This window comes from Myzus persicae, unplaced genomic scaffold (assembly GCF_001856785.1).
Source record: "Myzus persicae strain clone G006 unplaced genomic scaffold, MPER_G0061.0, whole genome shotgun sequence".
NCBI lineage: Eukaryota > Metazoa > Arthropoda > Insecta > Hemiptera > Aphididae > Myzus > Myzus persicae.
Genome location: NW_019104008.1, coordinates 9672 through 62842, shown reverse-complemented (window position 1 = coordinate 62842; position 53171 = coordinate 9672). Strand labels below are relative to the sequence as shown.

Genomic DNA, 53171 nt, shown 5'->3' with positions numbered 1-53171 from the left:
GTACAGCGCAGTTTGAAATTTGAATAGTATTATAATCAAGTTGCAACAACTGTCCGCGATTATGACGAAATTATTATAACTATAGTATCGTTCGGTTGCCGAAATTCAACTCTAAATTACTAACTAAATTTTTGTGATTGTAAAATAAATATGCTTTATAATATTGTATTTCTGATCACACACGTGATATAGGTAGATTGGTATCGATGTTTGTGTTTCTTTTTTCATTTTATTCGTACGAGGTACGAACGAAATATACGGGAAAAATTCTTTTAGTATTAATTTAGTTTTTGATTCCATAAAGCTACAAACATATGCTTGTATATACGACCTATGCCTTTTGATGAATATTAGAACATTATCAAACAATAATACTAACTACTATTTTCTTTTATTAATTATTACACAAACTGGAAAGGTTACTGCTTTCAAATATTTAGTATTAGTGTATTACCATGTAATAATACCGATTTCGTAATGTAAAATTTTTAAATTTAATTTTACTGGACAGATAGCGTAACAGGTGTATTTTTATTTTCGTATTGTACCTGTCTTAAAATGACGCATGCGCTGTCTTCGTCTTACACACGTATGACATGACAAATTTTCGTTCACCAGTTTCAATAGTGTGTTCTCAGTTTTGATTTTAGAGTGAATTGACCCATCATTAGACCTTAAGAAGACAATCAGCTTTGTTTTCTAGTTGGATTTCACGATATTTGAATTTTTAAGCGAGCTATGAGTACTTATGTAAAATATTATTATTTGAAAATTACCATACATTTAAATATAATAGTATTGAATTTCATGTTGTGTCTGCAATATCACAAATTATGGACTGATACAATAATTATTGCTGTTTTGCACTCAACATATCACGATGATTAGTTATTGTTCAGTGCAAGAACGCCACAAATCGAAATAAGGCAGTGTTGAATTTTGACTTCGATAATTGATTGGACCGACAACTAAGACATATTAGTGGCAAGATGTCCGAAGGTGAACATAATGTTATGTGTGTTTTTTACGCATTTCACTATTTCATAAATAAAATAAAACATAATATTTTGATAATTAATAGAACGGCGATATGCATAGGCAATTTAGGTACATCAGTGTCATGGTTCCATTTTTCGACCTCATGTCTAATGAGGTGAAAAAAAAATCGGCCAACTAGTGACCGCTAATAATTTGAGGAGGAAACTTTGGCTGATGAACAATATGAACCATGTGTTATGTGACATGCTTTGTACTTAACAGCTAACCTCTTATTTTTTAGAATGTTTCATGTGATTTGCTGACCAAGAAAGTGTAGACCGCAGACGACGACTGGATAGTTGTATGTTCTTCTTTACAGCAAGCGTAGCGCAGAATTGACCCTGCACATTTCCATTCCAGTACAATGAGTACATTTATCGAATTATGTAGGTAAGTATATAAGTTTCTAAAGAAACATTGACCCAGACATTTATATATTATATTTAATCCAATACGTTATTTAAATACACATTATATTTGTTGGCAATATGAGTTGTGTATTTTAATTGAGTTAAGTTAGGTGCACACTTATTTTTTTGTTTTAAATTTAAAAATAAATTTAAACAAATTTTTAACACTCTACTCAAGGCCTTGCTCCCGTGGAACCCTTAATACCAATAAAAACCCTTCAAAATCATACACCCAAATTAACCAAAAACACGAATAATTTTGTTTTTATGATTTTAGTGTAATACATAATTTTGAATGTATTTATTGTAGTTAGTTCAATTTGTAGTTAAAGTTGTTGAACAAAAACAATACTATTAATAAGGAAAATTTTACAAGCAATAAATATTTTCTTGAAAATAAAATAAAATGAAATCGTTAAGTGATTCTGATTAAATAAGTCTTAAAATCAAATCGTTTCATACTACCATGTCTTATAATATACCTATATATTATATTGTATATAATTTATTAGGTTCTTTATTAGTATATAATATATATGTATATACAATAATTATAAAATAAGTTCAAATACAGCCAATAGCGTTATAAAATATAGACGTTGTCTTAACAAAACTGAACAACGTACTGACAGTCGAGACCAAATTCTAATAAGTAATAATACCTAGTTAAAACCTAAGCCAACTGCCCAAAGGGTATTATATAGTTATGAGTTATAATTATAATTTAGGAACGAATTCGTGGCTATATTTACCAGTTTTCTGGAAATCGCGAAATTATAATTTTTATTTTATTTTATTTTTCTATTTTATTATGTTTCGTAATAATGATAATAAAAGTATATTAATATGTATAATAAAAAAACAAACAGCACCCGGAACCCCAAAAAATGATTCGGGTGCAATGTGCAAAGCCTCGATTCTACTACATATTACTATCCTTGTAGATTGCGTAAAATAAAAGAATATAATCCAATTGAGTAATACATTTGAAAAGTCTGGCCAATTTAGTATTGTTACACTATAGACATAGTGTAATGTTTAGTGTTTACGTTGTCAACAAAATCAGTTCGTATTAGCCGTGAGATACTATTATATTATCCAGTCACTTATAATTATAATAAAACAAATTTGATTGATTTTGTACACCGATTATCCAATATTTGAACAAACTAAAAACGATTAAAAACCTGAAATAATTGTTTAAGTTGAAACGGTTTATTTAGCATTTTAAAAGTTATTATGGTATAGATTAAATGATCTGGAATGTTTGATGAACATGTATATTTGTGAAAATTTATCTGTACACAGCGATTTTCGGCCACAAGCTAGTCATAGCTTATAATATTACCAATACTTATGCAGATACTGTTTTAAAAATAAAAACTAATATTTGGTATTGAAAACCAAAAATGTTACCTCTGACGTTAAAAACAAACCGAGCTTAAAATATAATATTATGCAAAATTTTGTCTGTAGTGTTTACTAAAAAACTGATTTCGTCCAAGGTTCAAAGCGAAAAAAACCATCATGTAAATTGTAAGTCAACAATGTTCATAATTGATTTTAAGGCAGTTGAAAGCGGGTCGTTATTTCGTTTTTTCATTTAGACCAATATAAGCAGAAGAATAAAAAATACTTCCAGAAGTCCAATTATAGTTTTGAAAAAATATTTGAATTCCTTATTATTTCTCCTAGGTTATTTAGGATATAGACTTTCGATTTATTTTTTTTTTAGTTTCACTAAAATAAAAAGGAGAATTAAAAAAAAAAAATGAAAATACATTTGGTATTATACTAATTAAACAATACAAAAAAATCTAAAATCCATTTCCCATATAACCTAGGAAGGAAAGAGAATAAGGAATTAAAATATATCTTCAAAATTAAAATTGTTCTTTTTTTACCGGGTGAATTTTTCTTTCGTATTTTGGGACTTTCGTGTTGACACTTTTTTAATCGCAAAATGGACTGCGCATATTACGAACGTTACAGATTTCCAAGAATCTTAGCTGTAGTTCATCTTTATTTATATAAAGCGTCCGGGAAACTCACGCACACTAATGGTCAGTCACTACACACACAGTCGCACATCACTAGAACACTTTAAATACTTATCAAATTCTTTATTTGTTGAATTGTGTAGTTTGATCTCTTACCAGTATCAAACAACTGTTAGTACATATTTTTGGTCGTATACATGTGTATAATAATAGTGATTACATAAAAATGTAGTAAAAATTAAGTATATTGATAAACAATAAAAAAGTGCTGTGTCACTAGATATTCTTCCTCTGCAAGAAAAGTTGAGAAATCGTCGATATGTTTTCGGCGAGTGTGGTAGAAAAAAGTCTCGTTGCGTGTCACGTTTTGTTTGGAATTTCATTTTTGTTAATTTTTGTCCTGCGTTTCTATCTAATAAACAGAGTGTCACAAAATCGGCGTCTCAAAAATTGGCTAGAAATAAAGGCGGGAAGTACCCGGCCAAAAAACATAATATATGAATGTGTCAAAAAAAAATTTAAAAATCGTATTAAATAACTATATATTATTATAATATTACATCGTACGTACATAGTTTACAGCGTCAGAAATACAGTTTAATGCCACTTTCGGTGTATATACAAAATAGTCGCGGAATAAAAACATGCTTAACGCCTTATAATATTTTTCCGGTTTCACAGGACATGCGTACATAAGCATAATAGTAATAATAACAGTAGTATTATTATTATATAGAAATTGCCCAGTGAAAATATTTTCGACGCCAATAGACTAATGCCGTCATATAGTACTTTTACGGTTAAATTAAGGTTACACAATATATATAATAAAGTATAATACTATAATGTATATCTATTTATAATAATATGTTAATATTAGCTATTAGACATTTAATTCACTGTCATTTATCTATGGTATTCGCCTAACTATAAATAAGTACAAACAAACACATACAATTCTATAAAAAAAAAACATATTAATTGTAATAATATTACGAATTGTACACTATGTTTAAAAATCATAATATATTGATTTCGTTTTCTTTTCGACTAAATGAGCAAACAGTTTTCATCCTAACTACCTATATAATATTTTAAGACTCTATAATACATACTTAAATCATAATTTATTATAATATTGATTCGAATGACGATGTATGTTTTGCACTATATGTTCTCGTTGAAATTCATCGTGTTGTTGTTCACACATTACACGCGCCTATTGTTATAACATTACAATATTAACTATTTTACGCAAATAAACTATAAAATCGAAAAAATAATAACGACAATCTAAAATAATAATAAAAAATAAAATACAGTCAATGTGTAGTGGCTCGACACGTAAATAACAACGTGCGTCAGTGTTCGTATACTATTTATATGTGTCGTCTATAAATATTTATTATGTACACACACACATACACACACATATTTACTGTCATATATACCGTGTGTTCCTAAATTCATAAGATCGGTCAGCCGCTGGAGGGGAGGTAATCAAGCCGATTGACTTATCAGCAATCTGCTATTTTACGGATGGACTAAAATGAAACTCGATGGATTTGATAACAATATGCAAAAGTTTAGGAACACGCGGATTATAAGTAGTTACATTAAAAATGTATATAAGTCATTAACAATAATTGTGGGCTGCAGGTATATAATATGGATTTTGATCTGCGTTTATAGCTGTCTCATAAATGAAAATCTTATTATCCCGTCGACAGCAATAACTGTCTGATAGCGATACGTGATACGCGTAATATTAAACCAGTCGATTGAAATGGCACACGATTTGTAAAAAAATAAAAAATATCATTAAATGTTACGATGCCCGACCGACTTCGAAAACCCCAAAAACGAACCGAAGAGGATCGAGATGAATTTCATGCAGCGATCATATTATCATCATATAATATACACATAGTGACAATGAATCGTACGCGATAAACAATACGCATCATTATTATGAAATCATTGAAGTGATGGCTGGTGCTTATTATTTTAAACGCACATCGGATACTAAACGTATGAATATATGAACAATATGTGTGTGCCTAGTAAGTATAATGTATATAATATATATATATTATATATAAAAAGTTGTCGGATATATATTTACAAAAATGATTATTACTAAGTATTATATTATTATAAGACACGGAGACGCTGCTGGCGATCATTTCCTGGGGTTCGTGTTGTAGTCCACGTAAACCCTGACCACTTCGCCCGAGTACTTTCTCTGCGACGGCATAAAGTAAAAGTCCGGTTGGAGCTGATCGCCGGGCCCGCCGGCCGACTGCTGCTGGTGCGGCGGCCCGTGGTGCGCAGCGGACGTCCGGTTGGGCGGCCTTTGCGTGTAGTAACCGCCGTTGTGGTGTGGCGGCTGTTGCGCGGGCCTGGGCAGCGAGTAAGTGCCCGCCGCCCTGTCCTGGTGGAGCAGCTGCTGTTGGTGGCCGGGCGGTGGCGGAGGGCGGCTGTGCATGTGACGGCCGCCGTTGGCCGCTGCGGACGGCCTGTGCAACGACCGAGATTCCGCGTAATGGTTACCGCCGCCGCCGCCGCCGCCGCCGCCGCCGCCTCCGTTGTGCGACACCAACTTTGTGGTCAGCGGTATGGTGGACGTGTGGCTCAACGAGCTCGGCGACTGTTTCTCGTCGCCGCCGTCGTACTGATCGAACGCGTAGTTGGTGTTCGGTCCGCCGCCGCCGCCGCCGCCGCCTCCAGACGAATAGTCCTTCCAGGCGGAATTCACGCCGCCGTGATCCTGCGCACGCGCAAAAATAAAAATAATTATTGTAATAAGATTTCAAAAATGTATCGTTATTATTAACGAGTGTATTTCCAAGGGCTTTCCGACGTATAGATTAGCTGTTGATTATTATGCAATGCGATCTGCTGGCTTAACTGCAGTTCAGCGTACATTTTTCGTGGGTACCAAAACTCGTTTCCTTCCAAATGTGAAATTTGATATGGTTTTTTTGTCCCGTCGATATTATTCTCTATTTTATTTTTTTGTTCGATGTGAGGGTCCCAAACTTCGCAAGGACGTCACTATATCGGAAAGCCTTTGGTTTTTTGACCGATCATGGTCATAATTATGGTGATAATAAGCTTGAGAAGTCTACCATTTGCGCCCAAAACAACCTTTTTTTTAAAATAGGTGGGAATATTATGGAATGCAAACTGCCAAGGTCAATAGGTGACGATACGAAAAGGGTGAAAAACGAGTATTATGTGTAAATATTAAAAAATATTTATTAATAATTATGTCTATTAAGTCCTCAGCTGTTATATAATACCATTAATACCATATAGTTTTATTAAAGGTTGGTTTCAGCGCAAACAAAACCGCTCTCCGTGGTTTACCACTAATTAATTTTGTATACTACATATATACAGCAATATTATTAAAACAGTCACATTTCGCAACGACATAATAAGAATAATAATAAAATATTTACAAATACAACAAGATAAAATAATAATAATAAGTGTATAATAGCTGTACATTTTAATAATAGTGATAGTGTGAGTGTGTGTAGTGTTATAGTAGTGGTAGCAGTAATTTAGTAAGTGGCAATAATAATAATAATAATAAGGGCAGTGTGCAAGTGTTTTTTTTTGCTTAAGAAAAGAAAATCGTTCTACGGCGGAAAATCGTGTCCGCCTATATTTCTGTACAGCGCTGGGCACTACTTTTATTCACGTTTCGACCCACATTCGTAATCATAATAATAATATTATGGCAATAAATTCCACGTGAAGTCAATTTGTTTTTTATCGGTGCTGTAGGTATGGACAAATATGCGTATAATTACCATATTGCTATGAAAGCATAGACACATTTTTATCACACCGATTTGTATCATAATATTGTTGGCTTTTTGTGTGAAACGTGTAAAATGGAAGTAAATAATAATAATGATGTTGTACGTTCGAAAAGTTGGTACTGCTCGTACATTTCACCAGCATAGTGAGTAAAATAGTTATAATATTGCTATTATTATTACCTATTATGCAATGATTCGTCATTGAACCAACGAAATAGTAGTTTTAAATGTAAAATACCTATTAGTGTGTATTAAACTCAGTTATAATGTTGTTTCGGAAAAAAAACGACTTAGAGGCAGGTACGAAAAAAAAGCGATCAAAAGACTATAATAGGCACGTATATACGAAATTATGGTCTGTAAAGAATTCAGAGATCTAAATAAGGGGGATTTATTGAAAGACCTCAATAGAATGAAAAAAAATATATTAGTATAAAACGTGAGAAAACACCAGCTGCATAATATTGTATTATATCATGTGCGGGAGTCAAAGACAGAGTTAAATTAATGGTGGGGACGAATGACGAAGCAAAAACAAGTTAAAAACTTATATAGGTACATAGGTATTATTATATCAGCCGATTTATCGAAATATTATAAATTTGAAAGCACAATTATTACTACCAAATACGAAGCAAATATTATTAAAGTTGATAAAATAAGCGTATTACAATAATTATTAATGATTCGATATATGCTAATATGCTTTGCCCTATACAAGTACATCAATATTACGATAGATATCACCCAAGTGAATAAAGTTAGTAAGAAGACTAAAAAATAGAATAATAGCCATTATATAATATGATCATGCGTGAAATATCAAATGGTGATTCCTCTTATATCTCATAATTATTATTTTATCAGTTCAAAAGTAGGTACTCAATTATTTTTATTTCCACAATAACTAGCTGTGTCTAGGCATACTTATGTTGGCACATGGCCAAATCTTTAAGTTACATAATATGTGAAAATACATTTTTTTTTTAAGTCTATATGTAACCTGTTATTATATTTATATAATCATGTAGTTAAAAATAAACCCAAATAATTAAAAGTTTCACATTTAATTACCTAACATAAGTAGTTGATACTGAATAATGAAAATTAATCAAAAAATGAATTGGTTGGCTATTGCAGTATACCTATATTATTATCACACTATCGATTGTTAACTGTTATAAATGTATATCATTGATTAGATCAATATTTCTATTTCTCAAAATACGTGACATTGAAATATTCTAAATAATTTTATTTTTAAATCGAATCAGTGCGCAATATGTAAAAAATGTAAAATAATTGAATCCTACTTTGTTTTCGAAAGTATGATATTGTGAAAAACTGATAAAAAATATACAGTCTTCGTGACTTTAAAGTTAGGTATATAAGTTATAATATATAATAAGGATATCACGCAAAAAGAAAAGAGAGAGAGATAGAGACAAAGAAGAAGTATTGATCAGACTCACCAGGTAATATACTTATACTATATGCGTTATGTGTGTTTTATTGATGAATTTTTTTTTTTTTGATTTTCGATATATTTTTTAAATTTTGATTTTGATTAGTAACGATGTGTGACGTGTTCCGCTCGGATAGGCGCCCAATGACCAGTGGTGTACATATTGTAAGGGTCGACAGGCGGCCGATACCCGGCCTGAGCTCCAGTTGGGACCGAATAAACCAGCTATACAATTATAGTTATATACGATTACTGCAAGCTCGCCAAATGTTGACGAATACAACAATAATAAGCCTAATTATATTATTATATGACGAAGCTAACGACAATAAAGTAAAAGCTCTACGAAAGCCGTTAATATGGATGGACTACATAATATTATAATATAATATAAACATGATGATGATCTATAATAACAATAAAAATGTGTGTCGCCTTAAACTCAAAAATGCGTGACAACGACAGTGACAATAATTACCTTGTGATTTGGTCTGGGTCGTCGAGCTGTTTTGTAGATGGTGCATCCAGCTTGAACGATGGCGATGAACACCAAAGCGGAAATGCATCCTATAACGATCCATAACTTTGTCGTGGACAATAATATACTGTCATTGACGTGTTCCTCTAACGGAATTGTACTGGACACTGTACATCAAAACATATGAAATTACACATTATTAGTTGCATAAGGTAGAAAAGTCGTGATTTCGATCATGTACTATAAGTACCTAGAATCGAATGTATGAAATAAAATATACAGTGAGCAGATAAAGTTGGGATAGGGTAGGGGGTATAACCGATCGGCGCAACCCATTTGCGCCCGAACCCATTTATCGTAGCCCATTTGAGCTCCAAATCATAGCCCTATGTGCCCGATTCAGATCAGGTGAAAATCGTCTGCATAATGGGCACCATCTGGGCTATAAATCAGGGTGTTAAGTTTTTTTATTTCGGGCGCAAATGTAAATAACCCTCGGCGCAAATGGGCAACATCCTAACCGATTACTCGGTATTTTAAATAGCGAACTTCATAAATTAATCCATCAAATGATATGTCGTGTCATACACTCATACTATTTTATTGTCGAAAGCAAAACTTTATTATCGATAATTTTAAAATTTAAAATCAATAAAACTAACGAAATCTACTATATCATCACTTACGTGGTGCTGCTTCGAAAACAAAGTATTTAGGGTCCAAAGACAGGGCGCCTACGTGACCGCTGTTTACGGTACTCCTTAAGACACGCTCCAACTGTTCGGCACCCTCGTCAGTGCCCAATGCACGGCCACGCGATCCACCGCCACTCTCGTCTAACTCGACACTCATCTTGGCGACCACGTTTTCGTTCTCTCTGCAATAAAAATAAACACAAAATCACTCGATGAAATATAATATAACGCTAAGCCGGATAGTTAATTGGCCGATTCGGATACATAAATATCATTCGGTAAAAATAATACTTTGAGGTGCACGCAATGCACTCAAAGCACACTTGCGGTGCAATGTTTTAATATGATCAAATTATTCGTGTAAGCTCATAATATAGTGGAACTCACTCAAGACGCTGTTCAACTTTCAAGGGACCAGCTTAAAAAAGTGTCTTATGCGGAAAAGCGTCTAAGGCGAGTGTTACTGTTTATTACAGTAGGTATATCATTATATTATCGTACGTTATACCTAATGTACGTTAGATACATACTGAGAAAACTCATCGACGCTGATCTTGTAAAATTCGGGCAATTTAGTCAAGGTCTTCTTGAAACCGCTGGTGACAGTGTTGGCTAGGGCGTCAAAATCGGGACTTCCAGCCGGGGGCACAACAAAGTTTTCACCCAATTTCACCAACTTGATGGCCACGTTGAACGCCGCTTTCGGCGCAGTCGTGGTGGTGGCCAATTCCCAATCTTCTTCTGTAAACAAACGCCAAATCACACCCAAATCATAACCGTCATAAACATAACTGTGTAAGCGTTATAATATTTAGAATCCTTACCTGCGCCGCAGGATCTTATGCACACTCTGTCGTTGGAAAACATTGGCAATACTTCGTGTTTTTTGATTTTTTTGTTCACAGGATTGTAAATGCCTCCTTTGATGATGAACGTTAAGTACAAACACTTATCATCCGCAAACATCATATCCTGTTATTTAAAAGCAACGGTTAACCACGACACGTTTAAATGTTATGTTCATTTTGCTAGACATGATGTGACCTGCTAGGGCTGTCAATTTAATGCATTTATTCTATATTATGAATTTTTCTACTTTGTTGAAGGAATAATAAATTAAAACTTGCTACATATTATACATATATGGTACCTACATGAAATCCTGTTTTTAAATTTGCATAGTTTACATATAGGTTATGTTGACGGTTTTTTATAATATTATCATTCCAAAAATTAAATTATATTTTTCTTATTTTAAACTGTGTGTATTTATATATTGGGGATTTTTTGAGCGTATTTTGGCAAATTTTAGTTTGCTTATTTTTTTAGTATTAAACAGTTTTTTAATGCATTAAATCCACAGACCTAATTTTTTGTTGTATTCGCGTTTTTAACGATAAAATCGATAATGATAATAATAATTACCTTGGTATCGCCGGTCGATCGTTTCCTCATAAAGCTCAACGTTGTCAATCCTTCGGCGGTGTTACCGGTTATATTACTCAAGTCTTGTGAAGCATCCAACAGTGGAGCTGTATATCCGTTTATCCACGTGTCCATAAGGAACGGCCTTCCGGCTTTATCCACCCATCCAATTATTGCGTCTGTTTGACTCTAATGAGTAACAAAAACAAAAGTTACAACCAAAATTCAAATCATGAGGTGTCTATTTTCCTTAGATCATAATACTATGGGGCCATAGCATATCTCGGCTATGTAAACGATTTGAAACACATATTAGCGACGAGTCTCTCATGTTCGAATGTACTAGTGGCATATTTATCACATAGACAACGATTATAACTATATAGAACTTATATATACATAACTTTATAGAATAAATATGCGACGAGTACCTATACACATGCATGTGCACCGTGCAAATATCACGTCTGAACGAACGGCTCGTCGCTTATATGTGCTTCATTTTCAAAACCAATTATAAACAATATTTCAATTTTAATTTTTTTATTATAGTGTTCGCCACCAAACCAATAAATTGTTCCTTCCCAGTTTTCGAATGTATTTGATGTTCCGTATTTAAAAAAAAAATATTTTTGGGTTTTGAAAACATAGAGTCGATAATGTCAAACCATATATTTAGTGATATTTATACTACGATTAGTTGTTTGAATTAACTTCTAAATTCAAAATGTTTGCCTTCCATATCTGCGATGTTATTGATCTCGTTATACTCGTACCTATACACTATATGCAGTGTACATTACATATTATATCTTACCATTTTATGGTCGTCTGAAAACCCAATACCGGTCCAAGTACTGGTGTGCGTGGTGGTGATCGTGAATCGCATATAATCGGTCTTTGACGAATAAGTCCACACCACGTGGTACTCGCACTGACCAGCGGTCACGTTACAGCCTTTTGGGGTCGACCACTGACCGTAACAGTTGCTGGGCGCCGGCGCGGAAACCTGCTGGATGGATGGCTTGTTATTACGACTGGTCAATGGGTTGTCAGCGGTTTTCGTTGACTCTTGATCGTCGACCGATGGTTGTCGTCCGGGTTCATCTACGATAATAAAGTGCGTACCATTATAGTGAAAGCCAGATTATTGTTATTAAACATCTCGAAGACAAACGGTGTGAACAGTGAAAGAGTTTGTGTCCCCTTACCCGAACATAAACGTTTTAAAATGAAATATAAACAATTTAGGTGTATTATAAACGATGTACATAGGTATTCTTGATTAATAAAATGTTTGAGCTTAAAACGTGTATTTGATACCTGCCATTATAGCCATAAAGGTACGTGGTGACGGTGCATAAAATATATTAATGTTTTGGTAAATTTGTACGACTGTGTCACTTGTGTAAGCTGAAAGTCGTTAAAAATGGGCGCAAATCTCATCAGTAAACAATTTTGATACAAATATGATATATTTTTGCTATGCGTTGATTTACCGTTTTGAGTGAACTACACTGAACTCCAAAACCACAATACAAGAGAAATATAATTATAATTTGTATATTGTACATTGATGAGCGTACGGGAGCATAATCTCGAACAGACTCAATAATAATACAGGAAATAGGTATATTATGAGGAAAATTGAAAAGACTGTAAACAGATTGCTGGAACACAACATTGTAAATTAATAGGGGTATAGTGACAATACGATATAGTTGAGTATAATAATGCGCAATAGTGGAAATATGAATATATTTTTATGTGGTGAGTACTTGTAATATTGTTGATATTTTATTTTATAATATAAGATATATTAAATTATATTTCTATATTTCTGTTGAAAATCATTAACAAGAATAATATGTTTTAAAACAAATTTCAATATTATTGTATACATATAATACCTATACAGTATACATATAGTAGTTTTATGATTTAATATTCAAACTGCTTTTTTTTGTGTTTAAGAATCTCTGGTATTGAGGTTTAAGATATTTTAGTGAGAATCAATAAATTTATAAAAATATTCAATCCACCTTGAAAAATCTTTCACAACACTTCATTTTAGCATGAAGTACTCTATGGATAATTTCTGAACGAACCGTAAGTCAATGAGCGATTTTCAAGGTCTCTATAATTTCAAACTAGAGGTTTCTCTAAAGTTTCAATTCTATATTTTTATAATAACTATTGCATGAATAAAATGTGTTTTTGATGATATTTTTTAAAGATATAACAATTCTTTAATAATTCAGTAAATAAAAATCATGTGATAATTACCAAAAAAGTTAATAGAAATCACTCCACGCTGGGACCCGTGTCCGTGATATTTAAGTTCATCTTGCTTGTAAAAATCTTTTACAAAAGCAACATCTTTTTCCAGCCCAGATTTTGGCGAATGCTGATAATTTTTCTGTTCTTGACCCTTAGCCCAAATCACGTGCATTACATCATCTACGATGGAGTGATCAGTAGGTTCGGTGGCTATAAAAGGATAATAATATTAGATTAGAACCGAATGCAGTCGAGAAATAATATATATTTCCAAAAGTATAAAAATTTTAATTCACCTTTGAGTTTCTTTCTAAAAGCAATGGTCGTAACTCCATCTTTTTCGAACCCAACTTCAGCAATTAAATCATTCTTTCCACCCCAAAAGCCGTCTACACGTGGTGTCGACCTAATAAAAATATTGTAATATTTTAGTTGCAAGAAAAACTTAAAAATAAAACAAATTACCTGTCTCTAGTGTAATAGTCCCACACTCTGCTGGCCGATCCACGAGCACTTCCTATTACTAAATCTGTGCAATCCATCCCGTTGAAATCAGCTTTGGGCGTGTACGTATTGAGTTTCATTTCTAAAATATGAGTAATCATAATACTTAATGACAGTTATTAAACATTTGTTAAAAAAAAAAAAATAAAAATGATTGTTATACTTAGCGTAACTACATAGTAGTATATTTAGGTAAGTACATACTTTATTTATTTAATTATTAATTACAATTTAATTTCTTAATGTGGATTCATACAACATTATAAATAAACAGTATGTTGACATATTTACAATAATATTATAACATCTTAACATGTGATCGTTAACTTTAATTGTGTCAAATAAATATTTACCTTTTTTGGCAGGAGTTTCGTGTTGATGCTCATGATTATGGTCGTGAGTATGATGATCATGGTGATGATCGTGGTTGTGGTCGTGTTCATGTGATGAGTGGTCGTGTTCATGTGAAGAGTGATCGTGATGGTTATGGCCTTCTTGAACTTTCAGCCTTGGTTCTGGCTCTGATTCTGGTTGAGGTTCTAATCGATTTGTTATTTATTATAATATTTTGTATAAAAATTTATCAATTTTCCAAGATTTTGTAGACAACTTACCATTTGGAGTTGACGCTGATCTAGTATTTCGTAATTGGGCAAACACTGTAAGAAAATATATGAACGTGGATTATGAATTTTTTAATTGAAATGTAATGTTATTATTACTGGTATGAAAAAAGAATGGCAAATAACATTATAAGAATGAAACCATACTCAATAATTCTCAGTAGAAATATTTGTATTGTTATTTTACGTGATTAGTCATAAAAATGCTTTTTAGTTTTTACCAAATAGAAAAACGTGCTATTCGATACTTTGTCCGTTGCACGGAGAAACAGTGAATTATAGATATGTTTTTGAATTCTCGACGATTGTCTACGACGTGTTTATTATCGTGATAGGCTTTCTGACGTTCAGAGTTTGAAATCATAGTTACAAATTTCAGGTAATTGTATTTATTTAGCCGAGTTCTATTGCAAGTTGTAACTACTATATAACCACTTTAAAAGTGCATACAAAATTCGAATATGTAAAATTCAATTCATATGATTAAAAAATATGTATCAACGAGGTTGCTATGGTAACTTCATCATATTATAGCATTAAGTATTGGTTGTTAGGGATAATCAAGGTACTGTAACTCAAAATCAGACAGGAAAAACGTTGCACTCAGCCCAAAAAAATATCTTTGTAAATAAGTTTGAATGTAATTAATGACTGGAAATTATGTCTGAATTTAATTTTAACAAATAAGAAAGTTACCTGGCCTTCCGTTCGATCTTAATGGTGCACTGGCAGTTGATGCTGCAGCTTCCGGTTCTTCGGAAGGCTTTGGTTTTTGCAGTCTACCTCTGGTTCTGAAAAATGATGGTTTCGGCCGAGTGGAACTTGCAACTGTTGTTGTTGACAAAGTAGTAGGTTCTGGTGAAGGTTCTACCGTCGTTTCGGGCTCCGGTTCTGGTTCAGGTTTACTACTTGATTTCTGCCCTGGTGTTGGTTTTGGTTCTGGTTCACTCTTTGGTTCTGGTTCACTCTTTGGCTCTGGTTCACTTTTAGGTTCAGGTTCACTCTTAGGTTCTGGCTCACTTTTTGGTTCTGGCTCGCTCTTCGGTTCTGGCTCGCTCTTTGGTTCCGGCTCGCTCTTCGGTTCCGGTTCACTCTTTGGCTCTGGTTCGCTCTTTGGCTCTGGTTCACTTTTGGGTTCAGGCTCACTCTTCGGTTCAGGTTCGCTCTTTGGCTCTGGTTCACTTTTAGGTTCAGGCTCACTCTTGGGTTCGGGTTCACTCTTTGGTTCCGGTTCGCTTTTTGGTTCGGGCTCACCTACTGGTTCCGGTTCGGGTTCAGGTTTGGGTATTGCTGCTACAGCTTTCGCACCCGGTAAATCAGCTAGTGCTGGGAAATTCTTACACTCAGCAGTTAAATCTTTTGGTCTCCAACCTAACCCTAAGTAACTGGTACTGTTCGCTCTTAACACAACTTCTATCTCGCCTTCGTCTTTGAATATTTTCCAATATAAATGGAAGTCTTTTGAAAGTTCTCTGAATCTGTGATTGCTCAAATCGATTTCATTTGATTTCAACGACGAACCTGCAAAATAACAATAAATCGAATATTTAATTTTACATTTTTAAAATTTTGATTTCTAATATTGTAGCTCGTTGTTGATTATTTAATATATTTTGCGTTGCTTTCACTAAATATACATAAATGTCCATGCTGTAATAATATTGATAGACTTAAAGGAACTGTACATTATGCTACCTCCCAGAGTTAGAGTATATACAATGGACTCAATTTACACATGTTATATAAATATGATAATATTATATTTTGAAGGTTGAATAATGTTTTATACCCTTCATGTCAGTGTCAAAACTCAAAACCATAATATCTGCAGCTAACTATTCCGTTATTTAAAACCGTAACAACTGTGAAATTATTAACACTCTCCCATTACATACCTACTTGACGTATAGACATCGTTTCCCCAAATACCATTTAGAAAATAAACACAAAACATAATGTATTTTATAACTGATAACTCATTTATGATTTTTAACATATTTCTTACGTTTAGTGCACGCCGGTCCAAACCATCCGGGTTCGCAATAACACTGTTTCCTAGGAGCGGTCGTTGCATGGACATCAATGCACCTGCCTTGATCGCCACAATCGTTGTCTTCAACGCATTCATCTTTGTATTGACATCTGGGCCCGTAATAAAGTTTGTCGCACCGGCACTTCGATAATAAGTAACGGCCTTTGCCACTGCAGTCTTCTCGGTAATTTTTTTCTAACGAAATAGTGCAATTAGTTGTCAATTTGCTCGTACTAAGTATTTCGAATGCAATTAAAATAATACATCGGGTTTTAGAGAGTAGAAATTATCACAAATTATACAAAGATAGAATTTAACTAAAAATCAACGAATTTCTCAAACCTCGTGTCCATTTAAAAATCGTTTAAATTTATGCAAAAAAAAAAGATAATAATTTTTAAGTATAATCCGATTACGTCATTTATATATTTTATGTTTATATTAAATCAGTATAACTAACAATGTTTAAAATAAACTTACAAAATAGAATAGTATAATATTATTTTCACCAATAGCTTAAATGTTAAAATGTTGTTATTAAAAGTAATTTAAATCGTGGGTGTTAAATGTGTATTGTAACAATTTCAGTGAAATGGCGAACTGGTCTTTTAAAAGTTCAAGGAAAATGTATACTTTATAATTTGTGATAAATGTTTGCTCGGACGGACCCGAGAATCACTGACGACTACTGGTTTTGTGTACACCCTTAAATTACGGTTACGTTTAATAATTGTTATATGATAAAATATAAGTTAATAATTACTGTTTTTGATATCGACATCTGCGCATGACCAAAACCTGTAGCTATTGCCGAATTCTAATGCTTCTCTGAGTAACCTAATGGTACAATCTTCACAAACAAAATCTCCCGGTAACTGAACAGCGTACGATTGAGCTCTGTAAAAAATAAACCAACAACAACAATTAACGGGGATCGTCATCATAACGTGATAATATTAAATTATTATTATTATTTTATACCGAAAGTAATACAATAGATTATTGTTATGGATGTATTATTTCAAAATAATTATTGAGTACTTAAAAAAACAAAATGTGATGTAACGATTTTAGTCATAGTAGGTACATAGACTTTCTCTAGTCGAGTCAAATCAAATACCAATATCAACAATAACATTTACTAGTTAGGTATAATACTATCAATTTAAACGATCAATAAAAAATGTTAATTAAATAATTATTAGAATTATTTCGGTTTTTATACAACAGACTTCAAAAGTTACGTAAAAAATAATTTATATATGTAATCACTTATCGTTACTTACATATTATAGGTTAGGTTAGGTTAGACTTTACATAAAATATATAATACTACATTTAATTTGTATGCTCAAAATTAAAAATTAAATTTTATAATGTAGGCATTTCTGCTACTATAATTTATAATATAGGTACGACGCACTTATCTAATTGAAACAACGATTTGAATAGAAAGTAAATCTTTGGAGTTAAACTAAGTTCGGTTCGAAACCAAAATAATGGTGTAAATGATTACTATATTAGTACATTACATCTTATAAAATACTATCGACTTATATTTTAGTATAAACTATGAATAATAGATTTTATAATACCAATACATTTAATGCGAACCGCGATAACTATAATATACGCCATAGTGAATCGATAATTTCCAGATCAGTTAAAACGTACGCAGTACTATATCAAATTACAAATACGAAATAAGAACAGAAAACAATGAGATAATATAAAAAATATTACACCTAAACTACGTGCAAGAGAATAAAATAAGTAGGTAAGTAGGTAGTTTTTATAGGTATAAGTGGATAATTTAAATAACTTTTAATTATTCAATAAAAATAAAATCATCACGATTTTATTTAAATTTTTATGTTAAAAGGTTTGTGTTACGTAATTCTTCGAACGAACATTACTGTACAGCGAATCAAACGTCTATAATTATAACTCGATATTATAATATATTATTAGTTCAAATAATATTTGTCCATAATAAACGTTAGGTAATTTGTTACGTACTTATACACACTTGCGAATAAAATATTAACCCACTGATGGCACGACTGTAAGACTATAAATTCACAGCTCTAGCTGAGGGAGGGGGGGGGCTATGGAAATGTTAGCCCTCAATAATATTGGAGATCACCACACTAATTATTAATTATTATAGATGCGAAAATAATTCGGTCAAAACATACATTACGGTAAGTACCTAGTATGAACATTAATTTGCTTTCGTTTATCAAATCTCATGCCAAGTCGATGCCATATAATATGATGCATTAAACTGTATACTGTAACCAATATATATGTATTGATAAATTTATAATAGCAAATTAATCAACTCATGGGGTAGAAGTAGAACTGTGGATATACTGGATAGACGGGTAATTCTACATACAATTATGGTTTGGAAGTATGTTTTATTTACTATTATATGGTTTCTATCAAGATTTAAAATGTATAATTAAGTATGTGAAAGTATTAGAAATTCATATTTTAATTTCGAATAAGTGAAATATATATTCGTACTTAAGGTATGGTATGATTTACTATAATATCAGTTACCTGCCTATAATTATTACACGATTGTAATTAATTTTCAAAATTTCGACTACACATAACGATAGAACGAATATGTTGTTTAAGAATGAACAATGAACATGTCAAAGTTTGAATATTTCACATCTGTGATTTTTTTGATTGCTAAAATTACGTTGAAACGGCGATCAAAATATATTATATTCAAGCCTTTAAGGTTTGGATGTAAGAGTTTTTACAGAAAATTAAATAAAATATATTTTGTTGAAAGTATGACTGACTCACTATCGTAACTGTCAATAAATTGTTGTGTTTTGTCCTTATCGTTCCATAAAAACCAATAGTGTCACTAAAGATTGTGCATCATGATTATTTATTCATAATACTTTTGTGTTATAATAGTTTAGAAATAAAATGTAGTATTTTTGCCCAGAATTATATAATACAGTATACTGCACATTGATATTATAATTTATATTATTCTTGTACAAATAGTATATAGAATTACTATCTATCCGGTAGTTTCTACCGTGTCGTTACTAGTCCATGTTTTCAAGAGTATTTACTCTATTTTTGAGCCGGAAGACGATTGTTGATAACGACATCAACAATAAATATTTGTATCTAAAATATTTTTTTGGTTGTTCGGTCAACATTAACTAAACCAAATACACATAAATAAGTATAGGTTTACGAGTATTTATACTATAGTATAATATATATTAATTAAAATAATAATATAAACAAAAAATTAGGTATCAGTATACTAATGTTTGAATCAAAAAATCAACTTAGTGGAGCAGAGAATAGTAAAAAAGATTGAAAACATGAACAATTTTACATTAAAACTTGTAAAATTACGTAATTCCTCCTAATTAATTTCCATAATTGTTTTTGTAAATTAATTTAATGTTATAAAAATACTTAGATTCTTAGAAAAATTGAATAACTAATCAGTTATTTATTGTATTAAGTTATTTTAAAATTAAAGGATATATTTTTTAAATTCAGTTGTTTGATTAATAAAAACAAATTTACCTATTTATAGTCTATACCTTCTTTTCTTATGATTTTAATATTTATATTCATGCAGAATTGGACTTTTAAATTCTATTGTTTTTTGAAAACAATTATATGATATATAATGTGGTGTATTACCATACAAAAAATAGTAAATTTAAAAATACAAGTTAGTTTTGTTGCATTATACTTATAAGTTATAAGTAATATCTTACGTAAGTATTAAAGAACATATTATAAAGTAATCAAACTATTAAATACTATTTAAAAACAGGTTTAACATTTTAGTATTTTATTTTAGATTTAATGACAGTAATTTTATTGATTAATTGTATATAATAATAATTAATATGTATAATTTGTCAACGGTGATATTACTGATATTATTTCTTCACATTTAACAGTAAGTAGGTATAATTTATAAAGGTACAATGTATTTTGTTCCAATTATGGTGGCCCACAACTTTGCATCGTCGGCTATACTGGTAGAAGACTTAACCCTGGACTCTGTTATACTTGATATCTACTTGGTTATTTATACTTAATTTTAGTTTGATTAAACGACAACTGTTATTTATTTATATTGTTTCCTTCCCAGGAACTCGTCTACTGAAAATTGTTTATTTTATCGATTGATCTCTTTATTCATATTATACATATTTCTGAGTGTAAATTAATTAAAACAAAATAAGTCGTTTACATGGAACTGTAGAAATTGGTGATGATTTGAAAATTGAATTTGTAATGCCATAACATTGACCATGGAAATTCATCGCCATAATTAATTCCTATGTAGCTCTTATTGTATTATGATTATTGACATGCAAGTGTACTTATTACTTGCTAAAATTGATTAAAATTTCTAGTTGTTTGCTGTTTTGATTTTTGTATAAATGTCAATACAATAAGATAATATAGCAATTATTAGTTAACGAAGTTAATAATTATTATTATGTATATTAATTTGAGTACTTCTGTGTTACTGTGTTAGTAAAAAATCAAATGTTTCAAGTAATAATCAGAAATGAAAATTTTAAACTTCTTCATCAAAGATTAGTTTTTTCTACGAGTCTGTCTTATATTATTGTATTGTAATATATTATTGTAATATAAAGGAGTAATAAAAATATATTATGCCCTAAGCTATGTGGCGAGTCTTGTACATCACGACCAATTTGTTTACGAGAAGAGGGCGTATTGTACACTTATGATATCAAACTCGATCATGTTATAATATTATACGTATTTAAATCATAGAAATGTATTATTATTTTACTATATAGATTTCCTTGTTGCCACCATACACTATACACATATACTGCAAGGATAACATGGTACACATCACGATTGTTGATATCATTATGACATTTATATGACAAGTATTTATGATTCATATTTCGTCAAACTGATTAAAGATATTCAGTATTAAATGATTTAAATGTAAATAACGAGTACCTACCTATGACAGATCATAGACGTATAATGACCATAATAATATTGATATCGTGATGAAATAAATCTACATTTGGAATTGTCTTTTAGTAACGCAATTTATACAATATATTATGTTTGCACATAGTATAGATTATTTAATTAGGTATATTTTTTTTTTTTTTTTTGGTACCATTTTCATTTTAAAGTAGTTGTACCTTCTTGTCTTGCTATAACAACTGTTTTGTTTAGATTACACACGTATATTTATATTATTAAATATTTTATGTATAAAAATACTGTGATACATTTAACATGAAAGAAACAATATATAGGTACATAATTTGTACTTTTATATCTGAACACCGTTTTAATGGCATTTATTTTATTTATATGTATACAATTTTAATAATATTGCCATTAAAACATATTTCGACATGGTTTTCTTCTACAACACTCCAACACGAATTATTTCGCCACAAAAACGTCAACTATAATTTATAATAATTTATTAGGTGTAATTATTTCTAAACGCAATTCACTTCCTATAACGGCCGTTACATAGTAAAATTGACTTTTCTACTTCAGAGAATCGTTGGAATAAAACACCGCGGTACGAATAAAAAGTAATAATAATTTATGTTTTACAATATTATTTTAAAATCATATTTCCAGTAAATCATTATAGATTTCTGGAAATTTGGTTTTTTTTATAAATTTTTACTTCAATATTATAAAAAAAAACTATAAGATTAACAATCAAATATATCGGCGTCTCGATCGTGTAATATGAAGTAGGTACAAAAGTTATGTTACTTTTTTATTACTGTAAAATGAAGTTGATAAAAAAAAAACTATTTATTATTTCTCGTTAATGACAGCACAAGAAAATAACAATTGCGGTACGAGTACACTCTCTAATGTGATAATGAAATAAATAAAGATAACTATGTAATTAATAAATACGACGACAGCTACTACTCACCCAATAGAATGAGGTTTATTTGGTTTTAGAAATTATAATTCGATTTTACGATTTTAAGCTGTTTTTGTTGAAATGTAATTGTTATTTTAAAATGAAAACGTAATTTAATTAGCTGTAAATATGTATTGAGTTTAAATTAATATTTACTTAAATCGCGGTAACCTGTATAGAGCTGTTAATTGAATCCATTAAAAAACTGCTCAACACGCGATCACGCTATTTGTGTATGTACCTATCTAGTTATGTATAATAAATGCCAAATGGCATAAATTATTTTAAATAATATTATAAAATAATAATAATTATGAATAAAGTATAGAATAAACCTTTATCAACGCAACATTTGTTTTTATTCTTAATAAGTGATTACTAATACAATTGTATATATTATTTAAAATACATTTTGCTCTTTTATAAAAATAAATAGCAGGTAAATTAACCTAACCTGCCACCTGTGTAATCGTTTTGTTTATATATTGTAATTGTTTATAGATTTTTTTTCGACACACTCTGTTGGCAACAGTACCAATCTAAGAACAATTTATCTACAGAAAGGAAAATCAAATTATTATTGATTTCAATATTTACCAATAAAAAGTAACGGTGCAAAATAGTCAAGAAAACCAACGAAAACTTTGAATTATTAGAATTAGCGAAATATACCGTTTGTAAAAAGACAATTTAAAGAAAACATAATATTTATTAATAATATGCGTTCAAAACAAAAAATATGCTTAATACATTCTCGCGCACTCACAAACAGTAATGTAAATCAAATTAACATAACTGATTTGTTTTTGGTCTGGATTTTTTTCTCAATCGATTTTCGTAACGCTTTGTTTATTGCCACAGAAACACAAATCAACAATTAAAAGTATGGTAACAAAATGTAGCATGCTACTAGATATTTTTTTTCTTCCGTACTATACCCAAAAATATACTTACCTATAATTCCTCAATTTTCCTTGTAGAAGAAAAATATCTAATAGCATGCTACTTATAATATATGCGAACAATATTTTTTTACCGGATTCTTTCTATAAAGTAACAAAAAAACACGAGAGTGCGTTTACAATTCACAGCTCTGATCAAAATATGAAAAATAGTTCATGTGCTAAAACAATTTTTAAATAATATTATAACAATAATGATGTAAGTACCTACTCGTCTTGCAGAAGATGTATTGTTTGTAATAAGATTATTTTTAACTTTAGTTTGATCGATCGGAGATTGAAATCTAAATAGATAAATCTAAATCTAAGTATCTCAAATTAAACAGGATTTTTCAAAAATATAAATTAACAGATTTTTAATTTCATCATTGATGGAATGTTATTGTAGTGTATAGGAAGTTTTTTGCAAACTTCCTGGACCTGTACTCTCATCATCGCATAGGGTAATTTTATAGCATTCGTTTTGAAACGCGAAAGTAGCTAGTCTATTAATTTTATATATATTCCCATAGTCATGCATTACGGACAAGACGCTTTAAGGTTATTATTTAATATTATCATTGCGCAGATTTTGCCTTGACATCTTTAACTCGGTCCGAAATCGTGAACAGTGGGAACGGCCGTCGTTATAGCACACGCTTATATTATATTATTGACCGCCATCGAGGAGCGCTGTTCATGAGCAGGAGTTTAACTCTCCTTCTCAGTGAGCAGTTTTCCCACCGAAAATTAAATTCACAAGCATTTAACTCGACATGTTATTATGGCAGGAGAGTAGGTATAATCAAAGAAAGCACGTTTTATTATTATACATATGTTTATATAAAATATATTCGGCCCGCGTGCCCCCCGCCCATCAATTCACTCGGCCGAGATCCATTCTTGTGTCAATCAATAATAAAATTGGTTGACGTGATAATGCAACGCGGACCTACGTGTATTTTCGTTTTTTTTTTTCAATAGTCGAGGCGTAAACATGTATCAACAACGAGATTAAAATATGACTATAGTGACTCGGTAAGAAAAATAGCGAATTTGTTTCTCTTTGTGTGTGATATAAGTCTAGCCAATCGTCTATAAGTGTTATCATAACTAAATATCGAAAATACAATATACATAAAACATTATGATAACTATACTACATAGTACATAACATATTATAGAAATCAGATCAAAATAAATTCAGTACATATTTTAAATTTAATGTGACGAAAGCATAGTACCTACCTCTATACCTACCTACCTTTGTTATGCTTGTAATATTATTTACAATAAAATCAAATATATAATAAACACTGTTATTTGTAAATTGTATACACATTGAAAAAATCATCAAGCCTCTTGGGATTCTGTTCAAAAGTTTGTTTAGGCTGCAGTGATTAATTATTATAGCTAATGAAACGTAATCACAGATGTGTGCCGTAAATACCTATTTATAAAAAATATATGCAATAGAGTACAATAAATGTATGAGGAATCTAGGTTTTATTTTAAATCAACCAGTTTCGATACGTGTGCTTATTATACACATATTATTTAACTATAGTTAATTTAATTTTTTTTTCTGATAATAATGTGAAAAGTTTACATTAGAGTATTAATAGAAATATACGAATGTTATTTTAACTAAATATTAAACATAATATTAATCTGTTGTATAACGTTTTTATAAGTCACGATAATAATTTTAAAAAATATTAGTGTTTTTATAATGATTTTTCCGTACAATGGAATACTGGAATGAATTAAGATCACAGTTCATACAATTGAAACAACATTACTTTTAACTATTTACATAGATAATTCAGGAAAAGTGCCTACAGTAGTCAGTAAGTACCTACTCGGGACCTAAGTAGTACCTATAATACTGATATTTATTAATAAAAGTAACAATATTTCTAGCTAGTTATTTTCTGGTTAAGTGTTTACATCGCTATCGATCAATTCATGTAATGAACCGTACAAACAAACAACTAAATTGTCAATAAAAAGGAATAATAATATTATGATGACGGAAAGTAAAAGTAAACGACGCGTATTCGTCTATTCTAATGGCCAGTAGTTTAAAAAAATAACGGAAATACAATTTTGTAGGAACAGTACCTACTACTTTGTATCAAATTTATAATAAAATATACTTATATAATATAGGTACTATCACTGTGAAAAAAGTAAATGTCATATTATTTGTAATGTATTATATTATCTGCCCGATCGTACCGATACCTATACCTGAAAAATCAATATCGGGAAACGAAATATATTTGCTGCAGTTATAATGATTATAATAATATTTTTACAACGCAATACGTCTTGGAATAATTTTCGTAATTTTATAATACAACAAAAACATACATCGTAGTTAAAACGGTCATGATATGGATAACTACCGATTATAGTTTTTTATTTTGTAAATTGTATACCTACCTATAAATTATTTTAAATCTATTAAAAAAATATAAATGATTAAAATACGAGTATTGATGGAGGGGGAGGGGAGATACTATATGATTGTGTTATAAAATAATCACTCAGTATAACTTAGAAGAAAAAGTCGCCTTAGGATACGAATATTGAATTCTCACTATGTCTAATGGTTTTTTTTGGCGTTATCATTGTTAAGTTCTAGTATCAGGCCCAACCTATACCGCTACAACAGAGATCAACGTTGGCGTGAAACGTCTACTTTCTAAACAAGCTGTGCAACAACTACTTTTACATGTGTAATTATGAATATTTAAAAACTATTTAGAATATTATGTATTTTATAATAGTATAAAGTAGCAATTAATTATAATTTTATTTTGCGGGTCTGAAAATATTAATATCTATATAATACAACTACCCATAGATAGCATGAAATATTAATAATTACTCAGTCAAATTTTAAGCTAAGATTTTATTTTTTTAATAGAAAATTAAAACAAACTATAAAAGTGCATTGAGTGATTACAATTATTTTTATATTTATTTAATTTACATATTTTTCTAATAAATTTATGGGTGGCGTTATTTAATGTTCGAGATTCGCAACAAAAACGCTTTCTTTATCACCTTAATTAATAATACGCATCACTAAATCACTACCGCTCTTCGACGAAGAGTCCATAAAAGTTTCACACAAATTATGATACCTCCTCCTTGTATAGAGTTACACTACTGAAATTAAATCACATTTATAGTGACTATGATGTTATAACTTTCATTATTCGAGTAACAAATATACAATTGTAGCTATATTTTTTTATTTTTCTGTACTAACCCTATAATTTTTTAAAACACAAAATGAACGGCAGCCACAAAATAAAATATTATATATTTTTAAGTTTCATTAAATCGGTTACTTAAAAAAAAAATAGCTAATATCATAACATTTTATTTTTAGTTGCACAATCTTAAAAAATGAAAACTTTAAAATTAGTCTGAGTTGGTTGACCACAAATCATTGAACAACAAAGTACTGACTTTAACTAAAAATGCGGTGTTATAATATAACACATCAAATTTGTATACTATAATATATTGACTTCCGCATATTTCGAGAAAGCGATACTGAAGTAAATAAATTAGTTATTTACATTAAAAAAAAATTATCCAAAAACATATTTAAATGTTATTACAATATTGTAATTTAAGATGACAATAATAATAACAACAATAATACCAGTAGTACATTTTATCCTAACGTTATTTAATTAGATTAATAGAGTTGTAGGTACTCACGTTGCATCGGTCCTCAAAAAATCAGAATCTTTTGTGGCTGGTGTTAAATCCAGTACAGGTCTTTGGTAATTGTCCAGTACTTGAAGTTTAATTCCTCCCTATGTAAACAATAACAAACAATGAATAACCTCATATCATTTAAAACAAAACTCTAATAATGTGATCTAATTAAAAATGCCACGATGCAGCTTTAAAATAATTAAGAGAAAATCCCTCGATTTATAGAAATAATTGGTCAATCGGCAAGTAAAAGTGGAATATACACTTGCGAACCTTACAAGTATAAGCCTAGGTACGTGGTATAAATCTGTGCATATATGTGTTTAAGTGTGGCGCTTCGATTCGAGTCAGTGACCTTATACACTCTAGTGATTCCTAGTGCTCTCGAAACTCCACCAAAGATTGTACCGACAGGAATTCTCGGAGAAAGTAATGAAAAACGTACGAGGTTGGTAAAAAACTGGAGAATATATCTAAAAGCCGTTAAGCGACTGCCGCTATTATGAAGAAATAACTCAAGGCAATAGACGCGAAAGTTACGTAGGTACACTTTATAATAATATTGGATCTATATTTTAAAAAAAATTTTTAATCGCGAAATTCTGTTGATCTGGTTTGAACAGCTTCTGCTGCTGCAGATTAAACGAGTTTACATATGTACCTAAGAGTAGGACGCGATGAGAGACCATTTTTATATATGTCCTGACGTCATATAACATATCAGGTATCAGACATCATGCAGACCGTATACAGAGCTATAGGGTTCTGTGGGTTCAACCCCCCTCCACCACCCCTGAAATGTTAACGATTATATTTGTATTATAACTTTTGATTTATATTGATTAATGTGTATAATGTTATGCAATCCCGTTAAAACTTCGATTATAACTTCACCAACCACCAGTGATTTTCTGTGCGTGTACCCGCCAGACACGTTTATGCGTTTGTATTTTTATAAATAAGTTAATTTGTTGACCATACATCTTGACTGTGTTGAAATGAGCTATAAAAATGACTTTTGTTAAATGAATCAAATGAATAGTAATACATAGGTAGTATTGTACTGAATTATACGAATAGTATAGTATGCAATAAAATTGGACTGAAATTCGTGAAGTTAATTCGTGAACCACAAAAAATTGTAGGTATACGTGACAAAAGAAGACCACGTCAAAAGAATTCGAATATAATATAATAGGCATAACAATGCTACGACACTATAATATAATATAGAATCGTTTAAAAAATACAATTGACGATTTATTTGGAAGTTTTTACTGCCGGTATGACGTATAAAAAGACTATCAAATTGCGCAACGATCTATTATTGTATATTTGTTATTGTGACTCTACCCTTACACAAATGATTAATTAATAATACTATAATGTGCCTACAATCACCCTGTATGCACAGAAAATCGTGCAGCTCCGGCTGAGGCTGGGTCAAATTTATATTATTATTACACTATATATATAAACAAGGAGTGCGGGTTATGTGTACCACGACGATCACAAGTAATATAGTAATAATTCGCGATGGTGATTAATAATAAATATTGTCGTCAGGGGATCCTCGTCGAGATTGCACAACAACCTGCAACTATTGTGATGTTTTCGGTCACACGCTGCAGCAGCAGACTTTTCGTCGACACTTCGGGTCGTGATCTCGGGCCGTATTCTTCTGAAGCTATAGCGCGAATTTTATTACAGAGTTTAAACTTACCCGGTGAGGATACGCCAGATGCCATGTGACGTTGAATGACGAACCAGACATCAACGAAGTCTTGACTGAGCCTGCGAATAAAATAAAAATGAAAACGGTTAAGTTAGTATATTATTATAATATTACGTGATTCGTACGACCTGCTACGGACAAAGACCTATACACGAACAATCGAAATTTTATTGTTGAACAACTACACACACACACACACACACACAACAAAATATATTTTATAACTTTTCGAGTACATTTATCTAACTCTATTGCTTGTATTTAAAGGGATCGAGGGAACATTGAGAAATTACATATGTACGACAGTAGACGATATTTCAATTTACTGCAGCAGTTCGACGACGGCATATACAGGGTGTTTGTGTTCATACATGCCCGCCCACAGCACACCTGTTACATTTGTGCTCACCTACTCCTCTAACAACCTCCTATCTAAACTTAACACCTATGGGTGTATTTGAATACTTAAAGAAAATATAGGTAATTCAACTTTTAAAATATATAGATAGGTACATATAATTATATAGCTACATTTGTTATTATTTATACATACAATTATATACCTACATTTGCTAGCCATGTTATCAACAATATGGTCAAGAAACGCGTAAATAGCAGTTTTCATTTTTAAGATTTAGGTTTTTTTTTGGTTCAGTTGAACCAAACATTATATATTTTAATAATTGTGGATTCTTAAAAATATGTAGCAGTAATAATTTTCCTGAATCATATTTCATAAACTGAAACCCTCAGTATAATAAAAAGACCACCGTCATTCGTTAGTCGTAACGACAAAACAATATTTTAATATCTTGTAGTCAAAAATATTACAAGACATGTATAAATATGTATGTACCATAAAATTAATAAACAATAATGACGAGCTGTAATACGCATACCGTAAAAAAAAAAAAAATAACAGTAACGTCAAATTTCGAATTCGACCCTCGAGCTTTCTTCCGGAGGTATTCGTTGTTCCTGGTCTAGAAAATTTGAGTTATTTGGGCTACAAGATTTGAAAACATCGCAAAAATATTTTTACTTTACGTGCTTTGAATAATGGAAAACTATGATTTTGAAAGCCGATCATCGAATACTGGGGCATACCGGACCCGAAAGTCGCGTGGATTAATGGCGACCAGCAATAAAACAACAGTGTTTTGGCCAATAGGTCTGTTTCAAAATTCTTGGCCACAGCCGCGTATGTCGTATACGGTACCTACGTAGTAAGTGCGAAATTGAATGACGTTCGACACTCTCGTAATAACAATAACAGCCAGTGAGCATGTCTCTGGCACGCCACGGAATGCCGATTTTATAGGTCGTCGCGTGCCCGTCGGTCCACGCGGTATACATAAAAATAATAATAATACGATATTATTGCATTTATAACGCGCGTATAACATTATATTCGTTGTGGTTAGACGCTATATATGCATTATGATATGGAGTGTCGTATTATAGTATAATGCGCACACCGGAGGAGACCTACTGACCTTTTATAATATTTCCGTCGCCCACTGAACGTGCGTAAGTTTTCACGTCATGTACCTAAGCATATTATATAGGTGTAAGTGTGTGCGGGCATGCAGCGCGCAAGTATTCCATTGTGCGCGAACGGTTTCGGAACAAAAGCTGAAGAAATGAAGTAAAACGCCAATCTTCTATAGGGTAACGCGTGACGTAATACTACCGTCGAAATAATACCGCCGCCGTCGTAGGTTGTATAATAACGATGATGATAATAATAATAATAGTTATCTTTGAAATCAGTATTGTTTTAAACCTCGACGGTTTTTCAACTCGGAGACCAGAGCACTATAATAATAATATGACGTATAATAGTTTCGACACCACCAGCATCACGCTACGGCGGCGGACGTTTACTGCGCGAATAATTCGAAATGATAATAATTAAATATCCGCATATTATTATCATATCTTATTTATAACTCAGAGGAATTGTAAAGTTATTATTTATAGCAGCAAACTGCAACAAACGCGTAGTTAATATACTGTAATAGTATTTTTTATTTTATTTTATGTTTTGTTTATTGTGACCTAATTACACGATATCACTGATCTGAAACTAAAATATTAATGAAATATAATATTTATTAAATTCTGATGTCATACCAAAATCGGCACGTGATCCAAATACATTACACAGAGACCTCAGAACCACGTTGTAGTTAACACCATTACAGTTATTTACAAAATCCGTTTCAAATAAAATGCATTAAAATTTCAAAAGCATATATTATTTCTTTTTACATTCTTTAAGTAAGTCGCCGCAACTCACAAGACGCGATGCATACACAGTCGCACAGATGTAGGTATAAGATAGGTATGTCTATAGGTATAATATAATACGCATCGTATATACCTGTAGTGTCCTTCAGAGTTCAGATAACACGCCATTATACTATCATAACCACGATAAACTTACACTCAGAACAAGCTCATTTTTTACAGGCGTAGGTATCTACCTGTAGAACACGTCTTGTTAACAGCGCACAATTCTCCCTTTTTTAAAACTCATAGATATATATATTTTATTTTTTTTAAGAATAAACGTCTAGATCATTTACAGGTGCAGGTTACATATTATTGTACACACACTTTGCAGTGGAAATGTGTGGTTCGCGTAGGCAACATGTTTCCCGAGCAATGTATGCGATTTCAAGGTTGGAGGAAAGAGGAGGCGTTTTAGGTGCAATAACTAAAACGCCTATTGCACCGCGCATAAGTATGAACGATAAAAAAAAAATGCTTACGCATGAACCAACTATGTAAGACACAACAAGCTGTTAAAATGCAACATATTTACCTATTACAGGCACGTTAAAATAATTAGGTATACTAATATTATAAAAATAAACTGTACCTATACGTTTTTTAAGTGAAAAAAATTATAAGTGTACAACAAGTGTATAGTTACAACTTTATAACTATAAGTAGGTACATTATATTGAATATTTTATATTAGAGTGCTATTGGCCATTAGCTGAATAGAATTAACATATAAGTTAACATTTTAACTTAAATAATATTGCGCACATATATAAACTACAGTTCATTAATTAAATTAGACTTAATAATAAAAGTTATCATACATTTTATTAGAGTATTATTATAGTACATTTAAATTAGTTTGTATCGTATTTTTAAACTGTTCATTTTGACTTTAAAGTAAAAATTAATGGATTAGATATAGCCTTATCTTATTTTATTTTATTTTATTATACCTTTCTAACGAATTTATCTTTATTTGGCCTGGGACTTATCCATTATCCAAATTTAAAAACTCCTAGCAAAAATACTACACTAACCACTCAGTTTGCAAAATAAAATAGACTTTGAAATAAATCTTTATAACGAAATATCATTTTTTTAAAGAAATACACTTATAAAAATATCATACGTTGTTTCGCATAATAATAGATGAATGAATGAGTTTGTTTGCAAATAAATTATATGTAGATAATAGTTCAGATAATGAATAAAAGTGAAAGTTGGAGATGCAATATAGACGAATAGACTATTAAAATAATTTAGCAAGAACAAAAGTAGTCTTATTTGTAATTAAAACTATAAATATTTCATGCCACAACTGAATTGATTAGCAGGAACCTAAAGATTTATNGCCGCACACACGTACGTAAATACCTTCCTTTATATCCTGAAAGATGAACGTGCTTATTAACGGATACGTTTACCGAATGAAATTATCATAATTAACGTTATGCAACGTGGACGTGACTCCGAAACGGAAATATATATTTTGATCCACACCAGTCGATTGCAATTTAAATACATAAAATAGCGTTTGTGCTTTCACGAATATCGCGTTTAGTTGTTTGTATCGTGTATGAGTAGAGAAGTACAAGTATAATATAGAATTATACGATAGATTGGATACCTACTACCTAGGTATTTAGTATATACGCAACAACTTCATATAAGTTGTTTCTCGCGTAGTTAAGCTACCTACCAAGGTACCTAAATGTGGTTTTATAAGTACAAATTATCTGGCAAACCAATGAGCTTGATTCTTGAATGATAAACTTCATGATTTAGAATACCTCATACAGTTATATATTATATTAAGCTAACATCGAAATAAACATATAGTATGCAGACATGCAGCCATGCAGTGTATAATATCATGAAAGGTGATTCTTAAATCTTGCATATTATATACGTGGCTGTTACTGAACGGTTTAGTTTAGAACATCAAAACCACATATTTTATGATAATTTTAAAACATAACATACTTGTATTATAACGTATGGCGATTCGGTCTGAAAAATTTAGAACCATATGACTGAAAGTGGTCATAAACTTTCATATTTTTAGTTTGCTGTGCATGGATGTTAATTAAAATGAAAAGACTATTAGAACGTACATAGGTAAAGTTTTTAGTGTTTTGACAATTAATTGATAGCAATTATTAAAGCAATTACATACAACATTACAACGTACTATTTAGATTTATTACGAAAATTCTAGATGTAAAAAATGTATTATTCTTTTTATTACTCTTGATAATGCGAATTTTGATCATAGAGAAATAAGTCATACCTACATGCTACATTGCTACATGTGTAATGAGTATAATACCATATTATACATAGAACGTCAATCGAAGATTTTTTTCTTCAATTGATCGCATTTATTTTTAATTGCGAAACACGTCTTATAGTGTAATGTACAATAGTAAAGTCGACTTTGAAAAATGAAAAAAACAGCGTTTGACTATGGGACGGATGAGTTGCCACGTAACAAACCACATGCGTATCCTCGTCGTAGGCTTTCGATATGTTGTGTTGCGTAAAAAAAATATAGGTAGGAACCAACAAGCGCGTTTTATAATTTATACACGCGCCAAGCTAGAAAAGGAATCCACGTGAGGAGTACACATAAATATATAAGCGCCACGTAATATAATATATGCCCGTTTCGAAACGGTTATTATTAAATAATAATATATTTTACAATAATATTATGGCGGGACGACGATGGAACGCGTTTGGAAACTCAAGTAAAAAATTAAAAATTAATCTCCTCGTCGGTCCATGTCGGCCCTATAAATGGCGCGTTACATGCAGTGTTATGAAGTACTCGAGTAAAAGTTTTCAAATACTTTTTTAAGTACTCAAATGCGTATTTTAAATACTTTCTCGAAGTATCTGTATTTAAAATCAAATTCTAATCTTCAGATACTCTAATAATTCTTTTAATTCATGTATTTCCTATTTTAATTTTGATACAGTAAAATAAATTTTAAAATTTTAAATATTAAACATATTAATATATTTTTTTACTATGAATTATACTCAGTTGATAAAAAAATACTCGTAAAAAACAGCTAGGTATATTAAAGTTCCACCTAATGATGCCGTGTAAAATATAATATGCTAAATTTAAAATTAACGTAAACAATTGAAAACGGATCAATTGACTTATAAGGTGAACAAAATATTCTATAAAAAATGTTAAAGTATCTTAAAATAATTTTTTTGCCGAGTATTCGTGTACTTATTTTAAATATTATTATTCAAAACAAGCATCTATATCAGATGTGCTTGAATATATTAAAAAAGTATCTTTTACAAGACTGGACTTATGCTACATCATGTGCATGTAAGTCCGTCGTCGATGAAATCTCCAAAAATCGAAAAACGACCAGGGGAGACTAATACGTCGCCGTCGATCGTCGATGCGACTTTCACCAATGTGGTGTCCAATTTAATCTGTAACGCGCTTTCTACCGAAGGCTGAGGCTATGGCGGTCTTCCTTCGCCTCGAGATCGAGTCGTACTGCACTTATATTATAGCTTCGAGAAGAGCGGCGAAGGAACTAACGTTCGCCCACCTCGCGCCTAAAATGAAAAAATTAAATAAAAAGCCCGCCGGCGTTGTGTCCCACACCCATATGGTATACCCCATGTGCGTTCGATGACTGATTATTATTATTATTGTCGTAGTTTATGACCCACACCGCGGATGACGACGACGACACATTTTGCTTGCCGGAAACAAAAGATTTTTTAATGTAAACGATTGTATTGTAATGTTATTATTATTACAATAGGCTGCGGTGTGCGTTGAGCACATTCCATAAATATTAATATATTATTATTACTATTATTATTATTATTTAAAGTTATCCCACGGACCTGCAATAATAATAATGATATAGGTGCGTATGTACACACGAGCGACAGCGGCTGCCATAGAAGATATTTCGTAATGGCATGATAAATAATCATAATAATAATAATAGCCGACGCTTCGAAGAGAAAGACGCGAGTGTAGCATATAATATTTTTATAAAGTGTCGGTCGGAGAAGACGATCTCGAGCTGTACAGGAGTTCGCGGGGACGGGGCAACAACGATGTTCGGCGGCTGAGAGAAAACTTGTCGTGAGTGATTTTACGCGCGTATTCTCTCCGACTAGCTCGCATCGCCGACACCGCCGCCGTATGGTGTGTGTATACGCGTGCCGGTCACGAGCTTGTCGTGGGATCTTCTCGCCGGCAGCCGTGAAAGTGAATATTATTATTATTACTATCGTCATTATTATTATTATTGTTAAATTTTTTTACTACTAAGCGCACTATTCGAAACCCGTCGAACGCGTTTGTCGTATACCTTAAACATAATCATATATAATAATAACATGCACGGCGGTGGCGGCCCTTGAAAAACGTCACAGACCCGGTGGCTAAATAATGCGTCGTCGACGACCTTCGGCCCGACGACCCCGGCGACACTTTGACCGAACAACGTCTGCGCAATTGTTCTCTGCGAAATTTAAAACGCTTTACGCGCGCTCGACGAGTTACGATGATAGTTATGACCTGTGCTGCCGATCGGAGTTATTATTTTAAGTATATTTCAACTCAACCACCATAACCACTTACCACTTTTTCTTTCACCCGGTAGGTACTCTCCATATTGTGCGTTACGAGTCTGTATTCAGTGGGTATTAACTATAAGCATAATTGATGGCTGATTAATTATATTAGTATAGACGATTAGATAATCGTTTTTTTACTAAAACACCTGCAATAATCGTATTTTGCAAAATATTACAGCGAAGAACACTTTTTCGCATTTCCGAAATTAAATTAAACTTTTTATTATCATCAGGCACCTATTATATATACGTTTAAAAACAAATTGTTTCATCGTTGATTTTAACTATTTAATTTTGGAGACTTGTAACAGCTAGCTAACCAACGGGACAACACAGATTTTCACACGGATACGCTGGAAAAAAAGTGTTACATAAAATATAACATTAATAAAATATATAATATACAATGTGAAATAACTGTAGAGCGACAAAAGAAAACGAATGTATTGTCTATGTTTCGGTACGAATAAGATGTTTGAAAAATCAAAGAATGAAAATTTGCTCGACGTTTAATTTTTTCCAGAATTTGTCAACAGCTGTTTAAAACTAGTTTTATTTTATTAGATATGTTTTTGTATTTAAAAGTTAAGTTTTTAACATTTTTCAAACAGAACCGTTTTTGTGCGACTATATAGGTATGTAAACATTAAAAAAACATTCCAATTACTCTACGATACACAGCTGTACATAGGATAAAACTGATGTTCATGAAAATTAATTACTTTAAGAAGCTTTCCTTATCTGACAATATACCAAAATCAATTTAAATAAAAAATGTGTTCCAATATGAACTCGATTTAAAATTACTCAACAATAAATTAAGCATAATGACGAATTTTAACACCTTTACAATATTATCATATCAATATAAAATCAAACTTATGAAGTTATGAGAATATACGATGAGCTTATTCGCCTATTCATTTTCAGATGAACTTCATATTTTATTTTTTTAAACATGATAATATGATATAGACGTTGATGGTATAAATAACAAGACAGAACCTAAAATTACACACGCACACACACACACACACACACACACACACACACATACACTATCGCTCAGGGTATCCTATGAAAATTTCTCCGGTAGTGCGTATATCGTCTAACCAAAACTGGTATTTGGTGACGAGAAAGTGTAACTGAAACACGCGAGGATAAGTGAAACAAATAAAATAAATACACTCCTCGCCGAAGCATATGTGTACCTATACCTAATGTTATTAATCTAGAAATTATTGTTAAACAAGATTTCAAATGTTACGCGACAGGTAGGTACCTATATGTGTTATCGTTCACCATATATTATAATAATTATTACACACACCCAAATTGACAAAATTTTAGTCCTGGTTTGTGGACGACCAAAACGAAAGCGTATGTAAGCCGCACACACGTACGTAAATACCTTCCTTTATATCCTGAAAGATGAACGTGCTTATTAACGGATACGTTTACCGAATGAAATTATCATAATTAACGTTATGCAACGTGGACGTGACTCCGAAACGGAAATATATATTTTGATCCACACCAGTCGATTGCAATTTAAATACATAAAATAGCGTTTGTGCTTTCACGAATATCGCGTTTAGTTGTTTGTATCGTGTATGAGTAGAGAAGTACAAGTATAATATAGAATTATACGATAGATTGGATACCTACTACCTAGGTATTTAGTATATACGCAACAACTTCATATAAGTTGTTTCTCGCGTAGTTAAGCTACCTACCAAGGTACCTAAATGTGGTTTTATAAGTACAAATTATCTGGCAAACCAATGAGCTTGATTCTTGAATGATAAACTTCATGATTTAGAATACCTCATACAGTTATATATTATATTAAGCTAACATCGAAATAAACATATAGTATGCAGACATGCAGCCATGCAGTGTATAATATCATGAAAGGTGATTCTTAAATCTTGCATATTATATACGTGGCTGTTACTGAACGGTTTAGTTTAGAACATCAATACCACATATTTTATGATAATTTTAAAACATAACATACTTGTATTATAACGTATGGCGATTCGGTCTGAAAAATTTAGAACCATATGACTGAAAGTGGTCATAAACTTTCATATTTTTAGTTTGCTGTGCATGGATGTTAATTAAAATGAAAAGACTATTAGAACGTACATAGGTAAAGTTTTTAGTGTTTTGACAATTAATTGATAGCAATTATTAAAGCAATTACATACAACATTACAACGTACTATTTAGATTTATTACGAAAATTCTAGATGTAAAAAATGTATTATTCTTTTTATTACTCTTGATAATGCGAATTTTGATCATAGAGAAATAAGTCATACCTACATGCTACATTGCTACATGTGTAATGAGTATAATACCATATTATACATACAGTTACATACTTACATGCCTGCGTATAAAATAAATATAGAAAATAATTTTAAAATAAATGAAAGAGTAAAAAAATAGATGTTAGTTACTCCAATTTGAAGTAGGAAATGAAAAAGTTTCTAAATATATAATACCTACTACAATATGTTTTATTGTTTTCACTAAAAAACATACTTCGTTCTCAGTGTGTTTTAATAAAAGAACGAATATTGTATTGGAAAAATGTTTCCGACTGAAGCATTACTTGTGGTAGCCTCTTGAATCTATTCACTATACAGACGCATGATGCTCCTTTCGCTTCTCACGACTAAACACTTATGGGAAAACTTTTCAACCCGTTATTGATTGTGGTTTTTTGCATACACGTCTTCAGGTCATGGATAGGTCATAGAAAACGATTTGAATAATAGAACAATTATTATTATACTTAAAGGAAAACACTAGGTATAGATTACTTCTCCGAAACGGAGTAGTATATTTTACAAAGTACAATCATACCGCAGCAGGTCAAGTTATACTCGTATATATACGCGGTCCAAAATAATAATTCAGGCAGTTAACAAACGGGCGGGGTCCTCCCTAGATTGTTTTACTTTCAATTTCAATACGTTCTTCGCATTCTTCTATTCAAGGTTGTTATCGTTTAAAAATAAAATGATTTTTCTGGCATTCGACCAGCCTTCTAATTTGCATCATACATAAATATTATCGATCAATTTGATGTAAACAGTACATTAATAAATAGAGTAAAAATAATCGATCAACTATTTTTATCGGAACCCGCTGTGACCTAGTCTCCATATTATCTATGTATCTATTAAAATAAAAAATAATGTAAATAAACTTAAAAATATTACCAGTATTAAAAAATATACATAGTTTGTATTATCGAAGTACGTTCAACACAAAAAAAGTCAAATGTTAACACGGAAATACACTAAATTAAATACGAGGGAGTAGATGGAAGTATAACGAATATTTATTCGAGGTTAATTGTTCAAATATCCTTGAATAAAAAAATAAATAAACACACAACTTTCTATTGACATGGACTATAATAAGGTAGACAAACTTTCGATTTCATCTCGTAATATATGTATGGATGGTATGTTTTTTTCTTCGATAAGTGATAAGTCGATAAATCAATAATTTATTACACTGCTGTAGGTAATAAATATTTCGTAATAATTAAAATAATTTAATTTCTTGAGAAAAAAAAATCTAATAAATCTCAAGTTTTGTAAACGAAAAAAAATCTATTACGCCCGTCCGTGCAAGACCGACTTCTTCGTGTGTTTCAAATAAACCAAGTATCTATGCTCATTCATATATTATTATTTATTAAATTATACAACCGTCGAGGTGGAGAAGTGGCCAGACGGGATTCCAACAACACCACGCCGCAACAGCGGTGAACAACAAGCTACTACGTTTCGGTATGTCTTCTAAACAAATTATAGGTGTATATTATACTGTACAGTGTATTATAGAATACAGCAGCAGCAGCAGCTTATACACCAATAGGTGTTGAATATTATTTTTTTTTAGGTACCTACAGGTGGGCTGCATTCGACCAATGTCGTTCTATTGTGTAACGCCTGTAGTTAAATCACTATTATACCGATGCCTATGTGTTATATTTTTTTCCACCTTTTTCTATTGCAACATAATATTTTTTGTGGTATACCAACACCGATTGTATAGGAACGAATCACACTTGTTTTTTTCGTGTTTACAAAATCATAATAATCATTTTTAGATATAAATTTCAAAATATCTAAAACACACGCGTCCGATACTCCGTTCAATAACCCAAGAATATTCTACGTCGGTAATAAATAAAAAACATAATATTATATACGTACGTACTAATAATATTAATTCAACCATCATACGTGCATAATGATGTGTACCTACATTAAAAAAGTGTTACGTCTTACGTGGATCAATACATACTGAGAATATATTTTATATGTTACGAACATTACACAATCGGAATTACTGCGACTATTATATTATATGATATTATTATATAGTGACTACATTTCTTATCGTGTCATCAGATTAAAAATCCTTGGCCCATACATTAATTTAGTGTTTTTTTTCTTAAGTACACTGTATAACTGAACAAATAAATAATTGTATGTACTTTGATAGATACATTTTATAGATTGAAATAAAACTCTTATCATCTTATATTATTATGTACAATGTACATTAAACAAACCTTTTTTCTCAGTATTTTGCTTGGTCATGGATGATTTTAAGCTCTTATGTAAAATGTTAATTGCTTTCATTTTACGATCAGCAAGTATGTAGGTACAATATGGTCTTAACATCCATACAAATATTTTGAATTCAAAATCTAAAAATGATGGATGCATATTGCAGCATTTATGAGTTTATGACATTCATATCATAACAAATTTTCATTACTTTGGCACACAACAAAAATGGGATGAAGTAAAAGAAAAGTAATTATACTTAGTTTTTAAGACAAGCCCAATAAATTAGTGAAAATAAAGTTTTGATTTTAGTTATGAAGGTCGATAAAAAAAATTAATTGATATAGCTATAATACTTTCGATGAATTGGAATCAAATAAAAAATATGTATACACCTATATGTATATTAAATCTCATACAAACACAACTGCAGGATATTAATCACAGTAAATGGCATAAAATAAATATTGCGTCCACGGCATACCCTGCAGGTTATATATATACGGCATGAGTTTATATTATTCTCAATCTATGCACTCGTAGAGCTGGCAGCTCACGTAATACGTATCTATTATAATTATTTATTAATACACACACGCGCGTACACTATATATAATATTTGAATTGATTAATACAATTGTATTATTATTAATATATACCTACCATTATTAAAGCTCACAAATATGCGTGTCCTTCGGCAGCCCCGTCCGATCGATTGCTCCCTCGGGATATCAAAACCTCATCTGCCTACGTCTAGAACACTATAGACCTATTGTATACACAACGTTGTTATGAAATAAAATTAGTTATTTTGCATCGGTAGGCCACTTTGTTGTAGTGTTATGATGGATTTTCAAACAATTACTCGTAGAGATATTTTATGAAAAACTTGGATGAAAATAATACTTAACGGCACAATGGTTGGTACTGTCTATTGTTTGTAACACACATGGCATATAATATATTATAATACAGACATGGACGTGTATCGAATAAGCTATATAAACGCAAACAGATCAACAGAGAAAACAACAAATCTATACTGGGCATGCATACAACTTTGCTGACTGATATTAATTACTGCATTATTGTAATTGCCAAGAAGACACTCTTACAGGTGGTAAGTATTAATAGTAATAATATGTTTAAAAACGTCAATACGTCAAACTCTGAACTTCCAGTATCACTTGCCAACACCAAAACTCTATCTCCGCACACTTTACTCAAAAAACTTATCTATCAACTTTTATATACATCCTCGACCCTCGTACTGTTTAACGGTATGTCTATTTGTATGTAAGTAATCCATACTATATTTATTACAATATAATATGTTTATTTCTTCCAACTGCTTCCAAAGGTATTTTTTAGTAAAATAAAATAAAAGCCTTACCTTTAGGCATACCACAAGGGCCGGGCGTTCTGCTAGTATCCAGGAAGTCAAGGTCATATGTTCGAGCCGGAGGAAACGTGAGGGCTACATGGCTCGTGGTACTGCACACCAAACAAGCGACCACGGCCAATATTAATTCCCTCGAATTTGAGTTCATGACGAACGCAGTGACGTACTTAAGCTATTCTCAAGCCCATTTCGTACGACCTAGAAAATATAATAAAAATTATAAATATATATATATATATAGATAAATGTTAATACTTAAATTAAATGAAAATAATTTTAAGTACCTATAGAAGCTAGGTAGTTATTTTTATTTTTGTTTTTATTTACGCGCAACCCTTATGTGTGTAAGGTACTGTGAATACTTATTAGTTATATAATATATAACTTAAGGTTGATATTACATCAATAGTGGTCAACGGAGGGGGGAATAAGCGGGATAGATCCCACTCCATGATTTTTTTTTCAATGATTAAGACCTGATAATTATAAATTATATTTTTAATAATCAAATAGTGAATTTTTAAAAATCAGGCCCCCCTGGACAAAAACATTTTACCACAACTGTATTACATGTATTATGAAGTAAAAATCTACCTAAATATAAATAACAAATAGTTTTTAACTTTTAGTAAAATGATGTAGAGTAAATCCTTAAAAGATATTATAGGTTTGTAGACCATATAAATCAAACAATAAACAATCAAAAAATACAAAAATACACGAATACAAAAATCATGGAAAATTTCAACTACATCAATTGATTTCGGTCCTTATTGATCATAACAATAGTCAATATTCAATAGTTCCTACTGAAGTAATGAAAAATAAACAATAAACATTAAACATCGATAAAAATATTAAGCCAAACTTTTTACCACAAATTCATTATATCGTTCGAAATATGTATAGGTTGCACAATGTATAATTTTGATTTGTAAAAAATAATTTGACGAATATCTACAGTATAATAAATCTACTTTAAATCCATGCACAGTACGTATTAGTTTTATTCTAAGTGGTTAGTTATAATGTTAATCAATATATTGTTTAAGACAAATTACATATATTCGATTAGTTATTATATAAGACCTTTTGCACTGCACCAATCATAAATAATCAACTTATCTATTATTTATTTATTTAAATCCCAAGATATTTTAACAAATATAATGTACGTCATACAAACATTCCGGATAATAATTATACCCATATATCATTATTACTTTAAAATTATAAATAAAGAGTTTCCACTTTGAAAATTATTTTAGGTTTTAAATCGTTTTTAGTCTGTTGGATGAATTCAACTGAATAAAGATTATTCAACGATCGATGTATGAAAACAAACAATACAAAATCATTCTATTTGTGTTTATTATTATTATTAGTGACTGTATAATATTATAATTATCTAACAGCTTACTGAAACTAATTCTGTCGACAACGTAAACATTGACAATATTCAATTGACCAGAGTTTTTCAAATGTATTATCCAATCGGATTATATGGCTTTATGTTACGCAATCTAAGGATAGAAACATGTAGTAAAACGTTAAATATTTGTTTACAGCTGATTTTCAATTGAAGACCAAAAATTAGAATTAGTATGGACATATAAAATTAAATATTGAATGACTTAGATTTATTTTGTTATAAAATAAATTAATAAAATTGATAAATTCCCTTCAAGGGCTCTAAAGTATAGTAATTTTAAGCTAAGTGTACAATTATGTACCTAACTACATTCGATTAAGTGTAGGCACACAGCTCATATTGCCAACAAAACATAATATGTATCTTAATAACGTATTAGATTAAAATACTATAAATGTCTGCGTTAATGTTTAATTAGGTACCTATACTTAATGCTTATATAATTCGAAAAATTTACTGATTTTACTGGTATGGAATACACATATATCATTTTTTATAATGTGTTGATTTTTAATCTGATACGATAATTGTATAAACCTATAATAGAAGCTAATACTTTAATAAACGGTGAAAGTTTGAAAAGTTCCAAATATTACTTTGTGGATTACCTGCAGTTGTAACGCACTTAACATTTTCGAAAATTACCAAATTAATGTCTTATTACGAGTGTAACATTGGAAGTAGTATTCAACTTATCTTACTTACTTAACAACATGAAGAAATAGTTTTCTTAAGATAGGCATGTACATACATTTTCTAATCGTTATTTTCTATCAGCCATCACCCAAGGACATCAACCAAGTTATATTTTACGAACGATTAATTTTCGTAGTAAACATTATATTATTATACTCAAAGAATATTTATCACTAACCAGTATTAAGATTTAAGAAGGATAATATTCGATCTAATAAATTCAATGTTTTCAATAAAATATATAGTATTAAATAGGTTATTTTTTATGACTTTTTAATCTGTAAATAATCTTACACATTACTCTGGTCCTTACTCTGTTTTTTGGTTTAGAAAAATGTACGAATTCATACTACATATTTAGCATACGTTTTATGCAGGCGTATTTATTATAAACAGGCGAGGCGTAACAATGATTTGCAGTCAAAGACGGTATTCATTTATTTCATTATAAGTATACGTCTAAAATAAATCATAATTGTTTAACAAACACCCGCATCAAGATATGAATTTAAATGACATTCACCTCTATTTCATATTATTATAAATTAATGTGTTTATTTAGCGTATAATAATGAGTATATAGTAACAAACCCGATGGAAAAAGGGTTGTCAACCTTACAGGAGTAAGTGCACTAACCTAGCCATAATATTATAATAATTAAAATTACACGCTAGCTGTTTTCTTTTATCTGTCATCTCACAGCAGTGTCAAATAATTAGTCGATCCATTTTTTTATGACAAAAACGTCGACGTCTTTCAAGCAATATAGGAATTTTAACTATACATTATGTATGTATAATACTAACAACAAGTACCTACAATGAGAAGATGAATACCATGTTTTATATAACAATTATCTTTCATCGCCTCACTGTGCAATGTGCATATATAGGTACACATGCAGCTACATAACGCACGTGTATTGCCTAAAAATGCCTTGAAGCATCTTTCTATTTTCTTTTTTATTATTATTTCGTAACACAGCTGCAAAGCCGACAATGATGGTCAAATCGTTTCCTGGTCACTTATATGATTGACCACATATGTGCTATACCTACACCACATGGGCGTTCACATATCTATATTTGCAGTTCATACATGTCAGATGAATATCTTCTTGCTCACAGAATGCTCAGGAATGTGGCCATATGTCGTCACATATAGGTATATGATGATATTATTTTTCTGGGACACCAAACCAGAAAGATTTTTCGCAATAACGCACACCATTACACTGACCATTGAGATGCATACGTACTACAGAGTAGAACCTACGAAAATCCACACGAACGTACACTTATAGTACATGCCGTGTATATAATAAATAATAATAATAATAATATTATGTGTGTACGTATCATTAGCCAACAAGAAACCGACCGCGCCCAGAGGCCCTATTATACACTATTCCTCAGCACGCTATATCATTTTCTACATGACTTCCAATATAGTACAAAATCAAAGACTGAAAAATGTGAGTGAAGATAGACTGACTACACTTACGAAATAAAGATATAATATAATAATAATATATATTCACTCGCGGCTCATGCGTTGCCTCGCGTTAAAGTCACTAACCGCCACTCAGCGGTGTGCCAAACGCAATTTACAAAAAGTGTCTTTCATAGTCTTATTTTTTTTTTATTAATATTGTTATTACGATTCCGATTGTGTACGATTAATTGAGAGTGTGAATTACAATACGATATGAAATAATGTAACACTAAAATATACCGCTATGAGACAATCGAAATAACATAACTGTCAAGAAATGTGAAACAATAATATTGGAATAAGATTTAAATTTAAATTTTTATATGTAAAGAAATAGAAAAATGGTATTGCCCGGGTAACCCATGACTTTTTACTTGAGGTAAAAATTTACCCCAGACATACTCAACATGCACCTTAAATTGTAATCGGGTTTCCAATGTGTTTATATTGTCATTCAGTACCTTTTTTACCTTCCTATAGCATAACTGCAGACTATAAATTTATAAAACAAAAGTAACATTTTACCAGGTTCATTATATTTTTACAGGGTAAGTTTTTACCTCTAAAAGTGGTTTCGAGAACCATGCAATTGGTCACGGATCTATGCCGGTTTGTTCAATTAATTCGTATTTAAAATATAAGGAAATATTTTTTGAGGTTGATTTTTAAAATAGGTAAATGGTTAAATTAATTAAATGCTTACAAAAAATAATGTGAGAAATCTCTTTGTTTACAATGTTTCTGGTCTTTGGCAAGTAAAACGATTAATTTCATGTGCCTACATGGCTATACATCTATCTATTCTAATATCTACATACATCGAAATTATTTTCAACGGGTTGTCACCGACATCCAATTACGTTCAATTTGCAAACTCGCAACAACCGGTTTTGACTTCGTCGTCAAGATGAATCCGTAACGTGAACCGGATAATATACAATATCGCACGGTCAATGGTTAGCTCATTGCAGCAAGCGTCTGCATGTTAGTTCATCGCATGTCATTTCGTACCGTTATTTTTATTTGTTTGTCGACGAACTAAAATTGTAGAAGTAAACAAATGTTAGAATACTATTCTAAGAGTACCTATCTATGTGAGTATCAAATTTATAAATTACAATTAAGTCTCTATATCACTATAGAACTAAATGTAAATTGGTGTAATACCTATTTGTTTAAAATCAAATATCAAATATAATATGTAATTATTTTGTTATTAAAAAATTGTATTTTGTCTGCGCTAAAAGTTTAATATTTAGTTAATAAAATACTACATACAACATTAAAAATACTAGAAGGTAATAATAGGTAACATAATGTTTTAATATACAAATATTATATCCACGGGTGCATCTATAGATACGAGCCTGCAGTAGCCATTATATGATCTGTAAATCCATACTTTATAGTGCTTAATGTTTATTATTTGCATTTTATACTAATTGTTTTACTTATAATATATTATATAAGTACATTTTTTGTATTGTGAGAAGAGATATAATACAATGTATACTTAATGTATGTACTATGTAATAAATAGTTAAACACGTTTATTCAGACATATTTAATTTATTACTTTTATAGTTTTATGAGTAATAGTTATTGTTAATATTACAATTATTATTTACTTATTCAAATATACCTAGTAATAAGTATATTTATATATTCAAACGGTTTACCCATTACTATACAATCTCAACGTATTTAGGTTTCTGGACTTTTGGCTCCATATTTTATTATAATTTAATGAATACTTGCATAATACGAAAATGTACCCACCAATCAATAAATAAACCCATTGACACAAACATAATAAATAAACAAATTTAATATAGATTATTTTTATTAAAAAGCAACAATGTGTAATTATTATCTTCCAGTAACTTAGTACTGTTAAATATGAAGTTGGAACATGATAAAATCATTGGAAACATTATAATAAACATTTAATAAGAATAACAGAAATCAATTTAGTCGTTGGTAAAAATAAATAGGATAAAATAGTTTTTTTTTAAATAAAAATGTGCCATGTTGTGAATGTACTTTTTGTGAAAGAACAAATTAGATGCATACATTGCTCATAAAAAAAACAGTTGTTATAAGATACGGTCATGACATAAATTTTTTTTTTTGTTCTCTTAAATATAATCGTAAACTTAAGGTTATTTTCACGTCACCATATATATGTATATATTTTTAAATAAACAATTATTATTGAATTATCTTGTGTACGATTGTGTGAATATTTTACTGATAATATTTTTTATAACTTAATTTTGTTTAGTTATGGAATGGCTTTAAATATATATAAAATAATTGTACCTACAAAGTTTAATGAAATTGACTATTACATAATTTGTCTTAAATCACCAAACACATTTTCTATAGTATCATGTTTTACTACATTATATTATCTTGTATTCATCATGTTCCGTAGGTATAAAGTATATTTTTGAAATTTTTAATTCTTGCTGACTATAACCTAGGATACAAAATATAGGTAGGTGCGAAGAAAAAATTTAAAATCGCCTGTGTCCGTTAGGTGGTAATAACTAATAAGTTATGTTAGATAGTTCATGTATAATTCACGTCGTCGGTGCCGCATCACGGGCCATTGCCGGTTTGCATCACGACGGTATGACAATGACAATAAAGTATTTATACCACTTCGCAGTTTGATTTTAGAGGTTGACCAATGTGCATAATATTTATCGCTGTTAAATTATGTCTCTGAAATACTGTTGGTTGGTTCGGTGGAAACGTGCGTGTTTCAAACACGTTCGAGCTGTCCTATACGACATACGTGACTTAACCCGAGCAAAAAATGTTCAGTACGAAGAAACAAAAACAGTTATGTTTTAAGCAAAAAATACCTGTCAATAGAGTATTGGACACGGGTAAATTAAAAAATTAAAAATTAAATTAAATAAGGCATTAAAAGTGGTCGGAAACAATTCAGTAGTAGAGCTATAAATATATATGTACAATGCGGTAAGTACCTACTACAGTGTGTTTAAAATAATTATTATTCACATAATATTACCGTTGTTCGTTGAGTTTTACACCTTGGTTTAAGAACTTTTAAGAACGATTTCATGCGGTTAAATATTATAAATTATAATAATTACTTCACTTCATTTTGACCAATTATTATATGCGCAATATAACATTATAGCGGTTGAATGTAGATCGATAGAGAAACGTTTTTCCACCTGTAACTACATGGGATCAAGCTATACACAATATATTAGGTACCACTGTTTTCGATTTCAAAATATCCGAAACAACATTACAAAATATAACGAATAGGTAGGTAGTATATTATGTAGCTACTAAACCATCGAACAACCATTAGAGAGTCTATGGAAATATCTTTCATATATAGGAACCTGATTTTCTTCTTTGGAAGATTCCCGCATTCTCCCGAGGCTTATGCAGCGTGAGCAATTCACACTTACTGACACACTTGAGTTTGGGAGGTGTTTTTAATATGATATATTTTGACAGATAAGTCGAATATGTTATACCTGCATAATTAGATATTATTTTTCCTTCGTGACGTATCGATTGTTTACGGTTTTGAAATAATATTGTATAATATGATTCTATTTAGTTTAACCTTGTTATAAACACAACTATTATAAGATTCAACGGAACGAGGTTTCGACATACGGACACGTAATATTATTGTAATTAAAAGTAACGATGACTTTTAAATACTCTCACACATGTAAAATATGCATACATATTATTATTATTATATTTGTATACAATATATTATGCGAATATTACTTTTAAATGCAAAATATACATTTTTCACCTTATAATAATATTATAATAACAACAAAAGTAGAACGAAGATATAATTTAGGTAATCATATATTTTAATTCAGAGATAGGATAACGATTAATATTAATTTATATTACCCATTAGAATTTTCACACACAATGAATTTTATATTGATAAAAGGTGCGATTAAGACGTGAGTAAGGACATAACTATTAAACTACAGGCTCGGCCAGAGGGTCATTAATAATTATTATGTTGTAAACCGAATACACCATTAGCTGTAGACGGAGTAGTTCGATCTTCGATGTCCACTTTAAAAGATGTCTAATACCTATGAACTATATAGTAATATTCAGTATACCTTTATTGGTCACCTCTCACTAAAATCGTCTATAAGTTCGAATAGCTAAAGTATTAAATATTATACTTATAGATTTAGATTTTCTGGTTTTAAAAAAAAAACATTGAACCGAGTGGGGTATAGAACATCAGCTCTAATTTGAAAAAGGGTCGCCGGCGCCAGGTGTAAACCAAAAACCACCATCGACTCAAGACTGTCGACGGAGGTCAGAAAGGGGTTCAAAAATTCTTTGTGTTGCGTTCACTTACCTGTTCGTGTAAGACAATACGTAAATTGTTGTGGTTGTTGGTTTTTATTCCGTAAGAACACCACGATCAGTACAATATTATTGTCGTAACAACAATTTCGATTCGCAAAATATTACGAGATTAGTCACTCGGGTTTTTATGTAAACGGGCGCGCACGATCGACAAGACTTCGCATAAAACAAGAAAGGGAAAACGACCGACCGGGACGGAACACACGAACGATCTGACGACACCTGACGGACTGCGGTCTGCGATAGTTCAGTGCAACTACGATTTCCCGGTATCTCGGCGGCGCTCACATTTCTTCGTCGCGTTACCAAAGACGCGGGCACAACTACTACCAGACGCATCGACCACCGCGCATGCGTCACCGCGATACGACGTTCACGCCTAACCAGTCGTCGTCGTGGTTACCGGACAGATACGGCGCGCCAGTGAAACGCGCCCTAAACCACCAATGTTTTTTTTTATTTTCGATTTCTTCTACTATTATTATACCTACTTCACCGGGGACCGCGATTATGGTCGATATTTAAACGTCGATTAAACAGTTGAACGTTAGCATGATTAGCGAAAGCTGGTTCAACGTCGTAGAATATAATATTGGTATAGGTAGGTACCGCGACGAGTACAAATTAAGACTCATTCACACCTACATCATGTGTCATGTCGTGAGAGGGCGAAGTAACTATGGTTACTACTGGTAAGCATATTGGTTAAAAAGTTGGGTTGTAGTCAATTCTTGGTGTACTCGGTTACAACTTGGTTAGGTTACATGATTTCAAAAAAGTAATGTCCAATCACAATTCTGTTTGATCGACACGATGTAGCAGCTGCTGTGAAACCGGCTTTATTAATAATATCATACGATGTCGCGGACACGACCGCGGTTACTGTAGATTATGGTCTTTCGTATTATTACAGGTACGCGTCTTGCGTTATACGGTCGACGTGAGCATACCAAAGACCATGTACTCCAGGTACGCCGGCGGAGGACGTTGCTCTTGCGGCGGTCATCGAGCACCTACCACCCGGGACGTATGGCACGTATCGTCCGTGGATGCAGTGCTGCAGCGCCCGAGCAAGTCGGACTCCTCCGACCGGACCCGACCGACTCCGACCGACCGCCCGTGGGGTGCCACACACTTGTCTGCCGCTGCCCGCTGGTGTCTAATGTACCCAAGAATAATAATATTATATTGTTATCATCATCATCATCAATATTCATCATCATTGTAATAACGCTGGTGCATTATATTAGTGTGTAGTATGGATAGTGCGCCTAGTGTGTAATAATAATATTGTCGTCGTCATTCTTCTCCCGTATGACCTATACGACGAAAACATTGTTGTAATAAACAACAACAACAATAATGCCCACAAAACTGTAATTATTATTATAATATCATAGTTATACGTGTGCTCGTGTGTGCATGAGCACACAATACAAACAAAGCTGTTTCATCGGGCGAGTCTTTGAATTTTTCATCTCGTTTTTATATAATATATAGGTATTACGCGGGATTCGGGTGTATAATATATAATAATAATAATGAAGTGTATTATTGTGTATGGTGTATGTATATTTATATACACACTGTATCTATTATATAGGTTTAACCGTGTCCACCGCGAACGTACCACACCTCGTAATAAAAACAACAATAATAGTAATAAAAGAAGAGCGGACTTGTGCTACCTATGTATGTGTGTGTCGTGGTCAACGGTCTTCGCGCCTCACTAGTCAGTGTCATCGACGACAACGTGCAACGGTGTAGATTGTAAATTCGTAGGTATCGTAAGCGCGGTGCCTCCCTACCACCCCTCACATATAAATCCCCCTCCCATTTTAGGTCCCTCACTCCTCCGATCGTCCTTACCCGTATCGAATCGGTCGACAGCCGGTCGGGCATTTGAGATTTTTTCCGCCCGCAGAGAGTTCAGACTCGTTTTATTTCGTCATCGTCGTCTTCGTCGTCGCCGCCGTCGTCTCCGTTTATCATCGCATCCGGCCAATAACTACTATATAAGTACGACGTAATAATATATTACGATGCTGTATGTGCACGCATACAATACTGTATACAAACAGGAGCTGCTGAATGCTGATGTGTCTAAGTGTCTTCCTGCGAAGCTTTTTTTTATTTTTGATTGACGTAATAATCGTACGATTCAAATCATCGGACACGAAATGATTTCATTTTCATTGGCATTCATTTTGTTTACGAATTTATAATATCATAAGTGTTTTTTGCATCCTAAAATTCTGTTCTAGCTCTGAGGGTAGGTAATATTATGACGTATAGTGTGTAATCACAATCGTTTCAAATAATAACAATAAAATTAATAATAATATGACTATCTTCGATTGCCATAATCTCCCCCTGAACTGCAGACCAGATAAAGTAATTTATCAACAGTTTCCGCATCAGTCATACTCGACTTACACACGGTACCACATGTGCGAAGGAAGAAAAACCAAGGTGCAATTCTTGTGGAACTGAACTCTCAGTCAACCACATAAATCCAATACATAGACGAACTCAGCAGCCTCAACAAACCCAATACCCTGGATGCAGCACTCAGACCCCAAAACCACAACATAAATACAATTGTACAATATAGAGACAATTTTCTTTGTACAAATTATGCATACAATTAATTGTAACAAACAAGGAATACAATATAGAGACATAGTTCCTAAATGCCACAGCTTTCGTAAATGTACCCAGGAAAAAAACCTCCAGGATAATAACAATATACAGATCATCGATGCACTTAACTAATCTAACCACATGATTACCGATTGATTGGAAACAAACAGAACACACTGAACACACCAACATTACACTAGAACAATAATATTTTGGTATTTACGAATCATAACCTCATTGCCGCTTTATCGCCATGTTGATAACTATACTGACAGGTGTAACTGTATAATTGCCTATTCTCCATCCTTATTTTAAAATCGGACCATGAACACAGACTGAATTTAATTTATCAACACTTTCACCACTCATCGTTGAAACAAGATTTAAC

At 31.4% G+C, this 53171-nt stretch overlaps 1 protein-coding gene across 2 annotated transcripts; it reads right to left on the bottom strand.

Annotated features, from left to right (window-relative positions):
• Positions 1-3973: 3973 nt before the first annotated feature.
• On the bottom strand, positions 3974-50417 carry LOC111037519. Of its 2 annotated transcripts, none has more exons than XM_022320148.1 (19): positions 50130-50417; positions 42099-42305; positions 29163-29233; positions 27440-27537; positions 17550-17683; positions 16760-16981; positions 15451-16275; positions 14746-14790; positions 14485-14670; positions 14093-14213; positions 13924-14033; positions 13634-13837; positions 12165-12454; positions 11348-11536; positions 10747-10894; positions 10453-10663; positions 9914-10104; positions 9228-9394; positions 3974-6218 (listed from the first exon to the last, which is right to left on the bottom strand). In XM_022320148.1, exons 2-19 carry the CDS (start codon positions 42253-42255, stop codon positions 5631-5633), a joined length of 3957 nt encoding a protein of 1318 aa, XP_022175840.1. In that variant the 5' UTR covers positions 42256-42305; positions 50130-50417; the 3' UTR covers positions 3974-5630. The 2 variants fall into 2 exon arrangements, with proteins under 2 accessions (XP_022175840.1, XP_022175841.1); XM_022320149.1 differs by lacking the exon at positions 3974-6218 and adding an exon at positions 8788-8974 and having other exon boundaries at positions 50130-50413.
• Positions 50418-53171: the final 2754 nt, after the last annotated feature.

Coding starts and splice junctions, on each gene's coding strand:
- LOC111037519 (XM_022320148.1), bottom strand. CDS start 42,255: ATGAACTCAAATTCGAGGGAATTAATATTGGCCGTGGTCGCTTGTTTG. Junction 14,791..15,450: donor AAGATCGAACGGAAGGCCAG/GTAACTTTCTTA, acceptor ATTTTCTTACAG/TGTTTGCCCAATTACGAAAT. Junction 13,838..13,923: donor TTTTAGAAAGAAACTCAAAG/GTGAATTAAAAT, acceptor ATCCTTTTATAG/CCACCGAACCTACTGATCAC.